This window comes from Glandiceps talaboti, chromosome 12 (genome assembly GCF_964340395.1).
Source record: "Glandiceps talaboti chromosome 12, keGlaTala1.1, whole genome shotgun sequence".
In the NCBI taxonomy this organism is placed as follows: Eukaryota; Metazoa; Hemichordata; class Enteropneusta; family Spengelidae; genus Glandiceps; species Glandiceps talaboti.
This window is the reverse complement of record NC_135560.1, coordinates 20,169,582-20,241,670: the sequence shown is the minus strand read 5'-3', so window position 1 is coordinate 20,241,670 and position 72,089 is coordinate 20,169,582. Positions and strand designations below refer to the sequence as shown.

Sequence of the window (72,089 nt, the reverse complement as noted above, 5' to 3'; positions counted from 1 at the left end):
GATGGATGGTTGGTTGGTTGGTTGGTTGATGGATTGATGGATGGGTGGATGGATGGATGGATGGATGGATGGATAGATGATTGATTGGTTGGTTGGTTGGTTGGTTGGTTGGTTGGCTTGACTTGTCAAATTTAAACTTAAAAACTTGTTTTTCTATTTCAATAACACAGCCCGATATTTTCATATTTGTATTTGGTGAATATGAATAACAACTGCATTGTATTGGGAGTTAATCATGGGAGTTAATAATATATCTCTAGTACTAGTACTACTGGTGTTTATTCGGTTATCGATTTTTTCGGGAGGGGATATGTTTGATATATTTGTGATTTATGCAGTCGGGCGCTCACGGGTTAAATAGGGGCGTGGCAAGAAAGTTGTAATATTTTTTGATACTGTAAAGCTATCGCACATATTTCAACCGGTTCGGTACTGGTGGTTCCTGTTGCTGCCCCCTCATATATAGTCATAGACTCATACGTACAAAGTATTATCCACGGTGCCGGATATCGCATACCGGTACTCATACGGCTCGCTAGCGCTCTGCTCGCTGCGTTCTGTAAACAGACATGCGCACTTCATACTGAACAAAACTTCAACATGGCTGCTGATCTAAGCCCGGAAGAAGAACAGGTTCGTACATTTCATTGTCTTTTTCACATCTTCCTGTTGTGCTAGCATTTTGAATTCACGCTTGTTACATTCTTATTTATACTAATCTTCAACAGTAGAGGTCTCATAGTTTTTCTTCCCCAAATGACAGTGTTTTTGGCCGCCGTTCCGTGTGTTATTTTCGATGTTTGTGTTCTGTCGTATGACGATCAGTCACTTATCCACGGCTTAGACGGCCAATGTTTATTTCCTTCTTCGGTGTACTCTACGCAGCTGGAAAAAACTAACGTCGCCTTCTTCACAAATGTCGTCATTCTTCAACCAAATATCCTCACACTTGAACATTATCAATTTTACCGAAGTAGGCATAAATTGTTTTGATTTAATGGTATATTTATGTCGATCTAAAACTTCAATGTTAAAATGTGAAGCTATGTGTGTGACACACACAGTTTGACTTTAAACTCGTATTTGAAATTGAAATAGCTTGCAGTATCACTGTCTGTTATTCGAAAACTAAAAACACACTACTTGCAAGAAATGTTTCTATGTTTTTAATTAACTACGGACCCGAAACGAAAGTGTTTGAACTCGAACGAACGTCGCATAGGGAAGGGCATCGATATGACCACTGCACTTCCGTTTCAAGGTGTTCCACTGCCAGTAGTAATTTTCAACAAATGATTTTGACATTTGCCGAACTTTTAAAAGGTTCCTTGTATTCGTGTAGGCGAGTAGAGAAATGTAGCTTGGTTTGACGTAACGGTACTTCGACTACATAATCTTAAGCTAACTTGATACATCAACCATACCTACGGTACATATTTAAAATGTATTTCTTTAAAACGTTTGATCATGTAACAAATGCATTAAATTGACGGAAATAGTGTCACCTGAGTGTGACGACAAAAAGGCCAGTTTCCTTGAGAACTTTTGCCAGGCTACATTCAGTTTAATAGTACATATAAATACACACTGTAAGCACAACATCATAAAAAGAAATATGATATAGTGGTGACACACATTTTATATATATACTTGTACTTATTACTCCATTTCACTTCCTATGCTTTTCAAATGAGCGATGACATCATCACCATCATGCCATACAAGTCACTTCATGGAATAAGATTTAGGTCATTGCTTTCAAGTATTTGGGGTTAGGCCCAAGGGTAAACTTCCTGTAAACACTTACATCAAATGTACTTAGAATTGTCACATGAACCTATGAACAACAATATATTCGGAGAATAACAGCTGTGGACAGAAAATAGTATATTTAATATTGAAAGTCAGTACAGAAATTCGTAGACATTAAGAGTGTTGTCGTATTACCCTCAACATGGCTAAAGGAGAAGTGTTCCTTCTGGTTCAAGTTACAGAACATCTGTATATGTACGTTATTAAGGTAATGACACATAAATCATAACTTTACAATGTATACAAACGTAATGATTTGCCCAAATTCTATTTTATGTTTAGTGTACACTATTAGCCTGAAAGATCCAAGTTTTCCTACCACTTATATGAACTTCACCATAATAGCATGATGTCTTAGAAATTTCTCATGCCACAAGTTCTTAGTGAATCTGGTTAGTATAGTATTGTTTTGATACATAAGTGTTGACCACAGTGTTTGCCATGGTTCACAAATAATTTATATATCCTTAGGGGGTAAGGTTTTGTAGTGTTTTGACAACATGGTGGCCCTGAAAATTGCTGTTTAGTTTCTTTAACTGCAATAATTCACTTCCTAATTGAATTTTATTTTGAATGGATACACTTTGACCTTGAAGTAGTAGTTAATTAATTGATTCCAGTTCCAAGGAATGTCTTGTGATCGTGAGGATGTACACAACATGTTGTTCTAAATTCACACATTTCTCATGGAATGTATTATGTACAAGAGAAGTGAACTCTTTAATTTCAAATGGTAAAACATAGTTGTTTGATCACATCTTTTTTTTAAGGCAGGGGTGGTAATATTTTCAAACTTCATCATTGGAATGTTCATTTTTACAAATTATATGTAAACAGATCCCCCATGGAATAAATATATTTGTTGCTATATTACAATACGGTAAAACTCAGTAGTGTTTTGTAAGATAGGTGAGCCTGAGTGGATAAAATCTACCTGAGTTCCCTCATCATTTTATGACGGTTCTCATCAATTTATGATACATTACACAAGAGATGGAAATATGTGTAGGATTAGCCAGCGTTCATCCCTTCTGTTACCAAGGTTGCCAAACTGTAGCAAAGACACTGGTTTAATGCATCTCTTCATTCATCATCATTAAATCTCAATTATCTGATTAGTAAATGAGTTTGTCACACACTGAAAATTATTAGTTAAGTACATCAGCCAATATTACAAGTTTTTGACCATCTGTGATTTTCTTTCATATTTGGCGAATGGATGAGTTGGTAAGAAAAGCCCTAGGCTAGATTTTTATTTTAATAGATTTAGGTTAAATGGTTGTTCCTTGTCAGTCTTTGGTTTCACAGATACCTGTAGTGATTTTATTATCCTTACTATTAACAGTTACAAGGTTTAAAATAAGACACAGTATACTAGTAAGTGGCTTGCCTTTGCAGTGTCTGATTACCGTAGCCCAGAGACTTGGCTATCTGGCTGGAAAGTATTGTTTTCCACCCTGTCAAGTCAGTATGTCCAGTACCACATTGTTTTGTCAGTATTTTTGTTAAGGGCAGTAAGTAGATAAAATCTAACGGGGGTTTCCACAGTAATTTTACCGGGTTGTTCTCAAACAATATTATGGATTGTATGAAAAACTGCAACTTTTACCCCTTTAGAGTTCTCCAACCTTAGCAAAAACACTATTGTTGTTATGTTCCATACATGTACAACATCAGAATCTAATTCGCTGTGACCTTTCAAATAGATGCTGATTCTGATGCTATGATGCTATGATATAATTATGACATTTGAACAAGCATTTCACCCTCAGTGAAATTATATATATGTATTTACCAGGGAATGTAGATAGCTTCTTAAATTATGTTTGCAGTAGTACATTTGCTTATTTAAAAGCAGGTTCAACTTTTATAAAATGCATTATATCCTTTAAATTTTGATAAGACAGAGAAAAATTGGTGAAAAAGTAGTGACTAAGTAGTAACTGTTTTTAATCATAGTAGTAACTAAATTACAATGCCTTGTACTACTTAGGAGAGTGCCCTTTGAGGATGAGTCGTCTCTATCTTGTCGTCTCTTACGATAATGAAGGGATTTGGTAGAGATGAAATGTTTGGTACTTGTGAACATAGGGTTAATCCACAGATACTTACGTTTCCCTTCTGTATCATAAATTATGTTGTCCAAGTTATAATATAAACCTGATGCTTTTTAGCTCTCGTGTAAAAACCTAGTTATGATTAGGATTAAAAGGTAGGTATGGAAAACAGCTGGCAGAGCCATATAAAACTGGATCTCAAACATATTAATTATCCTATCCTGATAAGATAACACTAAAGTGAGAACCTGAAATTGAATCATTTCATAGATGCTGTACTACAATAAAATTGACTGTTGGTATGTCACCTTAGAGTTGACCTCATGAATATAAATTGCACTGCATGAGAAATTATAGATATACAGGTACTGTAAACATATCATGATAGCATGTCACATCAAGCAATCATGAATGTACAGTAGTCTATAGGGTAGAATAACGTCAGTCTTGCTAGCAGCTGAAATATGTGTAGAAATCATTGACAATGAGGGATTCTGTTAATTCCGGATTTCTTCCAGTCTTAAGTAACCTTAGCAACTGATGATTCCAGTTAATAGCTTGTACCCATAGGAACTGATTTTTACCCCTAGCAACTGATGATTCCAGTCTTAAGGACCCCTAGCAACTGATGATTCCAGTCTCATAAGTACCCGTAGGAACTGATTTTTACCCTTAGCAACTGATGATTCCAGTCTTATTAAAGTACCCCTAGCAACATGATTTAACCATCTTTTTTCTCCTGTCATTTGCAGCAAACATTTTGGGATTATTTTCAGTTTCTTTTAATACAGTTTTTAGATCTGCATTTTACAAAGAGATAGATTTTCATCTACGCAATTTCTTAGCAACTTCTCAGTCAATTTTCAGTATAGGTAGTAGTATTAGTTGTTGCTGCCACCCTGTGAAATTATGAAGTATCATGATGTCAAGATGGACATAAAGACCCTGTGAGACTTAGTAATACACTACATATTTTGTAGGAGATAGTAGTCAGGATGTCAACATGGTATCATATCCTCTAACCCTATCTGGATAGCAAAGCTATACTATAAGTATAAATATTCTTCATGTATATGTATAAATATGGCCATGACATAACCTACATAGCCCTGGAATGCAGGACATAGTTCAGTATTTACAAATGGTTGTTATCTTCACCATCTCAATTCAGGTGTTAGTTGTGTACATAGAGGAACATTACTAACTACAGAGTAGTAATTGTACATTGTATGTAAATACTACATATATATCTTTATATACACACTAAAGTCAAAGCAGCATGATTGTTGGACAGCTCTGATTTTTTTGCTCATACAACATTTTGGAATTCTTTAAATGATGATTTTGAGAACCTAGGCTACCCAGGAAATATCTGTAATCAGTAACACCTGACAGAACTGTACGAAGCACACAAGCTAGAATTTTTAAGTAGATTTGACATGTTTTCTTGTTTTCACCAACCAACCAACCAACCAACCAACCAACCAACCAACCAACCAACCAAACAGTTATCTCCAAGGTGTTTCATTTAGAAATTATCAAAATATGTCACCCTGATACATCAGTGTTCTCTCCACTATGGAGAAAGTACAGTGCACCCAGGCCGCCATGCTTGGCAGGTTTCTGCCATGCTGTGTTCTCCCCACTATAGAGAAAGGCTCAGAAAGTACACTGGTAACACCATCCTTGTCACTCAGGTCACCATGCTTGGCAGATTTCTGTTGTGCTTCAAAAGTGTTCTACCATCCTTTTAGTAATCTTTCAGTGACAATATTATAGTATTACTTTCACATGAAGAGAAATGGCTTATCCCAATGGCCATGTGTGTATGTGTTATATACAAACATGTCAGGGTATGTGTCAACGTGTTCATGGTGAACATGTCCACATACAATAATTATGCAAATTACTGTTATTGATATACAAATATTATGCAAATTATCCACCATCCTTGCAATCTCTTGTGGATTGAGAACACTGTATCTGCAAATATGAATAATTTGTACTTAGCTTGGTAGACAAAACATTTGAAACAATGAAAGTAGTGTGAACTGTCCAATCAGTCATCCCCTCCCCAAAATACAGATACTGTAGTGATATTTGAATTTGCATAACTACATAATTGTTATGTTAATTATGTGTATTGTTTTCAAGAAGTAATAGGTAGAAATACAGTACTGTAAAAGCTGTGTGAAAAGCTGCTGTCAGAGAAATAGTCAGCAAGGCAGATAAAAATAATGCTTGGATATATATATACACTGTAATGTAGAGGACACAAGAGCCTATGAGATTGAAATATATGTAGATCACAATCATTAGGATTGACATTGACTGCTCTCAGATTTTATCACTTATATTCCTGAATTTCAAACTCAAAATTGATGTCCCGAAAAGAATCATTCTAATTCAAAAGACGACAATTTCTGTTGGTCTATCATGTGTATACGTTAACTTTTTAAAATGAAACAAAGTGAATTGTATTTCTTCTGACTTGAATGTGATTATTGGTTCTCTAATTGGATTCACTTGTTCCACAGACAATCACATAGTCATTCAGTCGAGTTAGCTCATTCAACCAGATCAAATAATGAAGTTTATCTTCATTCAGCGATTGAATCCACCAAGTCTACAGGGTGTACAAATACAGAATCTAATTTTCCAGCCATATGCCAACCCAAATAACAGTGAGTTTGTTATTAACAATGTCTGTGTTTTCAGCCTTCTTGCATTGTATTATGGATGCCACTAGTCAGGTTTAGGATTGTGAAAATGATAAGGTGTTTGATGGGAAGTATAAAATGCTCCCCATCATAGCATTTGGTTGCAAAAAATATTGGATGTCTCGCTTAGACATTATTCATATGTTGTTGAACAGAAATGATGAAAAATGGTCAAAAATTTAAGACAAGAATTTTGGAAGGGTTGTTGTTGTGCTTGCAATATGCATGTTACAAGGAGGAAACTATAGACATGAAAAGACGACAACAGGAAATAGTTTCAAACTTTGTACAACTTGCATTATATACATGTATATGTACATGTTATATTGTAAACAGGTACTGGTGTACCATTTGTCAATTTTCTGTCTGTCTCTGTCTGTCTGTCTGTCTGTCTATGGATGGATGGATGGACAGATGGAAGGATGGACAGATGTGTGTGTATCTGTATGCATATCTGTCTGTATGTCCATTTATCTGTCTATCTGCCTATTTCAATATTTTTTGGTTTTTTTAAATTCAATTACATTGTATTTCCAAGTTATGATTATTTTCACAGATGAGTATATTAGTTGCCCCAAAACTGTCAATCAAATTCATATTCCATGTCAACCTTGATGGTCAACAAAATGTTCAATGACATCAGTAAGCACCAAAAAATGAAATTATCAATATCTTACATAAAGCTGAAGAAAAAAATAATGACATGCAATTTTTTTTTAATGTGGTAAAATGACAAAGATTTATCAATGTCGTTGTGTTCTTGAGCTTGATTCTATATTTACCTATTGTGTCACTATTAAAAACTGCCGTTATTTGAGAAGATGTTGTTAAAAATCTCCCTTCCTGACCTACTTGAGAAAGTCAACATATTAGCAGACCCACATTCGCATACATGTATTATATGATTTGGCCTGTTAAACTGTATACCTGTCAAACAAATACATAAAAAGTCTATCGTCTACAAGCACATCATCATCTTCCGATTACAAATTCCCCAAAGGGATTATTTGCCAAAGTAAAATGTCTTGTATGATAACAGAAAGTCCCAAATGGCAGTTTTAATGAGCCCCAACCAGATACATGTATATTGTACATCTCTAGTGGATGACTCAGAGTGCTTTGGTAGTTACTGCAGAATGAATTGAATTGTGTCACATCTGTATTAATTCTTTAATAGGAATTGTCAGATGTCGACTTTGGCTATGTCTGACACACATGTGTTTATCTATTGGGACGTGTTCTATTATTCCATAAACTTAGATAGTTTATTAGCATCCATTGCCTCCCTGTGAATCAGTTCAATATAGTGAACTGTGACATCTTTTAATAAGTTGGAGCTTTGATACTGTCAGTCACAGTATTAAAGTGATTTCATTTGGCGTTCATTTTGTGAATGTCAGTATATCCGAGTAAATGAAAGTCTGGCATACATGTAGATGTCATGTCCAGACTATTAATTAAAAGCACACAGTATTAAAAGCTTCAGAAATTTCTCACAGCTTATGAAAAGTACCGGTAAACACACATACACATTTTCTACACACAACAACAAGATGCATGTATTTTATTATGCAATTTCCATGCAAGACTCTCATCCATTATTTTTATATAGAGATTTACATGTATAATTAACTAATTTGCATATTGTTTGTGTATTGTACAAATTACCTAGTTAAATTATATGATATACATGGATATTGTGATTGTAATAACAAACAGGAGATCAACCAATGATTACATGGTCATGAATATTGAAGTAGCCCAATGTGTTGAGCTTTTCATAACCCCCAAGACAAATGAAAAGGGCTGTACACTTTAAAGTTTGTATGTGAATTATACATGGTTCATTTGTCCAATCACCTTTGCTCTTTGATATGTTTGTTCAGTAACTTTTCCAAACGATTGCATTCAGAAACTGGACACACATGACATCTCTTGGCACAAAACAATTACAAAACTTATGTAAGTTGGACTTTACAGTTAGTACATTATAAAGACAAGTATGAATACAGTAACTGAGAATTCATCCCAGGCTATCCTGTTAAAGGATAACAAGTACATGAAGTGTCTGTCTTGTAGTTCAACATGGGTTCCTGCCTGTAAAGGTGGACAGTACATCATGTACTAACATGCCAATTTTTGTACAGCTTTGACAATAAATTTGATTATAACAAACGAGTGAATGATTAGACTAGTTGCTTTTCATACTTTAAATTTACAAGAATTTGATTAATGTTATATAATGTTAATCTTGTTTCAAAATATCAATCCAGTATTTTCCTTACAATTTGTACACAAAGGGCTCAGGATCCTGTGTAACACTACATCTATATACATACTGTACTCGGTGTAGACCTGGAATTGTAACACTACATCTATATACATACTGTACTCGGTGTAGACCTGGAATTGTAACACTACATCTATATACATACTGTACTCAGTGTAAACCTGGAATTGTAACACTACATCTATATACATACTGTACTCGGTGTAGACCTGGAATTGTAACACTACATCTATATACATACTGTACTCAGTGTAAACCTGGAATTGTAACACTACATCTATATACATACTGTACTCGGTGTAGACCTGGAATTGTAACACTACATCTATATACATACTGTACTCAGTGTAAACCTGGAATTGTAACACTACATCTATATACATACTGTACTCGGTGTAGACCTGGAATTGTAACACTACATCTATATACATACTGTACTCAGTGTAAACCTGGAATTGTAACACTACATCTATATACATACTGTACTCAGTGTAAACCTGGAATTGTAACACTACATCTATATATACATACTGTAATCATTGTAAACCTGGAATTGTGCATGACTGACCAGAGTGACTAAAATGCCATCTTGTTCATGAACACAATGTACATGTACCAGTCTGGTAATTAGTAAAAAATTATCTTTGAGAACTAGTTGAAGACTGCAAAATTGCAAAATTTTCTAGTTGCAAATATATCTAGGTTTACAGCTCATGTGCTCATGGATTGCAAGTTAGAAACTGGGAAAAGAGAATCATGGATCGTGAGGCTTACATTTGTATGTGACACCAGTATTATAATTTTGTATGAAATGAAGTGGTTTGAGTATGATTTTATACAAGAAGACTTAATGGCGATGTTATGTTGTTCAGGAGAGAATACTGTCACTTTATGGTTATACCAAACTACTGTACAATTAAATGTAATAACTTCTCTCTTTACAAGATCTGCCCTAGTTACATACACCTGACTAGTTTGTATTCAGGTGAACTACATAAAACAAGGTCAAAGTTCATCATTGTTCAATTTGTAAGCCTCACTCTCCAAAACACAATTTTATGGAAGCTGAATACATGTAGTACAGTAGAATGAATCTAAAGGACCTGTTTCACTGGGAATTTCCCTAAACTGTACTGTAAGAAAGCTTATTCTAGGTCCTTCTGAAGTATTAAATAAAAGAGATTTAGGGTTCATTATCTTGCCTTCACGAAATTGGCAATGTTTAATTTTCCCGATGACAAAGTTACAGTTACAACACAGTATTCAGAGAACATATTTGAGCCTGAATATTGATATCATTTTGATCTCTATTTCAAATATTTGTAGTGACCCCAATTAATTTATTTTCTTGATTTTAATTGAGAATGAGTTTGAGATTTCCAAAACAAGTTACAGTAAAAGTTTAAGACGTTCACTTCCAAGGTACATTTTACAATGATATATTTTACTACTCATCATTATAAAATATATTACCATGACGATAAATATTAATGAACACAATTAACATGCATGAATACTAATCATCCTCACATCATGCAGTAGATGAAGCCTCACTTTGGCTAGTTGCCTAGGTAACGATAGTTGGTTTTGTTTCAAGCAGGGTTAAAGTTCACCCAGTGACCCTCCATGGTGGTACTAGGTTATCTCTATCTAATAATATAGGGTATCATAAACAGTAAATTGATATCATTTCAGCCAGTTTTATTTTTTTGACCTGAAAAGATAATATTTCAGACTATTTTTATTAAACGTTTTGGTATTTTATGTGTAAAGCATGTTCTGTCATATTCAAAATTAAATCATGGTATCATACATGTTTTCTATCTTTAAACATTGTATGTAATCATTCATAATTTTTTTTGATTACTATTAGCAGTTTTTTTTGTTGGAATCAAATACTTTTACTTTTAAGTACATTTTGTATATGTTTATAATGTATTTTGTCATTTTTGTTGCCTGGGAGATTTAACTAGTAAACAAAACCTACTACTAGTACTACATTTTAATTGGTGTAATTCACAAAGCAGTAAAATCAGGACTTAGAATTAAACAAAATACACATCTGTTCCCATGGTAACCATGTATAATGTGTCATTTATCATAATTGTGAATTTTTAATTGTGTATTCAACAATTTCCTATAAGAAATAGAACGTTAAGCATGATGCATCAATTATATTTGTAACCATGGGTAACCACATGTCTATCATTGCAATTCAAGTATACCAGTGCTGTTTTTCAGAAATCTTTGGAGAAATCCTCTCCAAAAGTTAAAAATGATAGATCTGCTTAATAATGGCAACTAAACATGATACCTGGCCCTTTGTTACATACTAAATTTATAGTGCGTGTAAGTGGAATAGGAAACAGCCGATTATGTTGTCATAGGTTAGATCTCAAAAGGTTGATAAGTTATATGGCTTTCAAAACCGAAACTAAAAATACTTATAAATAACTGATATGTTACCAGTAGTTCTACTTTCGCTAAACTTTTGGAAACATTTGTGAAATGTTCAATGTTAGGGAAGTTGATTCTCAAATTTTTACACCCAAACAATTTCTCTTGTGACTGAAATCCAAGCTAAATAACTATTGGGACATTCATACCTGTAACCATAGACCCTACACCTGCACTGAAAGTGTTCCCAGTAGAACAGAACATGAATTTCATGCTATCTTTTCTGTAGTAATCAAGTGCTTTGTAATTGTACCAATTTTATGTTTACTATAAAGATCTATTTAGAAATAAAGATATCAGTTCTGAGTATCAGCTAGTTATATGAGAGAGCCTGAGGATATAATTTAGTTGGTGAAAGTTCAGTGATAAAACCTTGCCTATCAGTATCACTGTGTTCGTGGTGCTGTTTGATAACAGCCATTACTACTCCTGTATACATGTATTGGCAGCTAACTGTTACTATTCATTCTAAACATTGCTGCAAGCATACACTTATTTTCACCCAGAAAAATGAAAAAAGTTTTTGAAAAACAAAAACAAGTTCCAACTTCCATAGTTACATATAAATTGTTATTGGATGTAGCAGCTATTATTGAAGAAAGGTAATATAATGTATCAGCAAAATTTTGGATTCGTTTCAAACATTATTTTTGACTGACTTGAAATTTTCATTCATACTGTAAGAAGATATTGAATTATGTTTTTATGGTAACTGAAGTTATAGGAAGAAAATGTTTTATGTAGATTACGGACTTAAGATATATAGACTACAATACATATTATGGGATTTATTTTTTCAAACTTCCCTTTTCATATTGGATGCTGTTGAGTTTTTAAATCGTTTGCTTTTACATGTTTATTGGATTGTAGTTACAACATGGATGTAAATCTAAATATTTCATGATTTGATATTGCCATGAAAAATTTGGACAAAATTATTGTTTTTGGTCACTTTTTTGCACATCAGTTTATTTTGGATTTTAATAATAGGAATAAGTCTTTTTAATAAATTGATGACAAATGAATAATCCAAACTTAACCGTATTCATTATTGATAAGAATCTAGTATTCATTCTGTTACAGTTCATCAGCTGGTGAATGGCCATGGGTCAACTGTTACTAGCTTTGAACTACACTGTATGTCACTTTCGGAACAGAATATTTATTGAAAAAAACATCTTTCTAATTACTTAAAAAAATATGCTTTTGTAACATTTTACCTACAACTGTATGTGTGTAATACATGTACATATGTGATGTACAGTGTTCATTTGTTGAACCCCCCCCCCCTCCCATATAGAATTATCATAAACAAATGTTAAAATATGGTTGAAAAGTAGGTTACTACATGTATAGAATGATAAACAGATCTTTCTTTAAGATACATGTATGTTGGATGTACCTGAAATCTAAACACTGACAGATAGTTGACAGACTTGACTACTGGGCTTGATATGAGATGTAGTTGCACTGGAATAGCCAAGGTTAAAGGCTCAGTAATCTCAGAAATTTGTATTGAATTAGAAATTACATTTCATATTCACATTATGAGGCTATTACATATATGTATATTTGCTAATTACTACTGTCATTAATCCTATCTGGCTCTATATATCAAAAGAGTCAATATTTCGCATTTGTACTTAGACTGTCGACAGTCGCTCGTGCCTTTTTTTCCTACATTTTATCTAAACTTAAGTCGTCACCCCGTTCCGATCCGGCGCAACACTACTATAATCGCATACTGATATCGAGGGCCTTAGGCCCGAGAGATCGAGGGTTGAAGGCCCGAGCTTGGGCCTTCGGCCCTCAATATCAGTATGCATTTATAGTAGTATTGTGCCAGATCGGAACGGGGCAATGACTTAAGTTTAGATAAAACGTAGGGATAAAAAGGCGCAAGCGACTGTTGACAGTCTAATTTGTACTTTCCCTTATAATCTTAGTGTTATTATGAGAACAAGCTACATGTATCAACAAACTAAACTTGACACAAACTAAAACTGTTGTTGTTGGGGTAGATTACACAAATGGGTGATACTTGTAACACTAACAGTGCCTTTACAAATAGTTATGTGGATATAATCACCCTGTAATCAAGATGGTGTAAACATTGTTGAATGAGGTTGATTGTGTGACTACTTGAGGACAACCTGTTATCAGAGAACTGAGAGACCACCCTACTGTGAGTGTAATTATCCATGATACTGTATGTTGCAATAACAGTTTGTGTCTATCTTAGTTTGTAAATAGCTTGATTTCTGTAGTACTGTCTGTACAGTAGTATGAGTTGCTATTGATTGTAACTTTCTTGTAATTATTGTTGTTTTTTCCTTTGTTACAGGCAACCCAACGATTTTTACTACAACTGAATACTGTAAGATCAGAACACAATGTCCAGGCAGTATCACGTAACACAGCTATCAAGTTCCTTATGGCAAGGAAGTTTGATGTACCCAGAGCATTGGACCTTTTCCGCTCACATGTGGTAGGTTTCTCTTTAATTTCCTTGGCAGACAGTAGATGTAGTCCTGTCTTGCCATGACTTTTACTAATTTCCTGATGGCGTCCCAAGGGATGCTATGGTATTACAGATGAGGCTTCATTTAATACTCAATGTCTTAAGAAATACTTCTTTCATTTGTTTTAAGTCAATAAAAACAAATATACCTATGTCTTAGATTAACTTAACAAAAGACATGTATGGCATAAGGAGTAGACAATATTTTAATTTCAAGACGGTTCTTTGAAAATACCTGTTTAGTCCAGACACTTGGGCTTTTTAGCTCAGACAATCAATAGCCCTGTCTATGGGCTACTAATACCTATATCATTTTACGAAAACCTTATTAGCCCATTGTGAGCCAGTTAGATGTAGATGGTGCCTTTGTTGACAGATATTACTTCTTGGTTGCACAGCAACTGAAAGTAGTACTATTGAACTTTTTTGTGGCTACATGCATAGTATGTATTGGTACATAATTATAATGTACAGAATGGTCAAAAATTGGTTTAAGTTTTCCAAAATACTAGTAAATTTCTTCTGGCAACAAATTCTAACATCTGGTAATAAAATAGAATGACATTTTGTAGCACAACTCAACTAATTTGTAGCAAATAGTGGATGTGATAATAGGTTAAAATGGTCCCTATGGTGATAGCTATGTATACATTTCATGCAAAATGTTGTTTGTGACTGTAGTTATGACTGTACATATAGTTAGGCCTAAAAAAAAAAATAATTGTTTGGTTCCGGTTACCCGACCCCACCTAGTTTTTCACTGCCGACCCTAAACTTTTTTTTATGTAGTCGAGAAAAAAATCACAAAAATTGGGAAGTCTCATGAGAAATAGTGGATGCGGAAACTGTCATCAAATTAAAAAGACACGTTAAAACTGTTCTTCCAATCTGTAATGGCTGTACAGATGAAATAAACAACACAGAGACCATTTGGAAGACAATGGAAAACCTGAACTAGACACTCACACAAAAAAAAAAAAATAAAAAAAAAAAATAAAAAAAATCTACCTACCCCACCTATTCTAAAATTGAGTGTAACAGGAACCATACGATTTTTTTTTACTAGGCCTTATTGTAATATTGTGGTATAAAATGTATATAGTCACTATATGAGTGTCTGATGCATACATTTGTACATTCATATGTGCATGAAATCAGTTTAAAGGCAAGCAGACACACCGTTCATACTGTAAAAAGACAATATGGTTTGTATTGATATTGTGTCGTGATACTAGGCTGTTAGATTCCTGTATTGGTATAACAATCATTTCTAGGAATCCACTTTACAATTATTTGGGAATTTTCAGCTTAATGCAAAATAGATAGCAGCCATTGTGTGTTTTCAGCTCAATAGATAGCAGCCATTGTTGTGTATTTTATCATTCTTTAGAATTCACTAGGACCAGGTGTTACTGTGAAAGTTGATATGTGGTAGATTATATGGAGTTTTCTTGGTAAACACTGATCACAGGATTTGATGAAATGGCATCACAGTGTATAGTGTGCTTTGTACATTTTATTTCTCATATATCATGGAACACATTATATGCTATACTATGATACACTATACTGTATTGCACTGCAGCATACATGTACCGCATTAAACTTCACTGCACGCCACTATATTACATTGTAGTATGTAACACTGTACAGCACAACATAACACTTGCACTACACTACACTACACTACACTATGATATATACTGTGCACAACACTACATCACGCAACACTACACTACACTACACTACACTACACTACACTACATTCTACTCCGCTCCACTCCATGCCATTCCACTACTCTAGACACCATTATTCTATTTTCTACAACACAGACTTACACAGTCATATAATATATCAGCCTAGGCATATAATCAATAGCAGACTTGTCATAACTCCCACTTATTTCCGGATTTGTCAAAACTGGAATATAAAGTGACCTACATTTGTTAAGACATTTAATTGATTCAACTCCAACATTTCTTGTTTTTCCGTATTTCCTTCCATTCTCTATCTTCTTTCATTGTTCACATCCTTCCCCTTTCATTTCCCCCCATTTCCGTTTCTTTGAAAACATTTAATGTTCTTAGTCATGTGTAACACTTACCAAGTATTGTCTAGGTGATTTCTGATGAAAATGCTATGGAGGTCACTTAAGGTGAAATGTCAAGGGTTGGGCAGTGAGGTCAAAGGTTAAGACCATCAACTATGAATCTTTTACATAAAGTTATACTATGTCTTCATGAGATTTTGATAGGGGAATAAATTGAGTTGATTAAATATGTCTACTAGAGAAGAAAACACATCATTCAGAAAGATTGACAAAATACTAACACATTACAAATTTTGAATGGCTAACGATCCTCTTTCCCAAATGGGAAAACATCAGATGCATGTACAAGGAAGACATTAATTATGTATTTGTTCTTGCCCTCAGCAGAATAAATGCAGACTGAGTGGCTGTCTAACTACATGTATTCTATGTCATTGCCAGTATTTATTAAAACCTAATTGAAATCACTTGAGTATAACTTTTCAGGCCAGTGCTAATATAGACCTGAATTCAATATCGAACTCCATCCTGAAAATATTCATATTAAGATTTACAATGTAAAACGGAAGTTTGGAAATTGATTATCTGTCGGTTTGAGTACAATTGACTTTGTCTGATATCAAATCAAATGTTCATTGACTATACAAAGTTTGTCGGATATTACATCACTCGCTAAGTTAAAACTATGAAATTGACACTAAGTTCACACAGCTGCATGCTATAGTCTATTCATAAAAGGAAACATACGGCATATGAAAGATAATTGTATAGAAATATGTATGAATGTCAGCAAACAGATAAATGTATATGCTGGAGCCATATTGTGTACACTATTGGAAGTAATGGTGATGTCATTTGTAATAGTAATACCACATTGTGTATAGATACCTACCCAGCTTTCATAAGCATGTAACATATTTTAATGTTTAATTGAGGGCTTTCACCAGAATTGTATACATTGTAGATTAGTGGTTTCCATCGCATGATTTCTTTACAGCTATAGAAATTGATAAAAACAACCATCACATTTTGGTTGATGTTTGTAAGTTATTTTGTTTATTTTTTAAATTTTTATATATATTTAGAGAGAGAGAGAGAGAGAGAGAGAGAGAGAGAGAGAGAGAGAGAGAGAGAGAGAGAGAGAGAGAGAGAGAGAGAGAGAGAGAGAGAGAGAGAGAGGGAGGGAGGGAGGGAGAGAGAGAGAGGGAGGGAGGGAGGGGGAGAGAGAGAGAGAGAGTGTGTGTGTGTGTGTGTGTGAGGGAGGGAGGGAGGTAGAGAGAGAAAGAGAGAGAGAGAGAGAGAGAGGGGGGGGGAGATGTTCAGTGACCTGTGAATAGCAACCATCAATACTATTCTAAGACAGTGACAGTTAGTACAGACATCAACTTGACAGCATAGTATTCCCATGTCATTTCACATTGAAATTTGCCATTACCCCGTTTTATCTGATGAAATTTCCATAAAAAATTAGGTCTACAGAAACAGTTTACCTCTGGTTGGAACCCTAATTACTTACAGTTTCCTTTTGATGATCATGTGAGTGTCGATTGTGATGACTTTGGTTGTTTTGCAAATTACTGGAGAATTCCTAGAAATTATATTCATGCATTGTATTCCATGAATTTAAAACAACATGTATGTTGTTAAAGTAATTGTTTTGGCTTTCTCAGTAATGAAGGCGATGAGAAGGGAAGGAATACACTCATTTACTAATGAATTGTTGAGTTTCAGCATTTTTAATTTGCCATGATTGTTGTATTGTCTGATTGAGTAGTTACCATGGTAACCATGATGATAAATAGTTAAAGTTTATGTACTTAAAATATGAGGGTTGACATTTTCAGTAATCTCTCTCATGAGAGGGCAATTTGAGATCTTTGCAACAGTTTGTGTCATTGAGGGATGGTTTTTTAGAAAGGCTTGAAGGAAGAAACTATATTGTTGCCATGCCAAGACTACTATTTATGGACCATTTTTCTATCCCATTACCCATGTACATATGTCCAAGGACTAAATATAATCATGGAAAAAATGAATGAACACCGGCAAGAATATGAATATTAGTATGAAAAAAATATACCTTTGGAGTTATGTCCAAGTCTTTTTTTCACCACAAAACCGACTTTTAAAGGCCATGTATTGAATCCAAGGTTCTTGCATTTATATAGTGGTAATTATATGAGTGGAGTCATAGGATTAGTGTTTTGTGCAAGGCCAACTGTTTCTATAGCAAAGTCAGATAACTGTTTTCACAGTTTACATGTAATCCTAATCTAAACTGAATGTGTAAATGATTAAAGTGGTAACATATATGTACATGTAAATGCTCATTTCGAAGATATTTAGGATATAGTAGAATCCAGCATAAGGATTTGTCTACAATTTGTCTTTTATAGTATTCAAAGCAAAATGAATAATTGGACAATCCAGAGAATATTTGCAATTAGATAATTTATAATGTATTCCTTACTATGTCCAGATGCTGTTTCTGTCTGGAATTTCACAGCAATCCTTTGAACCCCCCCCCCCCCCCACAGAACCCCCCTCCAAAAAAAATAAAAACCCAAGAAAACAAGACAAATACACATAAGTATTCTGACTAACATACGCATGTAAGTAATACACTAATACACATAAGTATTCTAACTAAGAAAATTGAATTGTGTATAACTATAAGGGATAATTCCAAGAGTATCATACAGTGTAATTATCTAACAATGTACTAAATGGTACCTCATCAATCAATGTTTCAGTCAAGCATAGCAATCTAAATTGACTATAACGATGGGCATGGCATCCTGCCAGTCATTAAACATGGCTTTTATGGATGACTTTGATAGACTGCAACGGAAAAATGACCTGATTCTTGGAAATCATAGTGACTTAAAACGGAAGCAGTTTAATCCGCTCTGCTTTTCATGATTAAACTTTTAAGCAAAATTATCTTCAGATTTATTGAGCATCACACATCCCCTGAAGCTGTTTACCATGTACATGTATTTAGATTAATGTGGGATGAAAAATGTCCTACTTTCAAAGTCAGAATATAATGCTCAGGTTTGAAGCACTTGGGTACTGTAGTATGTACTCTTCTCTTCAGTATATACAAAATATGTAACTAAATATCATTGTAAATTTGCATATGAAAATGATGTTTTGTTGTGCAAGTGAAGTTCTTTTGTTTTCTACCATTTCAAATTTGAATGTGAACATAGGGTTTTGTTATGTAAATGAGGTTCTTTTGTGTTCCATCACTTCAAATTTGTATGAGGTACCTGTTAGGGCTAACAACTTCAATCTGGCAAATAAATACATAGTTTATTAAAAAACAAAAAATGTGATGAAAATTAAATGGTCAAATTGTTTGAGTTCAAATCAGTAAAATAAACACGTTCAGAAACAAAAACAAAACAAAACAAAAAAACAAAACAAGTTGATCAATAAAATAAGTCCTAAAGTCTAAAAACGAAATACAAAGTGCAATGATTAATAAGACAGGATCAGCTTTGATCAGTAAATGTATAGCTACAGTCTTCTGGCGACCACTCCCTTGTTTTACCTGTGTGTGTGGATGTCACCAGGCATGTGTGAGCAAATTGAAAGTAAAAGATGTTGAAGCAATTACACACCAAGACATACTTTGCTAGGTAACTGCTATACAGTAGACCCAACTGCACTGCAACACCAATATTCAGCTGCAGAGGAAAGATATAGGTTGTGTATGACTATTAGTATTAAATAAAAACTTTTGATTAGTAATAAATACTATGGTACCCTAGTAGATTTGAAGGATAAAATCTAAGTTATTTGTTGATAACTTACTTTTACAGGGATTTTTATACCTTAAGGTCTATAAGCATGCATTGCTCATTCACATTTGACCTGTCAGAGTCATTTGTTGACAGTATACAGAGATTTTTGCACCATAAGTTTAGAAGCATGCATTGCTCATTCACCTTTGACCTGTCAAAGGTTAATAAAGGTCACAGTCAGGAGATTGAAGAGAGCCAAGGGGAAAGGTAGTATTTCAATAGAGATGACAGATATTCCCATTTCTTACACTCTACATAAAGGTCCACGGTCCAAAGGGAAATTATTCCGCTAGTCCAACATGAAGTGGAATTCTTTAGTACAGCCAAACATGGTTTAAAATATGCAAACTGTCCACATACATGCATGTATCATCATTCCAGACTGTCCACAATTAATTTAGTATGCTGACAGACTATGTTGGTGGTCACTAAGTGATATATCGAAGTCGGCACATATGTACAACAGAATGATTCTAAATTTAATGAATAGTATGTTATCAATAGATCATTATTTTTTTCCATGTTGGAACATTATTTATTAAATTAGACACAAAATAATCCTGTTAACAATAATGATATAAATATTTTTATCAAAATTATGATTTCAAAGTCGTTAAATGTCCAAAACCAAATCACGATTTGTCTTTGAGCAATGTGAAGTGAATATAGTCTACATACTGCTTGTTTTGTATACTGTCATACATTGTAAGTTAAAATTAGCTCTGTTGGAATGATTTCCTAAACACAGGATATGATGGAAACTAGGTGACCTCTGTGTGGGAAAACAGATGGAGAGCAACACACAAGTATATTATTATAGCATATAGAATGGTACATTACTCTGAGTCAGCTGGACTCATTGCTAGTCTCATCAAAGTAAGGCTTGCCAGAAATCCATTTGTCAGCGTGAGTGAATGAAAAATATCGAAAAACATCCCAATATCATGTTACCCACAATGTAGAGTGAAATGCCACTCTTGATAGTAAATACAGTCAATAACTTGTAAAACATGTAGTGGGGCAACACTAAACTACTTCATTCTGTCATCCATAGGAAGGTACAAAGGTAGTACAAAGCATAAACACACACACACATACATACATACATACATACATACATACATACATACACATATTTTTACAAAAACCTAGTCTAATCAACCTTCTTTTGCTACATGTTCATGTCTACTGATATGTGATCATTTGTGAACAGAGAGAAATTGTTCGAAGTTTTACTGAAAAATAGCAATCATACAAAAATAAAATTACTGGTATGTATACAAACCGGAAACAATCAGAATAAAAAATGATATCCTGTAATTCTTTCTCCATTAAATTGTCTGAATAATGGACATAGAAATCAGACACGGGGACTTCAGTGAAAAATAATCACTATGTAAAAATATACATTCTTGCCTGAGGCATTGTCACAAAGCATAGATCATAGATGTACAATGTATGTGGGCAAGTAATGTAAATTTAACCATTGACAACCACAGTCTATGATTTAACCAAATATACTCACTCTGTTTAAAGGCCATGGTTTCAATTCCAGGTTCTCACATTCATCTTATTTTGTCAGTAAAGCCATTGGGATGAGATAAGATTATTGTTTTGTTCAGAGCCAACTTTTTCTATAGCTCTGCCAGACAACTGGTTTTGAAATTAGAATTTTAATCCTAACCCGAATTATGCCTTTATAATATCAAGATAACCTTAAAAATCACTGGGATTTTTCTGACATTTTGGACATCATATTAATAATTATTATGTAAGTCATTATCAAACTGTAGTCAGACTTTGGGATTACTCTTTTAATAACTTGGTTGTCTAGTTCCTATACAGTATCATTACAATTTATACCTTCACTCACAGTCTAGTTCCTATACAGTATCATTACAATTTATACCTTCACTCACAGTCTAGTTCCTATACAGTATCATTACAATTTATACCTTCACTCACAGTCTAGTTCCTATATAGTATCATTACAATTTATACCTTCACTCACAGTCTAGTTCCTATACAGTATCATTACAATTTATACCTTCATTCACAGTCTAGTTCCTATATAGTATCATTACAATTTATACCTTCACTCACAGTCTAGTTCCTATACAGTATCATTACAATTTATACCTTCACTCACAGTCTAGTTCCTATACAGTATCATTACAATTTATACCTTCACTCACAGTCTAGTTCCTATATAGTATCATTACAATTTATACCTTCACTCACAGTCTTGTTCCTATACAGTATCATTACAATTTATACCTTCACTCACAGTCTAGTTCCTATACAGTATCATTACAATTTATACCTTCACTCACAGTCTTGTTCCTATACAGTATCATTACAATTTATACCTTCACTCACAGTCTAGTTCCTATATAGTATCATTACAATTTATACCTTCACTCACAGTCTAGTTCCTATACAGTATCATTACAATTTATACCTTCATTCACAGTCTAGTTCCTATATAGTATCATTACAATTTATACCTTCACTCACAGTCTAGTTCCTATACAGTATCATTACAATTTATACCTTCACTCACAGTCTAGTTCCTATACAGTATCATTACAATTTATACCTTCACTCACAGTCTAGTTCCTATATAGTATCATTACAATTTATACCTTCACTCACAGTCTTGTTCCTATACAGTATCATTACAATTTATACCTTCACTCACAGTCTTGTTCCTATACAGTATCATTACAATTTATACCTTCACTCACAGTCTTGTTCCTATACAGTATCATTACAATTTATACCTTCATTCACAGTCTAGTTCCTATATAGTATCATTACAATTTATACCTTCACTCACAGTCTAGTTCCTATACAGTATCATTACAATTTATACCTTCACTCACAGTCTAGTTCCTATACAGTATCATTACAATTTATACCTTCATTCACAGTCTAGTTCCTATATAGTATCATTACAATTTATACCTTCACTCACAGTCTAGTTCCTATACAGTATCATTACAATTTATACCTTCACTCACAATCTAGTTCCTATATAGTATCATTACAATTTACACCTACACTCACAGTAGTCTAGCTCCTATACAGTATCATTATAATTTATACCTTCATTCACAGTCTAGTTCCTATATAGTATCATTACAATTTACACCTACACTCACAGTAGTCTAGCTCCTATACAGTATCATTATAATTTATACCATCACTCACAGAAACCACAGTTTGACATCCAGACTAATAACTTGGCTGCTATTTGCAAACTTCAGACATCAAAGTAGACTGAGTTTACAGTTGTTGTGAGTAATTGTTTATGCATAGAAAAAGGTACCTATATAATTTTCTACTACATGATTTAGTAGTCTCTGCTTACAGGTAGGTCCAATCAAAGAAAAAACTACATGTAGGGTTTAATCAGTTGTTGTGTGTACAGTATGATTTAATCAGCACAGCCCATTTACAGTAAAACTGTTAGAGTGTCAAGCATAAGACGAATTTAGCACTTGTGTTGCATACATATACAGTCCATTTATAGTGTAAAGTATATAAGACAAACTTAACAGTCATGTTGCATACAGTCATGTACATGTATCCTTTGATTAGGTAATGGAACCATGGTGACACATACGGAAATCTTACCAAATCAATGAATATAATGTACAGAAGTGTGGATGCCAACTGTGGTCTAACCACAGTTGTGAGTGGAGGTATAAATTGTAACGACAGTATAGGAACTAGACTAAATATACAGCAATTTTAAGATTCTTTAGTCTGAGACTAATTTGAGAGAGAGTGGCCCATTTTATTTCTGTTTTATACAACTAGTAGTTATTTGTGTACAAACAACCCCCCTCTTCCTCCCCTCTCCCTCCCCCTCCCCAGTAGACAGAGGATTGAAGGGGTACAGTCTGTAAATTTATAGGTTTTGGTGGTTACTTTTTATTTTGATATTGAAATGTTTGATGGTTATTCCAACAACTGAAACTCATTGAATTATATCTGCCAACTGTAGAACTCATACCAGATATTCAGATATTTAAATACAATTTAAAAAATGTAACAATAACATAATTTTTTGGTTACTAAAATATTTGATAGACCCGAAAGTCTAGTTGTCAGACCTCTTTGTGTACACTCAACTACTCCTGTTGTACTGTGATGACTCAGATTTGATTCCAATATCTATCCTCATGGGGTGGTTGGGTATACAGTTTTGATTTTGACGTAGATATATGCACTCTTTAATCCTCTCCTGTATGGGGGAGTGTTAGGGGACCTGTATGGGGGAGGGGTGGGGGAATATTCAGACTTGATTCCAATGTAGCAGAGGGACATCATAAAAAACAAACGACATGATACAAAAGAAGTAAAGGTAAAAGATAAAATCTAACCACTTCCTTACATATGATTTTAATCCAATAAAAGTACAGACTGCATGACTTTACATGTTTGGCTTTTGAAGTCATTTAAAGAGTTTGACCTGCTTGTATCAAAATGAGCAATTTTGCCACTCCTGCTACTCGTACCATAGGTAAATAGATAGCTCTGGTTTATACTGACTCATCTAATTGGCCAATGTCATGTTATTCAGTGATAATTTTAATGACATATTTGAATTTTAGCTAATTTAGAATCATTGAGTTACATTTTTGCATACAACAGTGGTAAGACTAGTTTCAACAGGCCAAGACAGACATACACTTAAAGTATTAATGTGGAATGTAGTAAATTATATAAATGTATGATAGTGGTGTCTTGGTGATATCTACATTTAACCACACTGTAATTTGATACATTGAAACTAGAAATCAATTAAAATGTAAACTGGAAGGCTACTCAAATAAAACACTGCATGGGTCTTCCGATATGCTTTTCTTTCAAATTTGTACATATATTGGTAGTTCATAAGCCTAGAAATTTAGTATTGACAATGCCACCCAACTGGGAGTGTAATTACCAATGGCCATTGACGATATATTAATGTCAGCATGTCATAGTTTCAACAAGATAAGACAGTCACATACACACACACACACACACACACACACACACACACACACACACATACACACACACACACACACACACACACACACACACGCACACACATGTACACACTGAAATTTTTTGGAATGCCACAGCAATATGAATGACTGGATGAATTTTTATAAAAATGGACAGAAGCTATACATTTGTACATGTATATGTGTTAGATACCCAATAGGAAAAAGTGGTAGTGCATGTATTTCAGGTTTAGGGTACAGAGAATGATAAAATATCGATCTATCTTGATAAAAACTGATGATATTGTAGGTCTATGTGTATCTTAATAAGAGAATCACTGAACCATAAATATCATCATTAGAGAGTGACAGACAAGTATATTGTGAAATGAACTTTTCTATTCAAATTGAAGATTATATTATTTCATTTATTAGTGAAATGAGATTTCATTTTTCTTTTATCTTTTTTTAGGTAGATTTATGACTTGAGTTTTCTGCAGACAGAATATTGAATACGGTTAGATTGTACTAGACAGTAGGCACTCTGAGTGACAGGTTGGAGATGACAGAGTGTACATAGTTTCAGAGTACTTTGACATTCATGACTTGATATATGACAGCACAAAGTAGTTGTCATGTTATCTGCCTGTAGTAGAAGCATGTATTGAGCACAAGTCCTTACAAATGTGAACACTTTCCCCAAGCAAATCTGTAGAAATAATGAGCGGTTGGAATTTTAAGCGTCGCCATGTCGCCACAAATATCAATAACACAGATGTGGATCTTCTTAGTGTAGAATAGACAGTTCTTGTCATATAAATGTTGATGAATCCGTCAGGACTAAAATTCCAAAATTATAGTATGTTCAAAATACAGAGGTTAGACAGGGTTCACATTGGTTTGTCCTAGGGATATCCATGTCTCCTCTGCATCAATGAATGATCAATAAAATTCTTCCATGATATTGGTTTCATTGAGATAAGCTTACAAGTTGGCTCTATATAAAGATGTATGCAAATTGAGATAGCGGAACTCTTCCAGACACAATTCACAGACCTATTCCTATTACACTTTAAAAGGTGTAATGGTAGACAGACAGACAGAATTGATTTGAATAATGTAGTCTGTATGATTCACCATAATTATGTTACTATTAATACGTTTTGTAGTTTCTAGCTATTTCCATTATTTCATTCTGTTTTAGTCATTGCAAGTTGTGTGTTTGTTTATGGATGGATAGATCTATTTAAAGTGTGTGTGTGTCACTGTGTGTGTGTGTGTGTGTGTGTGTGTGTATGTGTGGTGAGGTATGCTTGTACATGTACATTGTACATGTGTGTGTATGTGTGTACATTTGTATGTGTGCTTGTATACATATATGCATATGTGCGTGTGTTTGTGTGCATATGTGTGTGCATATGTGTGTGTGTGTGTGTGTTTTAAAAAATTTCATAGACCATATATGTGCACAATATTAAAACTGACAGTAAAATGGCTTCTGAAATTAGAGCACTTTAATATCATTGATGTGTTTTCAATATAATATCTGTCCTCTGGCCATACAAATGTATAATTCAGATACTGGTAATGAATAAACCCTATTTCCTATTCCATCATGAAATTATGAAATGAAGAATTGCTAAGATGACATGTACAAGTAATTGAAAATAGTGCAAGTATCAGGTTTCATTGTCATTAAAGTATAGAACTAGTTCTTCTTAATCATTTAGTACAGCAGTGTGCCAGTTTGATGAGCCACTGACACACACACACAGTTTCTAGTGACACACCAACAGTTGGTGTTCCCTTATCTCTTACTATGTGGTGACTCAAGAAATGCTAGTTTTTATCATTTGACCCACTACAACAAAATTTTGCAATCATTAGAGGACACACTGTAGTACAGTATATACATACAGATTATATGTTCATGTTTTGTGTGTGATTCATGGTGTCCTGCAGATTATCAAAAATGTATGGTGAATGAGATCAAATATGGAAATTTAGTAATGAAAAAATTATATGCATACCTGACAATGCATAGGGGGTACACATCTATCGATTGGATGTATGAGTCAAGAAATTGTAGGATGGATGGATAGGTAAAAAGGGGGAGAAAACAGTTGAAGAGGAATAATCCTAATTGACATCTCATGTTTTACCTTGCTTAAACCTCAAGGTTTGAATCCATTCCACAAATCATTTCATTTGACTATGGATCAGTAATGCTAATCCATCTTTGGCCTTTTAAGTTCTGTTTTGAGGATCTTGGACATCTTTTAAAAATAGCAGTCAGTAATAAAGCATATACACATACATGTACGTTAAGTCTTAGATCCCCAATTGTAGAAAGGGAGAAAGTCTGTAATAGTTAATTTAGTAAATGAACTCAGATAAAACTAATGACGTAACCCAGTGAATTGTTCCATGTACCTAGAAATTGTTCCCATTGTCTCACAGTCTGTGAATAAAAATATATCTAGAAAATACTGTCATGAGGTTATAACTTCATAAACAATATTGTTGACATTATTAAGTCTAACAGTTCACATGTATATCCATGTATATGTTTGAAAGCCTGCATGGCAATCACACCAAATGCCTGCTAATAAAATTGTATTTGATTATTTATAGGATCAGAGTATTAATATGCAAATCTCTGCTTTGTTCTGAAATGATTTGTTAGATCTTGAGCTAAAAACAGAAAGCAAATTCTCGGTGTATTAAATTTGTATTTTTTTCCAGCTTTTCTACCCACACACTGGCATCAATTTGATATTCCAGTCGATCCTGAAATTGGAATAAATGTTATATATGTTCTAACAGAATAAATGAGATTCATATGAACTGATATGTTCTGTTTATTGTTCATGCAAGATTTGCTTTTATGTCATGGTTCTTCTTGCTTGAAATAAGATGCCTTATTCCCAGATGACAATAATACAAGTCAGTTCAGAGAGTAAGAATAGTTATTTATATGAGCCAAAGTAGCAAAAATTGTCATCAGTTTCCCAAATTATTCAAAAAGTAAGCTTGTGCAGTTGCAATTATATTATTCTCCAATATTTTTAGTTGAGATAAGGTTTTTTGTCACCTTATCTTTGACTTATCATTCATATATAGTGACAAAGCCCATTTTGTATTTCATACATTTTTTGGCTTGATTAAGGCCATTTTTAGGGTTTTGATGGGGGAGGGGGTGGGATAATATATAGTTATGTATAATTCATTACTTGGTCAAGTATACACTTTGTACAGAAATGTGTAGGATTGTACTACTTTTGCCAACTGCTAAATTTGATTCTTTCTTCTTTTGTGTATTTCAGTCACTACGATACAGAGAACAATTAACGAATATAGATCCAAAGGAAGGTAATTTGATGCGAGAACTTCAGACTGGTAAATTTACCATTTTGGTAAGTGATGTTGTATACTTGTCAGAAATTATTGCTGAAGGAGAAGAGCTTACATACCTTTGCATGCAATGTTAATTGTCAGTTTTGGAATAGTCAAATAACTGGTACCGTATGTTTGATGTTTGAATGCATGTGTGTTCGATGTGTGTGAGTTTGTATCCATGTGTATGTCTGATGTGCGACTATCCATGTGTGTTTGTTTGTGTCTGTCTGTCTGTCTGTCTGGGTGTCTCTCTGTCTGTATGAAGTCTCTCTCATTTTACTGATAAACAATATAATTGCAAAGTTAACAATCATCAACAAATCCGTCATTGTTACATGCAAATATGAGAAATTCCGATATTTGATTCATAGTGTACTAACTTACAGTAGCAACTCTAAGTATTCATTATGTTTATTTTGTGTCACACAGCCCAGCAGAGACTGGACAGGAGCCTCTATTGCCTTATTTACAGCCAAGTTACACAATCCTAATGATACTAGCAGACAAAATACTCTTAAAGCTGTCATATACCAGCTAGACCAGGCACTGGAAGAGTAAGTTTAATTTAATAACAAAGAAATTGTCTTCATGTATGTCTACCATTAACAGTGAGAATGAACCATGTAGACTGGAACCAATGATCCATTGGTCATTAACACTTGCTAATTATTTATCAACTTTATAAGTTACACATGCAGATTATAGGTGCTAATCTCAGTTTTGTCAACATCAAAATATTTCAGTCCATCTGATGAGTTGAATTACTTCTTATTTTGTGACTTGATAGTGTGTACACAGTTTTGATGTCAGTAAGTAAACAGTCATGAAATGGGTACTGGCCTGATTTCTTATTTGTCACTAAATTATTAATGTGTTGGATATTGGTAGGCTTTGTTCACTATGCAATCATACATACAATAAGTACAACGTTATTTTGCAGTGTCGTGGAAGAAATAACAGCTCTAGTGTGCGAGAATGACAAAATTTTTACTGTTACTTTGTACAAGAAAGCTCCAACCTATTCCCAGTTAAAATCAAGAAAAAAAATCTGGGGTCACCGTTGAAATTTTTGAAATAGAGGTCAAAATGATGTCAAAATTTAATCATTTTAGAATCCAATATGGCCGCCGAATACTGTGTTAACTCTATGAGAAATTAAAAGATTGTCGGTTTCCTTGAAAAAAGAGTCAATGGACCCAAATTTCTTTTATTGTTTCAAACTGTTTCAGGAACAAGCTTTCATTTGGCAAAGTTTGGAGAGATTACTAAGCTTGTTAGTTCAGTGAAATTCATCCCTAGTGTGCACTCTACTTCATATTAAAAGACCTTTTTTTTCTTCATTCTATTTCCAGCAAATCGACACAGCGAAATGGAATCATATTTGTGTATGATATGACCAGTTCAAATTACGCAAACTTTGATTATGACCTCAGCCGCAAAATTTTAGATTTGTTGAAAGGTGGTTTTCCTGCAAGATTGAAGAAAGTGATCATTGTCACTGCACCACTTTGGTTCCGTGCACCATTTAAACTTCTTCGTTTATTTGTAAGAGAGAAACTTAGAGAAAGGGTAAGTTGCCATAATTTCAAGTAACTAAGACAGCTGTATGCTTCACACAAGGGAAGGAGTACATGTCTTGTCAAGTAACTCTCATGTAGTGTACTCATGGTTATCTTACTGTCTCTGCCTTTTTGCAGTATACCGAGTTATCATTTATAAACTGTCTATCAACCCATCGCAATAGTACATTGATTTATAATACGGTTCATGTACAATGATGTCAGTCTAGTATAATAGCGAGTTTAACAAAGCAATGTGATATGTTTTGTATAATGACTTATATTTCACTAAAGGCACACACACCTGTACCACAAATAATACCTTGAAATGACAAAATATGTAGAATAGTTTAAAGGCCCATGATACATTCCTAGGTTCTTACATTCATGATATCTAATCAGTAGAGCCATAATGATTATGTAGGATCATTCTTTTGTTTGGGCCAACAGTTGTTTAGCTCTGCCAGACAACTATATTTTACACCAAGATCTTAATCATTATAGTTCAGTCAAAATAAGGTTTGACCTTGAACTAATTGCAACAGAAATAGTGGTGGAACGTAGCTAAAACTGAGTTTTTAATAATGAGCTAATTAGCATACTTGTGAATAATACTGTGTGTGTAAAAACCTCGCAAGTACGTAACATATCTATGGATTGCTCTAAGGATGAGTTATTACCCTAATACTGTTGCAATTAGTTAGTTTAAGGTTTGACCAAAATTTTCACTAGATTGACTTATCTGAACTTGACCTTTTACAAGGGCAATCATTTCTTGTTATAAAACAGATATCAAATTCAGCAGCTTAAAAAAGAAAAATGCCTACTGGTGAAATTTGAATCGTGTGCATTAGGCATGATTTCTTGGAAATGTGATTAAGGATAACGTACCTGACAATCTGAATGTTATCATATTACATATATATATCAGCACAAGGTATAAACTTATTAAGTCTGTCCTTACTTGTCATTTGATAGGTTGTCTTGACAAATCTCATACAACTTCCTGACAGTATTCCGAAAGATTCACTGCCTCGACAGTTGAATGGCCCGGTTATAATCAATCACAAAGACTGGTTAGCGTCTTGTTACAACACTTACAAAAATAAGGAAAGTCAAGAGATGGAGGACTTACGAGCCGACAACAGAGCACTCATTGCAAACGAAAGAGCTGCACTAGCTGCAGCCAGAGTAGTAACAGCATACTCTGATGAATCACCACCTGAAACAAGACACAACAGTCTCGTCGGCTACGAGAAAAATCAAAAGGAACGACGGAATATTGCAAAACGTGGTGAGGAAGGTGGATTACTTGCAGAAGCAGCTAGTGCATACAACCCATCAACAAGAGAACTTGATCCTGAATCTTCACCGTCAGAACCTCCACCTCCAATCCCAAGAAAAATAAGACCAGGCACAATATCACAAGAAGACTCAATCCACCAACCAGAACAAAGTGGTATGACTGTAGATCAACTAGTTGACCATCTTAACTCTATCAAAAAAAGTGGTATTTACAAAGAATATGCCAGGATTAGGTTAGAACCACCGGCAGGTACTTTCCACACTTCAAAGTAAGTTTATATTCCTCCTGTCTATCTTTCTCTGGCTGAATTTATCATTTAGCAAAATTTCCTATACAATCAAGCCCAATACTAAACAGTAACATACAATACTATATCATTAGATGTGACCGTTGTCCCTGTAGTCCACTTTGACACACCATTCTACATACAGCAGTTTGTTGTGGTGTACTAATATTTCATTTATCACTAGTGATGTGGTTACTCACAACAAAACCCAGTATTTACCATTTTTACCTTTGTACAACAATTTTTTACACGTGACAAAAAGTAGTTCCTCCTTTTTAACAGAGTATCGATGAGGTCTCTATGAACCTCTTGTAATTTCTGAACCAAAGTTCTCATCAAAGAACTCCCCATAGGTTGATGCAGTGAACCTTAATGTACATGTATTGATACCGACCAGCACACATGGTGACTTCTATAGGTTGATATAATAAACCATAGAGTTGTAACTAGCACACATAGTGACTTGTATAGGTTGATGGTATAAACCATAGAGTTGTAACTAGCACACATAGTGACTTGTATGAGACAAATTAAAATTTGCTCTTTAATTAGCAGTACACTATTTTAGTTCATATTTAACAGCAGTGTGCCTTCTAAGTCAAATTGACACACCACTGAGACACAACAATTTCTTGTGAGTGTGCCATACCAAAATATGTTGCTTCCCTATCCTTTACTACGGAACACTTCACAAGAAAACTAAATTTGTTATCACATCAACAACCTACACAACAAATTTGTTTGTTTTTCATGAGATGATGCCATGTCTACCAGTGTGATTTATCACTGTCCCCACTTTTACAACCCAAACTTTCATGTTGAGGACATGTTTTGACAAAATAACCATCGTTATTATAAATGATACCTTTCAGGCTAAAGGCAAATGCAGGCAAGAACCGTTACACTGATGTACCATGTTATGACCACTCTCGTGTACCTCTATGTCCCATCAATGGTGATCCAAACACTGACTACATCAATGCCAACTATATGGATGGATACAAACAGAAAAATGCATTCATAGCTGCTCAAGGTAGGTGTATATCTCACTGTTACGTTCACAAACACACCTAAGTAATTCATTGTTTTTTGTCTTACATACACAATACACCATTGCTATGCATAGACAATATCAGATCTCAGAATGACTGAAATGTTGTTAGAAGTTAGTGCATGACAGCAGTTATGTCAAATGGACTCTTTCTTCTACTTCTTACTTCTCTATTAAAATCACATCAAAGCCTTTTCAAGTGTGTTCATAATATGCTAATTATGTCTTTATTATCTACAAATAACATTTTGTTTTTACTCTGATAAAGATGTGTATATTTTAGTTTCCTATATACGGACATTTCAATAAAAAGCTTTTGCACTTATTCAGCTAAAATAAACCTAGCACCAAAAAATATACAACTATAGTATATGGTCACACTCAAGTTGAAGTTCATCTGACCAAGTGAACTCTAAAGTTTATGCCCTTAAGTTTATCCCCTGATTGGCACTGACCCTTCAGTCCTATATGTGTTTCCCGACAGGTCCATTGCCCAAAACGTTTGCTGATTTCTGGAGGATGATTTGGGAGCAACAGGTGACTGTTATTGTGATGACAACCAGGACAGTTGAGAGAGGTCGTCTCAAGTGTGGTCAATACTGGCCCAATGAAGAAAATGCACCCGAGACATATGGCAGTATTCAAGTCATCAATTCATATATAGACAGGAAAAATGATTACTCTATAAGCACTCTACAAGTCACCAACATAGATGTGAGTTTCCTTCTAATTTTTACCATTTGAAGATGATATATTTTGACCATTGGTCAGCGGAAACATATGATCTATTATCAGACAAAGCCATAGTGCCCCTTTCATTTCCATTTGTGAAGAAAGTATTATTTGTTGAACTGAGAATGACTAAATTCAATTGTTGTGTTTATACTATATTTCTACGTGTAAGTACAGGTATTCTCGAAATAGTTTGAATTTACATACAACAATCTGCACCCTGCAGGAGTAACAATGGAAATTGGTATTTGATTTCTGTGAAAAATTTGATGCAATCATTACATGATAGACTGTATTATGGCCTTCAAGCATTAATGAATGTTGAATCTGGATGACATACACTGCCGAAATTGCAGTCCAAACACTGGTGGCGCTGTTTACATTACACTTCATGGCGGCTGCTGTTTAGTCAGCCATGAGGTGTTTCTTTTCTGTCATGCTGTCCTGATACAAAACTGTGTAACTTTTGAAATATTGTACTATCATTTCTGTATCCATCGTATTTTTATTTAGACTGATGAAGTACGTGAAGTCAGCCATTTACAGTACACTAGTTGGCCAGATTTTGGTGTCCCAAGTTCAGCTTCAGGCATGCTGCATTTCTTATCTGAAGTAAGGTCATATCAAGCAGAAGGTGTCAAGAAATTAGGTGCTCAGTGGGAAGGCCATCCTCTAGGACCTCCAATTGTTATCCATTGCAGTGCTGGTATTGGTCGTACAGGTTAGTCACCACATCAAAATGAACTCTAAGGGGGTACAAGCTGAACTGAAATGTTTTTGATGTAATTTCCTGATGTATGTACAAATGGTACTCATAGTGTTCTACTTACTGAAGCATGGCCTAACCATCACTTGCAATTGACTGAACCCAATTCTTGTATTAAGATATCAGTTATAAATGATCCGATTACATAATTCCTTATACTTATAAAAATCTTAAGGAAATCCTCCTATGCACTCAACTTTTCTAACAATGCCAAACGTCAACTGCAATGTTACAGAAGGCATGCATCAATATTAACATAATAATAGAACAGTTTAATCAAGGTTTTATCTAATTATTTGAACTTGAATAAAAAGTTTGTAAACTTATCTTGTGTCTCATTAAAGTCTGGTTCACCTGTTTTTTTATTTGGAGGGGGAGGTTAATTTTTGTTGTGTTTTAATAGTACCAATAGTACTCCACGTATTGAAACGTGTTTGATCATTATTTGATATTGACAGAAGTCACCACATATAAACAATTTAATGACATCATTTAAACTAAAATATCAAGGAAACCAATATTATATCTGTAATAACAACGTCAGATGCCAATTTTGTCTTGACATACACAAAAAGTATTGAGTCGGTGAGATTATAGTAAATGTATTCACCACATCAGATTTTAATCAGATGAAAGTAGGCCCGACTGAACTTTTGCTTTAATGGTGTTGAAGGGCATGTATATATTAACAAGTTGTTTCAGATGTAATTATAGAAGACATGAAATCCAAATCTCCAGGAGGGAAACTGATTACCCTACAGGTCTAGGGTTCATTTATATTCACTCTCTTGTCATCTATCTCCTCTTTCAGGAACCTTCTGTACATTGGACATAAGCATAGCCAGACTGAATGACACTAGAAAAGTGGACATCGCCAGCACAGTACGTCGCATGAGAACACAGAGAGCATTCAGTATTCAAACTCCAGACCAATATGAGTTCTGTCATTTTTCTATCATTGAGTATGCCCAACAAAATGGTATGGTTGAAGAGCCTGAATGGTACGACTATGATGACAGTGAAGAAAGTGATTGATAACATTAATCATTTTATCTATTTAACCATTTTGAAGACATATAAAAAGTCAGCAATTCCAGTGAGTGTGTTAGTCTACCAACCCTCCATGTAAACAACGAAAGCATGGATCTGTGTTTTAAAATACATGGTTCTCTATGTATCAGAAACGGATAGAATAGATTACATACTCTTGTACTTATGATATACGATCAACAAGATCCCTCAAATTAGTTTCTATGGAAGAACCTTCCATTTGCAATGTCTTGATGGGATAGCAGAAAATCTCATAGAACAACTCAACTGAAACTGATTTCAGATTTGTCCCATTGAACCTCAATTAAATGAAAAATTGATGGAATGCTAATATTTATATACCCATTATCACATATAATTCTTTGTAAAATGCTAATTACAAAAAAAAAATATAAAGAGAAAAACATTTCATATTAAGTTTTCGAAATGAAAACAATTGTAATAATAATGTGTGATATATTAAGATTGATAATAGTTTATGTAATGTCAAGGAAAAGGTTCTTGAGGTGTTCCAAGAAAATTTTTAATAAAAGGTATATCGTTCTGATTCTCACATATGTATCTTCCCACTGTATCGGTGCTTTAATTTATTGGTCAATTCATTGCTTTTCTCCAATCCTTATTTACTTGCACTTTAAAAAAAAGCTATAAAGAGATATATTTACTTTCAAATTTCTCTAAAAAATCAAAATTTTCTTTTCTTAGTGAACACTGAAGTGTTGCTGTACAGATGTTTAATCTATCATTAGAATGTATCTAGACTCATTTTGGACCAAAACTGTTCAAAAAAATATTGCGTTTGCAGAATGTTCTTGTAGGTTTATTAATAGATTGGAACATATCAGTTGAATTAATTTGTGAAAGACTGGGAAGGAAATTTAGATGCCAGAGCCTAATGATTTGAAAATAAAGTCTTAGTATGCATAGATTGTTCTGATAATACAGTTAATAACAACCTGTAACACCCATGTAAATCCATTCCACTGTTCCATATACAACCTGTAACACCAAGTAAAGCAATTCCACGGTATGCTTCATTACAACCTGTAACACCCAAGTAAAGCAATTCCACTGTGTCACATTACAATCTATAACACTCAAGTAAAGCAATTCCACTATGTACCTCATAATACTAGCCATTTATAACGTTCGTATCAGGTGTAAAATAACAGCATTTCAATAAGCCTAGAACGGTGTCCATCTACCTTGGTTAGTTTGTAAATAATGTTACCAGCTGACCAAAAGCTTACTGATTACAATGTGCGTAGTCTGTAATTATGCCATGCCTCACAAAGACTGTTGAGGGCAGAGCAACGTAACATACAGTCTACAGTCTGCATCAAGTGAGTGACAGCATCACAGCTGTGATTTTATGTAACTGTACATGAGATCTAGACAATTTTTAATATCTTGTCTTACTTGCTTTGTAATGGTAACACTATACAGATTGATTAATTTAGAGACACTACATACTATACTTACAATGGAAGTAATTGAAGCTTATCTTTCATCTATTATGAATTCTATATAAGTATAGCACATAGAAATGACTTTACTCGGGTGGTACAAATTGAAATAACACCAACTTTGTGGTTGTCTAGGTGAATTGCATAAAAAACATACATAATTATGTATACTGGTGTTTAGGTATTGGGAGTCACAATTCACAAGTGTCAAGGTCAGTAAGAGTAAGCCGTATGTTCTCTCTAGAATGTTTTCTCAAAAAGGCTGAGACTGCTACACCTTCAAGTAGCTGTTTTAATCAAAAGTAGTTTGGAATATGTGTTCATTTAATTTGAGAGAATGCTCAGAAAGTACACATGGGCTTGTTACTTTATTCAGGAAGAACAGTGCAGTTTAGATCTAAACAATGTTATTTGAAAGACATTGCCAACCAGGTATGGCAGTAAGTTATAGAATCCATGTACTCTTATGAGTTGTAATATATGCATATTTTCATAAATAGTTGATGGCAAATTAGAGTGTCCTGTAATGCTCACATGTTGCTATATATAATTAACTGAGTACACTTGATTACTGAAGTTTTCAATGTGAGAAATTAGTTACATGTACTGTGTCTGTCCAAAAAAGTAATGTGTGAAGCAAGATACGTACAATATAGGAGAAGCATGACTTGTGAATATCTTGTAACAACCAATTCTAGAATGATGTAGTTTTAAAATAGGTATATTTGATAACAACTGCACTGTACGGTACTGTAAATCAATCAATGTGATATTTAATACAATTTAACAGTCTACAATGTATGTGTAACTGTGTGTGTGTGTGTGTGTGTGTGTGTGTGTGTGTGTGTGTGTGTGTGTAGTGTCAATGTTTATTTATAGTTCCCTGGAAAAACCTAATAAAGCAATAAGTTCAAAGGTCATCAGATTGCTGCCTTTAGATTTGAAGCTTTTTAAACTAAGGTGTAAACTGCCTGACTCCATTTGACAAGATACAGTTTAAATGATGACACACAATGTAAAAAACAGTTGTGTGATGCCAAGTATGCATTAAGTCCTATTGGATAGAAGAAACAGTGAGATAGGGATGCAGACCCTTCAAATATGAATTTGAACCAGCAAATGAACTGGAATATATCACTTACACTCAATGTGTAGACCCAATTGTGGACATTATGTGGATGATGTGACGATGGTGAGCATTGTGTGAATGGCATTTGAAGCCATCTGAGAGTTATGAAGATGGCATGTGACCATGCTCAGACCAGTCTGAGGAGACCATGTGAACACAATGTCGATTCGACCATGTGAGCATAATGTGGCTGTCATGTATATGCCATGTGAGCATAATGTAATGGCATGTGTTGACCATGTGAGCATTATGTGGCTTGTATATGCCATATGAGCATAATGTAATGGCATGTGTTGACCATGTGAGCATTATGTGGCTGTCATGTATATGCCATGTGAGCATAATGGAATGGCATGTGTTGACCATGTGAGCATTATGTGGCTGTCATGTATATACCTTGTGAACATAATGGAATGGCATGTGTTGACCATGTGAGCATAATATGGCTGTCATGTATATGCCATGTGAGCATAATGGAATGGCGTGTGTTGACTGTGTGAGCATAATGTGGCTGTCATATATATGCCATGTGAGCATAATGGAATGGCATGTGCAGACGATAAACTATCGTATTGATATCCAATCATATAGCTCAAGTTAACTTGAACAGCTTATATTACAACAGTTATAACAATTACATAAGTCTTTAGATGTAACACTTGAATGTCTGTCTAGATTAACAATTGTACATATTAGGTGTACAGCATTCTGTCATTGTGTCTGCACTGTCATGAAATGTCATATAAATGACTTTTAGAGATTCTTTTGAAATATGGAATCTCTTTCCTACCATCGTGCCTCCCCTTGAAATGTTGACTGATATTGCTAAAGTTGATGTATAACTCTAAGCCTACTTTTAACCATAAAAAGCCTGTTTCTAAGTTTTATACAATTTGAAAACAAATTTTCAAATGTTCCATATCAAACAGAGACCAGTCCAGTTGGTAGATAACAAGTAATATATATCTGATTAATTAATGAGAGTTAGAAAGTAAAATGTGAGTTGTAGTCCAATCAGATCATTGCATGAGATTAAGGCCCTGAATGTCAAGTAAGCAACCAATCAGTTTAATGTATGATATTGAGGCTGCAGATGAAAGTTTACTGACCAATTAGATTAACACATGAGAGGGAGGCTTTGAATGTTAATTACATAATTATACAAAAGTTTCAGTGAATTAGAGTGAGGTATAAGCAAATACCAGGTAAATGTGCAGATGGCAACTTTTGGCTTTACTGCATTAGTCGATTTTCAAAACTTGCATTTGCCCAGCAAGTAATTCTGCATTGTATGTTAAGTGTTAGAATAGAAGAGGATGTGACATGTGTATTGGTAATAAAGAGGAATAAATCTGACATCCAACATGTATACACAATACATCAACATTGATCTGACTCGACTTGTATTGGCTTAACAGATAACTTCCTGTGATAGTATGAGACAAATCTCAGTGTTACATCTGAGGTTGTGATGATTTTAATAGTCAAAACTGCTGATAACACAAAAGACCTCAAGATGTTATTTTAGTTCATAGACTACAAGTCATCTCTCTGCATGTCTCATTTCAAGTTAATGTATACATTCTACAAAAGTGGAATAATGGCATCAGATTTGCATGGAAGTTTGTTTTGTTTCCTGCGCTTGTTCCCTTCACCTATTATGGTATTAATGACTGGATTGTCTTATTGGCAAAACTTGTATTGAAATACTGTTAGTGATTTCAAATGAAGTAGCTTTCACTATTCTGACTTATAAGTGGTTTGTGAATATATGACGTGATTAGTAAAAGTTTTGTACTTCATTAATTAACAAGTTCCATGTTTTTGTGACTGTAATATTTCATTTGAATCAACTAACTTCTGCCATGTCATAGTGAATATTTAGTATCAGAAATCAATATACCTGTGGTAGTAGCTTAGAAGTGATGTGAATGTATGAACGCAGAAACTAAGAACCCCTTTAGTCTAGCTATGAATTTGTGAATGAAGACACTAAGAACCCCTTAGTCTAGTCATGAGAAGTGCATGTGTGAAGGCATAAAGTAGAACCCCTTCATTGGAATTGCCATGTGAAAGTAGAAATTACAAATAATTGTGATAGTAATTGGAGAAGTATGTTTGAAAACAAATTAGAACCCTCAGTCTAACTTTGGGAAGTTGATGTTCAAAAGCATAAATTAGAGCTCCTTAGACTGGCTTTGGAAAATGAATGAATGATTGTAGATTGTTATCATGCAATTAACAGCACTTGAGCAAACAACCTGGAATATAATTGACATTCACAGTGTACCCTCTGTGAATAGTCACAGCAGTCTTTCAAATGATAAGTTATGATGATATTTTTTGTCAAAAGTGCCAAAAGTTTTCCTGAAAAACAAACAAGACATTTCAAATATGTGTACCCTCCTGTGGTGTGTTTAAGAGTATTAATAGGAAAAGTGAATCATTTCCTTATCTAAGTTTCACTTCTACTGTGTGTCACTTACTTGTGAAATGCATTTTCTTTTCTTCCTTTATACTCACCATACACCATTGGCAGAGGGAGCTGTTTATTTGAAAGGTGCATTTTATTTCTGTGTAAATATAAAAGTAAAGTGATCAGGGTGCTATAAAGTTCATATATTGCTTAAAAGAAATGTCTTCCCTCAGTAATGCAGTGTTATGAGTCCTAGAACACAAATTGCATGACATTGTATAGTAATATTTTACTTCTAGCTATACTTTATAGTTGGAGATATCTCAGAAATGTTGACTGAATAGATGGACAGTGTAAGGTACTGTACTGATGTGATAATTATCATTGTTTGCATATAGAAAATGGTGTAAGTTTAGCCGATAGACTATTTGGCTATGTCCTTTCCACAATTGCTTTGATATGTGAGCTGACTTTTAGTAAAATGTCAGCCAGAAAACAAGCCACAACTTCTTACAGGTTTTAAATCTGCCTGTTGTGTCAGATGATGTTAGCAATGACACCATGTGATAGGAATGGAGTTGAACACTTCAGTTCATACGGCCAGCCAGTATCACAAAGGAAACTATTTTGTGGACTTAGTAGATGTATGTATTATTGGTTTAGCTTTCATTTATGTGAAATCATAAGTTTGAGTTGCAAAACATCAGGCAATGTCAAAGCAAGTGTTGAAAGAACATAACCCAAAATCAACCAAGCAAAGGGTCTACACTTATGTAAGTTTGACTGTCTTAAAGAAATAGAGACACGATGATTTCATTGATGACTTTTATATCAACTGTGTCCATTTTTGTGTCAACAGTTGTCATTCAATTACCACACTTTCAATGTCACTAAAGACATCAAGTAAAATAGATATGAAAGACTATGTGAAATATTAGTTGTGTTGTCTTTCTCAGTTTTTTAGGAATCTGGTACATGTACTCTAGATGTGTGTGTGTGTGTGTGTGTGTGTGTGTGTGTGTGTGTGTGAGACTTATCACTACCAACTAAGATCGTGACATCCCCAGTTTCATAAAACTACAGTCGTTAATTAAAACTATTGTTGTGGCGTGTAGTGGATTAAATAATGAACGATATGAGTGCCTTGATGATGTGGTTATAATCACCCTGTAATTTAGGTAGTGTAAAAACTGTACTGCATGTACACTGAATTCTACATCAAATAAAACACTGGAAGGCTCTGATACTGTACACAGGAATCCTACATCAAATAAAACACTGAATTGGTCTTCCCAAAGACTGTGAGTCCTTCTTCTGTGAAATGAATCATATCATTGTCAACTGATAGGTTAATGTCAATATGTTACAAAATTCTAGTTTTAGTTTGTTTTTGCCTTAGCTTGTTGAAAGTGCTCTCACCAGTGTAATATATCATGTCTACAGGGTGATTCCATAAACATATATTCTGATATAAAGTAAAGCTATGAATAGTTTATAGGCCTTACAGTAGACAAAGACAGACTTCAATTATTCACGCAACCTGATTTCAGATTTGCTCTTCGTATTTACCAGCAAAAATCCCATGGTTCCAATTTTTATCCCACATTTAATTTGTTGGGGAAAAAACAACATATTTTAAAGTTTGATAGCTCCTAGATCTGACTGAGTGAAATGAACATACACTGTAAGACAAATAAAGTTTCTGAATAATGTAATTTTAATATACTGTTTAATTCATGCCACATGTGTTCGATGATTTTCATTTGTGTCTTGTATACATCTCTAAAAATTGTAATTCTTTTGTAGTAAATTTCAAAAGTTAAAAGTAGAGGGTAAAATTCACCTACTTCATACACAAGACTTTTTTATGGTAACAATGGATTCTGAAATATATATACGTATTGTATATTTGTTTTGAATAATCATGGAATTCCAACCATACTATCTGTGTGTCATTACTTGTGAAGGCCTTCATAAGATGGCTGCATTTGTTACTATACCATGACCAGTTAACCTGATTGGCTGTTATCTATCATCCAATGTCCAATGGGATGCCTCATTGTGTTAATTATTTTCAAAGATGGTGACTTTGTCTATTTATGCTCTGTCACAAGTGTAGGCTCATTTTTGTGAAAACTTTTCATAAAAGTAAATTGGTCCGTATAAGTAGTGTTTAAAGGAGAAAAGTTTTTTTAAGTTAATTTCAGTGTTAGAGGCAGCCAGAGATGTTGGCTAGGTTCCATCACCAAATAGTAAAGTCAAATGTATTGATAAGTAAGTGAATTTTACCACATTTCAGCCGTTTCCGACAGATTTTTTTCAACCAGCATAAAAAGACTGAGAAAAGTGCAAAAATTGTCATGGTTAAAACAGTTATTCAAAGGACAGGTCACATAGCCTTATATTTAAATGTAATGTGTATTAACAATTTATCCATAAAAAATATTTACATTAATTATTATTGCCAAGGTTTCAGAAAGTACACCATAGATATATATAATCAAATATATTGATACCAATTTAACCGTAGTGTTTTTTATATGTCTTCACTACAAAGTTTCATTCTGTAGTCATAGTAACTGTATGGGTCTTTTTTTTCAGAGTGAAGCGTTCTGAACAATTACCAAGTACATTACTAATAATACAATACTTTTTGTATGTGGCTTTTGGGTGAATGCCTTATATTCATGAATTGTTACTTTCAGTTTGGAAAAGCATTTTGATATTTTTGTAAATGGAAAATATTTTCGGTTGAGGCCGAGGTCAAGATGGAATCTCAAAATGACATATTGTATTTGATGATTAGTTATAATTATAACATATTGTGCTGTTATGAAATGTAGTGGTAGAACCTATGTATAGACATGATGTCATCAATAAATGTACATCGTATTCAATGTAAAAACTGTGGTCTTCATAACGCAAGTTATTTTATAACTTATACTCCCTCCAACTTGTCCCCATTATTTTAACTGTACTCTCAGTTCCACGATTTAACAGGACACTATTTACACAAAGAAAGCGTCTGCAAACTCTAAACCACGAGTGCAACTTCGCCTTGGACAAAATAACAGACTAGTTACCCTAAAGTGTCCTGAAAACCACTATTATAGGCTCTGACCCATACTATAACTATCAGTTCTTTTCAATTACTACCCAAGACAGAGACCTATAACACCATAACAATATACACTTATTGTTGGCTATGAGGACATTAGTAGAGATCTATTACCTCCTGGGTTGTTTTACAGCAACTGTCCCCCCCCTCCCCCTCTATGATATCTACTATTACTAGAATAAGACTAGGCAATTAATGTATCACATTCTCAGGCACATATTCTTTCCATAGTGAAAGTAAATCACTTGAAAGACTCCAATGATACATTGCCATAGGGAAAATACAATATGACTAGTGCATGTTCCATGCAAATTGAGGTCACTAGTCCATACCATGATGTGACACAATCCTAACCAATCATTGAAGGCTATATGAAAATGATGTGTTATAACTCTATATTACCTAGGGAGCATACAATCCATGTGTTAAAGACGAAAGGATTAAGTCTTTTTAATAGCAACCTCTATCCTTCAAGGTCCCTATATACAGCTGGGTTATTAAACTGGGGCACAGTCATGATCTGTTTGATGGAATTTGTCATTCTGATGAGGACCATCAACCAAGACACCTCAAAAGCTCAATGCTAAAACTTTGAACTGTTTATGTGTTATAACCTTTGTAAATCATTGCATTTAATTATGTTTAGTTTTAAAAAATTACAAATTGGTGATCTTCATTAGTCCATATTTTTCATAGATGTTTACATTTAGACATTCCTGGTTGATTTCTATAATATACAGCAAGAATGCCAATACCTCACACAGAAACACACATATGCATATATGGTAACAGTCACATGCCCAAACATATCACATGTATGCAAATATGTGCATAAAATGCAAAGAATCTCATTCGAGTGCAGTTTTATTACGAATCTACCCATCTAACATTACCTTCATATGCTGTCCACTCACAGAAGTATACACACATATCCTGGTAACACACATGCCCAAATATATCACATGTATGCAAATATGTGCATAAAATGCAAACAGTCTAATTTTAAGTGTAATTTTAATGCAAATTTACCCATTTATATACTTTACAGTATCATTAAATCAGTTGATATATACCTGTAGTAAACTTTAATTTAATTCAATACATCACATTTCATTGGATTTGACTTATAACCAAGACCTTTGATGTAAATATGTGACTGGTTCTTCCGTCTGGTGGCAGTCTTGCCATTTGTAGCTGATGCTGTACACCATTTATTTACAAAAGGTACACTCACATTTTAAGTAAAAGAGAAAGGCACAAGTAAACTGTATTGCAGTAATCCATCACTTTAGGTAGACACCCTGATGGTGCAAATATTGTGAACTCTGAGACTGATAGTGTATATATTGAAAACTCTGAGAGAGAAACCCTAATGGCGTAAATCACAGTTCCTCTATCAGTGATGGAGGGATTTGAATGTAAAGATGATGAATTCAATGAATATTCAGTTTGTATTCACCTTTGGTAATTTGTGTAGAGTATCAAAAGCTTATCATCAAACAGAAAACAGGATATATATAAAACAACTTTTTCTATCCTGTTTTTGATACATATCTAAAAGCAAAATCTTGCATTTCCAAAAAAGAACATGTTGTGGTCCCTGAGCATTTGATCCGACATTTAAACTTGAGTCAAAATCTAGACTCTTTGCTTTGCTTCACATAAACATTATGGCAAGAAACATCAATGAATTACTTTATATATACTTGCAGTTATATATATTCAAAACTGTATAATTATATATTTTCACTTATAATAATTATGATAATACTAATTAGTCACATTAAATTACAAAACACATACAGAACTAATGTTTAACTTCTATGTTTGATAGATCTACTCCAGCTACAATTTCTATTGATTTCCTACAATGGTCTATCAGACAACAAACTTCTACACTTGGTAGTCTAGATACAATGTCTAGTAGTCTATGTGTCCTGGACTACTACAGTACTAATTTGGTAATAATAATAATAATGTTGGTTTTCCTCAACTCCCCGGGGAGCATACAATCCATTGCAACCATTTAAGCACATAGGATTAAAGCCTTTACATTGCAACCTACATCCTACCAGGTCCCCAATTATACAGCTGGGTTGACTGAGGCACAGTCGTGGTTCAAATTTTGCCCAAGGACTTTAGCCACTCAGAAACAAACAGCAGGCTGCGACGGGGCTCGAACCTGCAACCTGTAGATTCCAAGCCGGTCACGCTAACCATTCACCCATCATGACTCCACAGTAGTCTAGATATCATGTTTATATTCTATGTGTCCGGGACTACTACTAATTTGGTAGTCTAGATACAATGTTTAGTAGTCTAGATACAATGTTTACTAGTATATGTGCCCTGGACTACTACTAATTTGGTAGTCTAGATACAGTGTTTAGAAGTCTATGTGCCATGGACTACTGCTAATTTGGTACTCTACATACTATGTTTAGAAGTCTGTGGACTACTGCTAAATTTCAAGCCCTAACATGTACTTTATGTTGTATTTGCATGTCATAGTTTTACAGGGATCTCCCTAGTCTGTTAAGTGCTGGTTGGTACCAACCGATACTCAGAAAATGTAACCTACAAATATTCTTCTAATCAATCAAAACTTGTAAATTATGGATTTGATAGGAATAGATAGCAATACATTGTATATCTCATGAATATTAAGAAGATTTTATGAATATCAATGACTAGCCAGCACTCCTTTTGGACTGGGGCAAACCCTGTAATTTTCCAGTCATCTTTACAAGGCATGCATTCCTGAACTATTTCTCCAGGTGACCAAATTTCTCAAGTGCATATTGCATAGCCCATATAGCCAAGGGCCTCATGTACCCAACAGATCTGTATTCTGACTTCGCAAAGTAACCTTCTGGAGTCTGAAATCCAAGGCCTGTTTTCTCATAAATAGTTCTGTACACACCAGCAGCTGTTGTAAATGCTTCCTGCATCATTCCCTGTGGATGGAGAGTTAGAATTATTAGCTTTTCTTACAGTTTGAAAAAGTCAGAAAATACTAATGATACTTCCTGTTATTTCTTGTGGATCTATGCCTGTCTGTATCATGGGAATGGGAATTTACAACAACATGTCATTAAAGACACATTAAACTAAATTAGATAATTGAAAACAAAATTAGAAGGACACTGAGTTTCACAAGTCTAGAATTAGCTTTAATTTTAAGTCAGTCTCCACTGTTCGTCAATTTTACCAACATTAGCTCCAGAACTGTCATCAGGTGAAATAAACAAATCCCCCGCTTACTAAGATTTCTGGTAAAATGCTTTAAGAACAAAAATATTTCGGATCTTTGATATTTTGGAAAAACTGATGACGATAAAAAAAGACATGTTTCATCTTATTCTTGATCATTTCAGAAGCCTTGGTTGGGGTAAAGCAAATCTACCTGTTTTTGATGAAGTTATAATAAAATTGACTTCTTGTCTGGGCATCAGCCCGCCAACCTCTGATTGGAATCGTTCTTGTCAATGGCAGTATTTGACAAAATTCTTTTTAGAAGTTTCAACTTTGTAAAGATGCAAATGTCACAGTGCCCTACCTCTTGTATCATGGTAGCTGCTAATGCATATGTAATTCCAGTCCACACTTCTTCACCTTGCATACTTGTGATGTCAACTTTACCATCAGGTCTCATACCGTTGACAGCTCCCATGGTACCTTTCTGAAAGCTCATGACATTCATTTGATAGACAGTTTGCAAACTACTCTGTATATGGTCTGATGGGAAAACTTGATGACTGTCAGCTACTAAATCACAAGCCTTCAGATACCAGTGTCCTACTGTCTGTGCTGCCATAATACTGTCTCTGTAACTTTTATTGCTACTATCATAATTGTAGTATTTGCCTGAAAAAAAAGAGAAAATATTTGTGTCATACAATTTTGATAATCATTTCTTTTTATGTTTTACAGTCTTGAAACACGATTTCTACTGGCAAACATTTCAAAACATTTATAGTACATAATAAATGAGTACATATTTTGGGGGATTTTGATGACAATCAAATAGTGAAAAACTTGATAATTTCAGAGTCTGAAACATAAACTATTGGTATAGGTTACAATGAATACATACATTGTTATTACACTCCCTATTTTAGATTTAAACTATAAGGTAAAAACTCACCATTCCAAAGCTTTTCTTCATATGACACCTTGCCTTTAGCTAAGACAGCTGAGTATTTTATGTAATCATCTTCATGGCCAAGTATTTTAGCCATCTCCACTGTCATTCTGACTGCAGCTAACCATAGACCTCCACAGTATGCACTGACAAGAAACATTGCAATATTACATTATTGAATATAGCTTTGAAGGGGCACTGCAGTCAGTCTAACTTTATGGTCTTTTGTGGCTACTTATGTTTAAAAGGAAGCAGTCTGTAACTTTATATTGTCTTTGGTAGTTATTTTTTTCTTATATTGAAATATATTTAATGTGATTCCCACTACTAAAACATGTTGAATCGTACCTAGTGGCTGGTATAGTTTTCATCAGATATTCTTATTTTATTATATATTCTTATGACATAAATTTGCAAAATACCACACTCTTATTTCAATACTGTTTATGCCCTCCTCTAGCACCTCAGATATACCTCAAAATCAGTAATGTCTGTTTATTATGTACACTGTTAAGTAGAAATGTGGCCTCAGTTACAGATTGTACCACTGTCATACAGATACAATGACAATATAAACTGATACAATTCTAACCTATACCAAATCATATACAAACATAGAATGCTGGTATAGTGCAAGTTGTATTTCTGTTTATGTCACATTACACCCAGTTATCAACAATTGACATCATATCTGAACATAGAGATAGTAAGTGTTTATACATAAGTTGCTGTAGAGGAAACCATCACCATTTATCAACTAAAGACTGTTTTGCCATTTACAATCTGGTTTGCACATAGTCGTCATTTACATGTATACCAAGTCTTAATGAGTAGACAAGATACTGCAGATGATACAAAGATGGAAAGACAGATAACTAAACTGTCACTCATCAGTTCAACATGCCATGGTCCCCAACAAGTGCAAGAGAGAATGCATTAACTATCCATACCTGGCACCACTGACTTTCCACATATCAAAAGTCTGATCTGCATACCCAGAATTCTCTATGATACCGTCTCCATCTGTATCCCATGACAATGAGACTGTCATCACAGCCTATCATAGAGAATAAACATAATTTGACAATCACACATGCTAAATCATCATGTTTTTTTCCAGCAGAAAACTTACTACTTACAGTTTTTGTGTAGTTTTAATACGCATATTCACTTTTTGGTTTTAATATTTCAGTGAGCTCACGCGCTTGTCACAACACTGCGTTTTCTTTCAATTGACTTTCAAACAATATTTCTCAACAAGCAACCCTTACTTAAACATCTGTTTGATGTATCCAAAATCTATAATAACAACTTACTTGAACTTGGGGCCACATCTGTTTGAGGTACTCAAAATCTTTGGTGAAATAATAGTCTCTGTAAACTTGTAGGACAAACTTTGGATTGAGATCTTTCCAGTCTGAAGTGTCATGTTGTAAATACTCATTGACTAAAACCCATGGTTCACCATCTGTTGATAAAAATCACCATTATACATTAAAATGACACAGTCTGTAACTTTGACCTTATGTTTGACTGAAGTCAGTGTACAAAATACACATACATAATTCTCATTAAAACTTATTCAAAGGTAAAGCTTAGTTGACACAGTCTCAGTGTGATAACATCATTAACGAGAGCTTGAAAAGTTATTGGAGCCAATGGACTCAGTCTAATAAGACCAACTTACTGATAAATTGACAAATAGTTTGACAGATGAGATGCATCCACTTAATAAATTTGTCCATTGATCATATTTCTTTAGAATTATTCGATAAGGTTTGTTATTTTCTGAAATGTTGTTACTGTAATACACAAATAGTTGTATTAAGTATAAGACAAGGAGACCCCTTTGCTTGATCAAATAGACTTATTGTTATGTACAGCGAGTTTAGACTGAGCAATTTGTTGTGGTGCGTGGTGTGAGTCCCTTGCTGGTGATTTAGTAAGCAGCACATGCCAAACAATAACAAATCTGCCAGTCTACAGCAACTTGTCTGAAATATGAGGTATCCTAACCAACAATTAAGGGAGCACACAATACCAACATGACAGTCTTTCAGTCTACAGTTACTTATTCTGAAAAGTGAATGGTAGACCACAAGTTGAAACTTGAAGGTATGCTGACTGAGTCTCAATTTCTTCAACGCCGTACCCAATTGTCTGGAATCTTATTTTCTGACAATACATTGACTTACCTGGATCTCCAATGTCATGTGGTACGAGATTAGCACTCTTCCTTTTCCTCTTCTTACCAGAGAAATGTTCTATCATTACTTCACTATCTTCTTGGAGAATTGTTGATGCTGAAAATAGTCAATTGGAAACCTTTGTCACTTGGTATGAGTATTATTTGAATAATGAATGAGATATAATTGAAAGTTCATATGCAAAATAATGCAAACATCATTTCATTTTGTTTAAAAATGTTTTCCTTTTTTTGTATAAGGGAAAGGAATGGATAAAACATGAAACTTTAATGTTATCTGCATGATTGTGGTGCCTTGAGATTAAAAAAACGTCTCTATAGAAGAGAGAGATCCCTCATGAACTTTACTTCTGCATGACTGATGGATAAAATAAAAGCATGTGTGTATTTCCTATGATGTTTATTTAATGCACCCAAGATCTAAGAAAAAACTAGTCATACTTAAATACCAGTGTCTGCAATAAATACCAGTGTCTGCTTAGAGTATAAGAAATTAAGGAATGTACACCCGACGCCACACCCAACACACTAAACAATGTATGTTAAAAGAGTACAAATAATGTTTTACAGTGTTTGTACATGTACTTACCTATATCATACTGTAGACTAAGTTGTAACTGAGGCCATAACATAAGGAAAGCAAACGATGCATAGAAATGAACATCATAGGTATTGTACATCCTATATTCATGACCTGAAACAGACACACACAGTATTAAATGATGTATGTGGGATCTACTCTAATCTAATCTAATCTAATCTAATCTAATCTAATTCAAGCAAAATAATTTGTAACACACCAGATGAAAGAACCAGAAGTGAACAGAAGAATAGGAGAAATATAGGTGAACTTGCTTGAACAAGTGTTTATTCTGGCAGCACCACAGCAGTATTTTTTGCATATTGCAAAAGATTAATAGCATTGTATGGAAGACCATACAATAATAATGCATTACCACAATCCAATCAGTACTTTCCTTCATTTATTACCTACAATCATTACTATCAGTGCTAGTAAGGCTCTTTCTATAACAAGTAACAGAAGACTGACAACGCAAATGCAAATTAAGCAAAGCAAAATCATAACACAGGTTTGATAAATACCTTCTAGATATGCAAATCTGCCATATTCTTTGATACATTGACTGGTGACATCTTGGCAATTCATAATACCATTATTATCACTGCTATGTTCTACCCAGACAGTTCCACCATCAGATACATAATACAGTTCATTAAATAATGCTGACTTGTACCAGCTTGGAAGTGACCTACAGGAAAAAGACAAATATAGATTCAAGTCAGCCACTACATGCCCCTTTAAAAAAATATGGACTTTTTAAAGGTATTGCTTATAACTAGAGATGTTTTACACTGACACTGGTAATGCTGGTACTAACTTCATATTATCATTCTAAGCAATAAATCATAAACCACAAGTACCACATAAATGTAATGTAAAATATGTGTTTGCATGTCTACACAAGTTTAGTAATTGAAAATTGACCACACTACTTGAGTTAAAAAAAAAATTACATATTTACTGAGATCTTTTAAATACCACTCACTCGCACTGTAGTATAGGATTCTGCCAGTCTTCAATTTTCCTTTCCCAGTCTGGATACTGCTTTAGTGCATAACTGGACAATGAGGGCGCTGCATTCCCTTCACTTCCAAACCAACGGGTATATCTCCTGTACAGAAACAACAAACATGTTCTGAATATTATAATATGAAAGCAATACACAAAACATAAATTATTTCAGATACAATAAATGTCAAATCTTTGTCACTAGAACTTTGTTCCTCCTCTTTTCTAGTCTTAAATGTACAATGTGTAAATAAAAAATTACTACTTAGACTCAACAACCAATGTTGGATTGAAGGGCTATGTTGCAAGGGGCCATAAGGATTGCATGGAATTATTCTTTTGTTCTGCACCAACTTCTTCTTCTGCTCTGCCAGAGATCTATTTTTCACACTTTAAACTCTAATCCTTGATATCGATTCTTAGCCTTTAAGATCAAACTTTGAGTACGTTGTCTGTCAGAGGTGCGCTACGGATTTTGAGATTGGTTATCAATTCAATCTCTTCTAGTAGTCATGTCTGATTGGAGCAAAAGATGCTCTTTCTGAGTCATGTGATACATTTGCACATCTACATTCACTAAATATCAAATTTTCGTAGTTACATAATATACTTGGTATATTTTACAAACTTGCACTAAGTTTGTGTTCATCATTCCTTTTGTGAAACACAAAATGTCATAACCAAAAATTGTTCATCAGCTTGGTAATTCAAATGATTTACAAAAGTTATAACACATAATCAGTTCAAAGTTTTTAGCATTGAGCTTTCTATCTGTCTTGTAGACAAAGTGTCAGGTAGACAAATCCATACAAAGTTTATTTACCTGTTATAGGTCTTTCCTTTGCCCCCGAAATGAATCTTTGGCATATCCCATGCCAGACAGAACTCAGTTGTACTTTTTCCACCAGCTGCTACAGGACATTTTGTAGCAAGTGCTGCTGCAATTAACTCCCCTTCTTTAGTCTTTATGCTAGCACCTAATAGATCAGAAAAATGTATTACATTTTTCCTTTATTAACATTAATCCTGTTTTTCCCAACTTATAGTTTATGTGTACAAACAAATACCCACCACCCCGACCCTCACCCGCACCCCCACCCCGATAGAAAAAGGATTACATGTATTTGAGCATCTGTTATCAAAGTTAGTCCAGTAAATGGAGTGAAATTTGAATCCCATATCATTCATACCTTGATTTGAAGTAAGCTCTCCATCAGTTATAAGATCTATCCATATATCTCTACCATCACCTGATGGATTAAATGCTGTAGTATGACTGACCTTGACATCATCCTGAAAAGTCAGAATTATGATGTATGAGTGAAAACACATTCAAAGGACAGGAAAAAACATCCTACATTATATGGATGGTATTTCACAGGATTTGAATGATATTGTTGTAAACTAATTGTTGCTTTTAGTTTTACCAAATATTGACTTTGAACCGGCACTATCAATGTTATCTACCATACAACTTACAAAAATAAATGGTCATGAAATCTGGGCTCATAGTTAAGAATGAAAGTTCCTTCTTACAGTCAATAATCTTTCCTTTTTCAAGGAAAAGTAGTTGTTTTTGTCTTCCAAAATATTTGTGACTGTGAGCATTGACCTCTCATGTAGGGTCTATGTGGTGAGTAACAATTTCCATTCATGGTTATCTATTCTTGTCTCCATAGCAACAACCTACATGTAAACACGCTCACCTTGCAGGCAGCAGAAATTGACATTGTACATTTCATACTTGGATGTGCATTGTGCAACAAAACACCTCTGATATCACATTCCATTGAAGATTGACCTTTGTGAGTGAATGGTTCATTCCATCTATTCCCAGATTTATCTGTTTGTTCTCCTGTACCATTCTGCCATGTCATCATGATGGACACATCAATTGGTTCCTCATTATAGTTGTAAATTTCCCAGACAAACACGGCAACTGGAAGACTTGTGTCCTAGAAATGGAAAAAACATACATTGAAAGTCATAAACAGTATTGGTAGCTTATACATTGTAGAATACACCTTGGTTAGTTTGTACATCCACTGAGAATATTTGCTCCTAAATAAGTTGTATAGTATTGAATTCTCCTGTATGATATCATGTACTTACTTTATAATCATGTGGAATTATTGGTGAGATTTGTCTGCATACAAGTGTTACATTCTGACCAGGAAGTTGATACACTGTCCAGGCCCTAGGATACAATGCATGGTAATATGCATATTCACCATTATAACCCCAGTTCCAGGTGTACAAACTCTGCCTAGTTGGTCTCAATGGTGATAATACTTGTTGATATACTGTTCTTCCACTTTTCTGTATACACACTGTAAACTATATCACACAGTTAAAAAGTACATTACATTACTATTATTATTATTATAAAATGCACATATTTATTTGAGCTTTTTTTGAGAAATTGACTAAATATGTTAATAAGCACAAATTATGAAAAACTCTAGAGAGTAATTTTGCCAGAAATGTTGCCTTAGCTTTCATTTTCTTCTAGACTAAAAAATAGTGGCCTCCCCACTATAGAGAAAGCATGATGCTAATACCGTCCTTGTCATCAGGCTTGCCATGCTTGGCAGATTTCTGCTGTGCTTCCATCCTTGAACTTAAGTAATCTCTGAATGATAATACATGTATTCACATAATACTTTCACATTACGGAGAAATGACTGAGCCCAGTGTCCATGTGTCAAATACAAACATGTTTCAATGTTGAAGATATGCATATATTATATGCTGACCATTATGTAATGTAAATTATTATGCAAACTGACCACCATCCATACAACCAATCATGAGGAGAACACTGACAAACATTACATACATACATACTGCTTTGTAGCTTTCTGTCTAAAATTGGATTCTACTGTGTAAGATCTGAATAGATTACTGTACTAGAATGTAATTACCTGGTTGGCCTCTACAGTATCATAGGTATAGATTCCTGGTGTCAGTGACCACCTACAGAATTCTCCTTTCCATCCTCTGTTGATGGAGCCACCACCAATACCACCCAATGGCACACCTGAAATATACAATAATACCCAAACTATCAATAATTCATTTAACCAAGACCATAGCATACTAATGAAATATATTGTCAACAAACTTGAATTTGGGGATATTTCAAGAGGAAATAGAAGTTTCAGTTTGGACTGATCACCGTCAGTGCCACTGAACAGTGTTTTTTGGAATCTGACAGTCTATCTAGTCTGTTGATTGACTGATTAATTGGTCAGATTGATCGATTGATCGATTGATTGATTGATTGATTGATTAATTGATTGATTGATTGATTGATGGATGGATGGATGGATAGATGGATGGATGGATGGATGAATGGATGGATGGACGGACGGATGGACAGACGGACGGACAGACACGGACGGACGGACGGATGGATGGACGGACGGACGGACAGATTGATTGATTGATTGATTGATTGGATACCATCTGTAAGTATTTTTTTAAACCATGATAAGCATGGAATGCAACATTTATCTTGGCAACTGACACCAACAGAATATAAAACCCACTTCAACTCCATGACACTGTTGTAAATATCAAACCGGCAAAGTAAATAACAGTGTTTTTTTTAAATCTATTATATGTATATAATAAACTAAAGTGATGTGTATGGACCTAATGTTCATGTAGACTTTTGTTTCAACTCCAAAGTCTAATTTAGTGAATTCACGGGGTGGGGTGGGGTGGGGTGGGGTGGGGTGGGAGTTCAAAATATAATGTTGGTAAACTTACCATAAATTTGTTGGCAATCAAGAGGCCTAAACAGGTCGATGTATGGCTTTCTACCTTTCTTCCACAGGTCATACCAATACCATATATACCTGTCATATCAAGTAGAATAAGTCTTGGCTTATCTCACCACACATTTACTAATTATCAAAATAAAATGACGATCTCATTTATGATTTGTACAAATATCTTTCTGAGCATGCATGATTTGTATTGTTAAATGCAGTCTTTTTAAATTCAAAATCTGAAATATCAATAGTGGGTATAGTTTTGAAAAGTTAATTGGGATTCCAGTCATATTGTTAATTGATAAATTGATAATTGTATATCCACACATTCACTGTTTTTTAAATACTATCTATTAAAAATAGTGACTTGCATTTTACCAAACTATACACTCTCATCTCAAGCCCTGGATTTTGCAATTAATTTTATCTACAAATCGTAAAACAAATTTGTAAAAAAGATATGAGTAAAAATTGGTCATGTTGAATGCTTAAGTTAAGGAGAAATTGCGAAGCAACGCCGATTTCATATCAGTCATGACCGCAACGCTATTCAGGGAACATAAAATTAACAAAGGTCATTGAACTCTTTAAAAGACTTTAGACATCGCACCCCGGACATTGCGGAGGATCGAGGAGTGACTCCATCAAAGCCAAAATTACCTGGACACCATAGGCAGTAATTCTGGTATCTGATGCACGCGAACCGATCTCACTGGATGTCGTTCTTCTTCAAACGCATGATCAAGTTTTACTCGCCATCCAAAGTCTGGTACACCAGATTCGGACGGAAACGACAAATCTGTCACATTCTCGTCTGCTGCCATTTCGTCATTTGTTTGGACCTTGCGTGAAACGTCATCGATATACGTGTAAGTCTGACGTAGGCACAGTTCGATGTGGATATCAACAGAGCAGAGAGAAGGACGTGGACAGACTATTATCAAGAAGTTGGGCCTATATGGTTTGTGTTTGACTAAATTTCCAGCGGAAAACGTCCTATTTTTGAAGTATTTGTTGTTATCAGGCTACAGAGAGTGGAGTAATCTAGTGAAGTGTTGAGAAACGCGACAAAAAACGCTTTTATCCACGAGACCGGAAGTGATGTCTATTTTCACTGGTCAGCTGTGCTCAGTGTCTATCAATATTAATATGCAGTGTTGACGTTCGTTCAGTTCGTTTACACATAGTCCTCTCCAAGATCTATGGTTTACACAGAGTGATAGAGGGACTGTGATTTACACAAATAGTAAGAACGTTTCTATGCTATAAGTTCCTGTGCTACGAAGATAATGATAGAAGCTGTTGCAGTCATCACTCGGGGCTCCGTATTTCTTGCCGGAGAGACGTTTGAGTGCCGTGTCACATTTACTAATCCTGCCTGCAAAAGTGCTAGTCCGGGGTAAGTTGACTTGATTGACCCGTATTTTTACCGTACATTTTATACTATTATCTACCACCCCGCCTTGACTATCGTTTTCCCATCAGATGGACCACACCACTACAGTGACTGTACAAATGTAGTGGCATAATGTTTAGTCTAGTTCCTATACAGTGTCGTAACCAAACCACTCACAGATGGTGGTTTAGTACCACAGTTGGCATCCAGACTATATAATGTTAGCCCTGAACCCAAAGCTACAGACCAGACAAACAACCCGATGATGGATGATACTTCCATAACACCTACACAATAGAAAAATTATATGACCTAATTTGAAATGACGTCTTTCACTACTTATTTTACTTTCCTGAATCAATCAATCAATCAATAAATCAGCATCAGTTATTTGTACCAGTACTATACATTTCTCATAGATTTGCTTTATTGTCTTTGTTAATTATCAGGAATCGAAAAAGTACTTTAGCCTGGGCCAGTGCTCAGATACATTGTCAGTGCAATATCAGTGAAAGCAGGGTACTTCTTCCAAGCAGTGCATCATCAGAGCAGTCTAAATCTGGCAATGAAACAACTTTTGTACCAAGTAGAGGTAAGTGTACACCATTCACTGGTTATCATCATCTCCCCAGTTTGTAGCGCATGATGGTACCTAAATAATGCTGTATTTTGTTCCAAATATGGAAACTTAATAGAAGGCTGATTCTTTGAACAAAGACAATTTTTTTCAGTTGATGACTGTGCATCATTCCTAAAAGGCTGCAGTTACAACTAAAATTAAGTGCCAAGTATTTTATTTCTGTATTTTATTTCCCTTTAAACAACTGATTATTTTCTATATTGAAAATCCTAAAGTGAGAGACTTTTTTCCTATATTATATGTGAACATTTATTGTAAACTTAAAATTTATTTACAAAAAATTTGCAGATATCATTCAGAAAGGTATTAACTTTCATAAATGTTACTGCACAGTACAACATCCTATATGTCATTTTCATAATCAAAAGTAGACCTACATGTACACAAGTTTGCTTTACAGGAGAAAGGGGAATCACAGTTCTGTCATCGCAACCCAAAATCTTATTTTGTGATCTTACTCTTGTTCCTGGTGAATCTAGAACATGTAAGTAAAGCGTCCTCTTAAATCTCCAGAGTTTCACAGTCTTGAACTAGTAATTATCTTATCAGTGGAGTCGGGTTGAAAAGGAGCATTCTTTGTTTCTAACTTTTCATATAGATCTGGCACACAACTATTTCCACACTCAAATTCTAACCCTAGTAATAAGACACAGGTCTTTAAAGAAAAGGTCCACTTTTAAAAAAGGATTTCACATAAGTTGTGTGAAAAACAATTGATGGAAAAAGTTGGCCCAAAACAAATGAGCAATCCTATTTTATCCTCATAGATCCACTGATAAGATAACAATAATGTGAGAATCTAGGATTGAAACCTTGGCCTTAAACTTTCAAATGCATTACTTCAATGCTTAATTTTAACAGTGCTGCATATATGTCTGTATGGGGTTTTAGCAGAGACATTGTTTACAAGTCATTGTGAAAAAAAAATTGTTTGAATCTTATCTTTGCATATTAGTAAATTATCTTATTAGTGGTGTGTCACTGTCATATAAAGAATTAGACCGAATATTTCTTTTGTTCAGAGCAAACTTTTCTTTATCTCTGCCAGACAACTTTTTCCCCAATACTTATTTTGTCTCCATTTACTCAGACTTTCACCACTGGGTACTTTACTACAAGACTATCCAGAGACCTAGGAAACATAATCCCAATCGCCCACACCAGATCTCTCTCCCAAAGCAATGCATTCTGGGGAATTATATACTTCATTTTCAACATTGCATGCTGAACGATCCAGGTTCTTTCGCAATTTATATATGTTAATTACAAAGAATGAGATTTGTAAACCCCAATTTTCATTAATTAGAATATATGTACTGTGTGACATCCCATGCAGGTGATTTGGGATTATGTTCCCCCAAACTCTCCTCTCGATGGTCTTGTAGTAGAGCCCCAGCAGTGAGAGTCTGGGTAACCAAGACTAGTATTTAGTCAGATAAGATAAAAACTGATCCCTAAAAATATAGCAGATCTGATTGGTCATAGCTAACTTACAGCTGTATGTCAATATCCATTTGTTGACAGTTTATTATAAAGAAGTCATACCAAGAGATGCCCCACCATCATACAAAGGCCAGTCAGTCAAATATTCCTACAAAGTTACCATAGGAACCCAAAGACTAAACTCACCAACAAAACTACTCAGAGTTCCATTCAGAGTACTTGTGGTGTATGGTAAGTACAATTACTCAGAGTTCCATTCAGGATATTTTAATAACTTGTGGTACATGGTAAGTAAAACTTACATGCTAGTAGTTACATAGTTACATAGTTACATTGTTACTTGGTTTCATAGTTACATAGTTACATAGTTACATTCTGGCAGTTAGGCCCTCCTGGGCCTTTGACTTCAGATCTGAATAGATTCCAGGTTGGGCACACACTTAATAATCCTAATATGAAGTATCAGTTTCTGGGTTGTATTTGATTCCTTTCCCTCCCAGTGAGTGTCAAGTCTTCTTTCAAAAGTTTGGGTGGTTCCTGCAGTAACAAACAATATTAGGTGAAAGTTTGTTCCAGGTGTTACAACACTCAAGATATGACTTCATGCCACTTGGTTTGATTTTGTCAGTTTGACGTAATCTAATGATTTGATTTGCTTCCTTGTAATTTCCCAGATCAGATTCTTGATATTTTTTTATATGATTTTAGTTTACATATTACATGAAGTCAACAAAGGATTTAACACATAATTTTTTTTCTTAAATTTTTAAATTTCAAATGAAACTACAGATAAAATTCATTTTTTGTTGAATATTTGATATTTTGACAGGTTTAGGTGATACCAGTGTATATGAGGAAAGTTTCAAACCAAGTAATCCATTCTTAGCTGAACAGAAACAAGAAACAACTCTGTTAGACATGGCATTACAAGTTATCTCAACTATAACATCAAGAAGAATCCCAAGTAAGTTTTGAATTGTAACAGGGCTATAGTTTTGTAGACCCATCATTGGTATGACTGCAGTGTGGTGGAAATGGATGAATATTAACAATAATTCAAGCTCTTCTGTTTTGAGCGCTTGTTTGACAATTTTCACTTTTAAATATAAGGATTGATCAGTACATATATGGAGTGTTAGATTTGTAGTCATAGCATATAATCTGTACATATATAGTGAGTTACATGTAGGTGTTGACCGATGTGTGAGGGCGCCCCGTCATGGCATACCTTACAGACTATCTTGGCATATAATCATCAAGAAAGAGCTCTCAATCTGTCAATCCTCACTGTATCTGGACCGGGTGAGTTTTCCCGTGTTGAGTCAAATTAAGCCGCAGGCGCCACTTCTGGTGATGCCCTTCCATCAATACCTTTAAGTTGCAGCTTTGCAACCATGCTTCCCCAGTACCCAAAGAATTTGGTTTCCCGGAAGCTGCCCACCAGGTCATAGGAGTAATGCCAGCAGATCACCAGTCGACATAATTTATGGTTAGAATTAGGATGATATCTGATCGTCTTCAAACTTCCGTTCTTGACTAATGAAAACATTCTTCACAAGTACTTTCACAGGTCGTCTTGTGACGATCCAAGAATTTCACGTGTAATGCCGTAATGTGAATGCTCTCATCAGTCCCTCTTAAGAGTTGGTTGTCTGTGTGTATTCTCAACAGATTTTTACAATATTACAAATGAACAAGGGAAAGTTGGACGGTTCTGTCTCTTCAAACCGGCTTATAAGATTGGTGAAGATATCATTGCTACTTTTGATTTCACTAATGCTACTATATCTTGTCTACAGGTATGTATATATACAAAGGTCTACAATTGTAGTACTATTGGCCACATACTGTGTGTGTGTGTGTGTATGTGTGTGTGTGTGTGTGTATGTATGTATGAATGTATGTATGTATGTATGTTCATGTATATGCATACATGCTTGTCTCTGTCTCTCTGTTAGCCTTTCTGTCTGTCTGTCTACATTTTGTGTTTCGGAATGTGTGTATATACTTGTCTGTATGTGTACGAGTGTATTATATATGTTGGTAGATCTCCCCAGAATGACAATGTTATGGTGGTGGAGTTGTTGAAATCAATGTAAAGAAGGTACCCATGTTCCACATGATGAACAATTCTTTCCCCTTTCAAATCATTAGATAGAAGCATACTGAGGAATTTAAACGTGAGTTGTTTCAACAAATGTATATCTGTTAAAGAATCAGTCCACAGTTCTACCTTTTGGCATACATGTTGTTGTGAGTGTGTATGTAAGTGCATGTAAGCAAACCTAATAGGTTTATTGCTGTAGTATGTAAAGATTATCAGAATGTACTTTTTAGGTACTAATTTGGAAATCATTATAGAGAAAAAAAAATCTGATCATTGAAAAGTCACAGATATGTGGGGTATATGTAGGGGTATATGTATGGACCATTTGCGCTATCAACAGGCTTAATACCACCTTTACTTATCTGTATTACTATCATCAACAGTTCAGTGTATCTTTGCAAAGTGAAGAAAACATATCAGAGGAATGCCGACGTAAACCCAGTCAAATCTTAGCTGTTTCAACGCACAGTAAACATCAGGAATTCTGTCTGCATACAAAGAAGACCCATATACAGTTACCAATACCATTACACATTACACCTGGATTTATCACAGATATCTGTAAGTCTCACCTTTAATCTTTCACCTTTGACCTTTGACCATGAGGTTCTTATATTACCATATGTGTTGATATTGGTAAAATGGTTATCTGCCTAGGCTTGTATTTTAGTTCAAATGGACTTATAATTTGTCTGATTTCCAAAAATTGCAATAAGTCACAGTACCCTTGTGATAATAACTGACATCTAAATAATGCTTCCCTGCAGTATACATAAATTATTGTACAATAATTGTCCCTAGCACATACCTATAAAGGCACAGTTACCCTGATAACTTCCTCAACACCTTGGGGAGCACACAATGCATTGTAGTCGCTATAAGCACATAGGATCAAATCCATCACTTATATACCCCCGTCTTACAAGTACCAGGTTCCTATTTATACAGCTTGGTTGATGGGGACACATTCTTGGTTCAAGAACTTTAACCTAGCAACCAGTTGGTTACAAGCTAGCCACTCTCAAACCATTCAAACACCATAATAGATACTATTACTGCCTTTTTGATATTTCAACTGTTTTTCCATTTTGTAATTTCTCCTCACAGTATGTCTCAAGTATCATCTCCATTTTGAATTTATTACTGCCTGTCAACCTGTGCCTGACCATGTGATACCTGCTGACCAATCAGAGAGCTCCACTTGGCAAGGTCCTAGGAACATCGATGTTGACACCATGGTATGGGACCTGCCAATCAAAATCCTACCAACCAATCCTCTTCAAGCGTCTAGTGTGTCCACTGTCAGAGTTAGCAATGCTATTACTGTGTAAAATGTTGCTGATTTGGCACTTCTAGAGTATAATTTAGCTGTTACTGTATACTTATTGCATTACATTACTGTCTCAGTAACTTGAAAAATAAATTTTGTGAAAAATTTTAAAAAACAAACTCATCTATATCAATTTTCTCAAATCAAACTTTTTAAATTTTCTGAAGTTTTCTTAGTTGAAATCTTATCAAAGTTCTTTTGGAAAATGTCTGACATTTACCACCTGGTTACTCAAAAGAACCTGTCAGGTCAAAGGTCAAACAGTCTTTTTGCCATTTCGGATTATGAAGCCAATGATTAGATAATAGCGGGTAAAGTTTGTTAATTCGTAATCATTTGTTCTTGATTTTAAAAGGTATATATTTGAAATATTCTTTTGCCAAATATCCAACTGTCATTGTCATTTCACGGTAAAACTCTGAAGTATTAGATTTGAGTTTTAGAAATTTTATTGTTTTCTGTTCAGTGATTTTAATGAAAATGTTTTCATTGTTTATTTTGATGGACCTAATTTTATTGAAATTTTTGAAGTATGTGTTATGGATATATAATGAAGATTTTGTTGTGATAATGTCCATCTGTCTGTGCCTGTTTGTGTCAAATGTTTTTCACTCTGTGGTTCCATCAGTTTTAGGGTGCTATGACCAAATCAGCATTTTTGTAAACAGTTGAAATGTTGACCAATTTAATTTTTAGGAATGGTATACAGAGTTATATACTGTGCGTACAGATATATGCATATTTGTTTTGAAATAAGTTATAGAGATTTTGAGTATTTTTGTTAGATTGTAATTTTTGAATATTAAAAAGTCTGGTTTAATTCATTACAACCACAACAATAACAATGGTTTTTTTTGGAACCAAAGTTGTACCTTTTCATTTTTTAGGTCATTTTAAACATGTATACATTCTCAAATAAATTGTTAAATTTTGGATTTTATTTTTACTTATGTCAGCAACTTCTCAATTGTTCACATTGATGTATTATATTCCTGATGTGGTATTGGTATCATATGTTATTAACTGGCATTTTGCAATATTTTCATCAAGGGTAGGAAATAGGTGAAGTATACCTTAGGTCGCAAGGCATTTCTACACCAATATATACAAGGAAATATATCTAAATTTTACAGATTTAAGTGTCTTTGTTCGTATGGTGACTTTTGAAAACATTAATAAATACAGTGATTTATCGATATTTCTTAAACTCAGGCGTCATTTTCAGAAGTGAATCTGCAATATTATATTTGTGGTCTCTGGCCAGCCAGTACAGACAGAAAAGACTGTAAAAGTTTATGGATCCAGGTTTTGCCATATGTTTCAAGTTAATGTATAAACTGCAATCTTGAGTGTAGTGTCATTGAATAGACCATTCCAATAAACTATGCCCTCTAACTCTAAAGTTTCACTTGTGTAGTAGTAGTAGTAGTAGTAGTAGTAGTAGTAGTAGTAGTAGTAGTAGTAGTGTGTGTGTGTGTGTGTGTGTGTGTGTGTGTGTGTGTGTGTGTGTGCTCTCAAACCACCAGAGATGTCAGGCATGCATGCATACTGCCAAAGTTTGGATCCCTGTCTTCTGCACACAATGTGGCTAGGTGCAAAACAACAGCACATTAAATTATTAAATTTTCTGATCGTTTTACACGAGTTTCCACCAGGAATGTGTATACCTGGTGATTTGATCGAATGTGTCGAATGTGGGTGTGTGGGGGGGGGGGTGTATGTGTGTGTGTCTGTGTGGTGGGGGGGGGGGCGATAAACAGAATGCAGTTGAATAGCGCCCTCTCATTAGACAGCGTTACTTACTTCTGTTTTTGTTCTGACGACATCGAACTTTGCAGCATAACCATCGTGTATCATCACCATGATCACCAAACAAGAAACTAACTATTCCATGCCAAATTCTATGTCCAAAAGACCAGTGTAGAAAAATGTCAACGGGTCTGTAATTATTTTGCTTTGAAATGTTTTAGCAGTAATATTCAGCTTGTCATGATTTCACCACAGTTTTAGCTTTAAGTTATTAAATCAGTCCTCTCAATACAAATTATGTACACTTCAGATGTGAACATTTACTTTCAACATAAAACGAATTATACACTCGTGTAATATCTTAACACACCTATTTAAATGGACACACCTTTGTCAAATATTGCAACAATCGACAACCACTCGACAAGTTAAAAACAGAAATTACCTACACTATAGTGGTTTCGATTGTCCAGGTGTGGGTATCTCATTTAGTCTGTACTTACAATTTTATGACTCATCCACTCTCTGAAGATTAAAAACTTGCCGACATGACGTCATGGTGGGCGTGGACATCCGAAATCCTTATTAGTCTGTCAATCAACTCCTCACCCTAAATTTTTTCTTCCAGTTTTGTTCCTCTGAGTCAGATTCTATTTTCTTTCTAGGGAGTAAACACGCAGGAAGATAATATCTACGTGGTGAAAAGAACGTAAGTTACCTGAGCTTCTATTTTCCCAGATATTAGATACGTCTTGTTTGAATTTGATAGCAAAGAATTCGATAAACTTAAAAACAATATTAATATTTTCTTAAACGACTCCAAACCATTATGGTACACTAAATCGTCACATTGATAATGTCATTGCTTTCGGGAAAGAATTCCGTCGATCAAAAAAGACATTCAAACTTTATGATGTGAAAATAGGGTGCACGCGAAACATATTTGTTTTTGTGAACCCGTATTCAGTGTTCTCCTTTCAAGTAAGACTGCATTTTCTTTTCATGCTTTGCCCCCGCCCTCTTATTTAAAAGAGGCTTAAGACGTGTAGAAACGAAAATATTTGTCTATCGTGCTTGGCAACCAGCTCGAATCGGATGGTGATATTTATTATGAAATTTAGTTTCTTTTTTTAAAAAGATATTAAGGAGTGTAACTCGGGTTAGAAGTGAAGTTAGAAGAAGTCTTAGAACATATATTCCCTTTTCAGGGAACACTTTTCTCATATTTCTGCTTAGCTCTTCTTGGCATACACTTGATTTCATGCCCTATCTATTCTCCTATTTGTAACCCCTCCCCCCGTACTCTTGGGTAAAAGTGAGTTTGTCATATGCACTTTTACTCTTCGTACTACACAAAACTAAAGTATGAGTGCTCTGTGGTCTTAGTATCATAATCAGGTTGTCGAGTATTTCATCTAAACTCACACTGGACAATTACGTGTCTTCTCAGAACTGAATAACTTTTCATTTGACATGTTCGTTCGAGCTGTTTTCTCATACGATATCCTTTGTCGCAATGTTTACTCAAGTACTCGAAGTTGATGAGTTTTCGAGGCGAATAAAAGGAGAAATTGGACCAGTATGCTGTCCCGTGCACGCAGTCACTTTTAATGTATATTCAAACGAGGGGAGGTCGTGAGAGGGGGTCAACGCTATCCGCCAGCGGCGTGTAAGCAGAGCGTATCTGCAAGAAGTTAGTATAGTATATTAAGACACAGCACAAAGGAGAAGTTGACTGCGTCCCATGGGAGTCCACCAGGACATAGGTAATGAAACTTAGTTCTCAAAAGATAATACAGGGTTTGTGTCTCGACGTTCTACTGACTAGTTTGACTTTTGATTTGTACAGAACAGTTACGGTATATGAGAAAGGAAATGATATTAAAATACCAAAGTAGAGCGCAAGGCTAATGATATATTAGATAAAGGCTACACCTATAGTAGACATTTTGTCTAGTGACCGTACTTAGAATTTTCGAATGTTGATGCAGTTCCTGTTCTTTGTCAGTTAGTGTGTGGCCGATTTTTAACCAAGAGATCTTATGGAGCCCAAATGTGCTTTCGATCTAATTACTGTAGAAGTAGCTAGATGACGTGATGTCTGTCTGTCTGTCTGTCTGTCTGTCTGTCTGTCTGTCTGTCTGTCTGTCTGTCTGTCTGTCTGTCTGTCTGTCTGTCTGTCTGTCTGTCTGTCTGTCTGTCTGTCTGTCTGTCTGTCTGTCTGTATGTATGTATGTATGTATGTATGTATGTATGCATGTATGCATGTATGTACATGTATGTACATGTATGTATGTATGTATGTATGTATGTATGTATGTATGTATGTATGTATGTATGTATGTACGTACGTAATGTATATATAAACTCATGATAACTTGATTGGCGATCGTCATGAACTCTTACTATTAAAATCGAGTTTCAAGAACACACAACTTTAATAGATTTCCAGATCTTGTCTTCTTCTATTATAAGTTATATAGCGATACTTTTAATTTGTCAAAGATTTGCATAGACCACTTTAACCCACAATATATATGGTTTGTTGTCATTTTTTTAGTTTTGCATGTGGTAATCCGCAATATCAAGTATTTATACAGTATGAACAATACCATTGTAGCCCTATGCTTGAAGTAAGTAGTCTAAACTATATTGTATAAGCTTGCACGTAGGACAATTTTTTCGCTGAAGAAATGCGCAGGCATATAACACGAGTTTAATATAGTAATGGTCTTGGTGCTTCAGGATCAAAGACTAATAAATAAATTTATTGATCATCTATTCAGATATTACTAGTTTACGATATACGTATGTTGTTTTTATATAGAACTTTTTGTTCATGATTATTGCAGTTCTTTGAATTTGTCAAAACTGTAAGGTTGTCGGTTGTCGTCAACGCAGTATAAGGGTCAAATTGTGATCTTAAAACAATAAAAAGATTATTGACAAAATTCGTGGTTCTTAGTTGACATCATTCCCACGACATCCAGAGATTTAGAAGTCTATCATCGACTGAACATCCTGCACAGAGTTGTACACATAATGGTGAAATTGTCGACAGTCTTGCCGTAGGAGGTTGTCAAAATAAAGACAGATCATTTCCAGTGTGATGCTCGGAACACAGTTTTATTCATCTTCCCCACCCAAACTATTGTGATATTTTGGTGACAATTGTTGTATGATTATCTACGCAGTCTGTAGTTTCACCGTGACTGATTAAGGTGGGTTTTTTTCCGTACTCTGTTCTCCTTGTCACGCTACATTTATCGTCGTTTTGGCGCCGAAGTAGGCACTTGGACAGTCCCGACGGATTGCAGGTATTTAGCCACATTTCTATCTCTGTATACTGCAAGTCGTGGACAAAGAGACATCGATGAATTGAGGACAAAATTGATAGTTTTAAACCAGACCGCTGTGGTTTGAAAAGCGGCCTTAAGTTTCCAAACCTTTCTTGTGAAGAAGGGTTTAACTTTCATAGATACCTTGAAAGGGCCTATGAAGATACGTTTAAGTCGGTTAGAGTATCATAATCACGTTGTACATCGCATTAAACTGTATGGATTCGCACTGGAAACCATGGAAACTCCTCTCAATAAGAGCCGAGGCGGCACCTTTAATGTTCGTTGTTCGATTTTCTCACATGGACCATATCTCCGAGTGACTAGGAAACGGATACTACATGCGGAGATTTAAGCCCCGGATTGGCATTACCCTAAGAAATAACCGTATTCCGCTTAAAACTAAGATGGCAACATTTACACAATAAAGTATGTAGCAGTACAAAGTGGTCTGTCAGTGGTCATGTGTCGATGATAGGCATCTCACCAAAACACATCAAATTTCCGATAAGACCAGTGTTTGCTGTGGCTTACTTTTAACAAAGTGGTTTTTCCCATGGGGCTTCTGTAATTACATCTGCACTGAGCTGATTAAGTCAGATATACCTGACAAGTTTTACCTGAAAAAAGGTTAATGAACTGAAAGAACTCCCGTAGGTTAGTTTCTTTAGTGAGAAGGCTGAAAGTGTTATTTTGACATTATGTCAACTTCCTCTATTGGATGTATTTTTCTCTTCCCTTCTTTCATTTAATGCTATATATGGATATATATGGATATATATGTATATATATATATATATATATATATATATATATATATATATATATATATATATATATATATATATATATATATATATATATATATATATATATATATATATATATATATATATATATATATATATATATATATATTACGCTCTGCCACTGCGGTATAGAGCACTGTCTTAGCAGATTGATACTCACCGAGTTATATATATATATATATATTAGATAAGTAAATAAAATAATAAAATAATAAGCCGATATAAACTCATTCAGGTTGTTGGCCCTGATATATCAAATCATTGGAGTTGACTTTCCCTTTAAAGATTGTATGATACATGACGTAATAACAACATGTTGTTGCTCGGATCAGTAACTAAGTGACCAATTCATACATCCCACCATCGTTATTATTAGCAACAGCAAAACATAGAAAAACACAAAGACAATAACTTTCTTAGATTTTTTTGGACGTCCAAAAATTTATGTTCGGGAAAGGCTAAATGGGTACTCACTTCATCTTCATGACATGGTATGCATTAATAGGGTCTTTCTTGATTATATTTGTTGTCTTAATAGGAACAATGGGTTTACGCGGCTACCAGTACTATACTTAAATATATACAGCAAGTAATGTGTGTACAGGTGTATAGGGCTGAATGTTAGTTGAGTTTCCATAAACATCATTACATAGATTGCCTTTATACCAGTACAGTACTCTCAATAGATTTAACAATCACATTAGTCAGAAGCACACACACCTAATGTATATATATTTGTTTTTAGAAATAACACTTTGTCTTTATTTTCTCACAAATTGTCAAATCTTTGTCAAGTTTTAATATTTGCAAGTCAAGTACTAATTGATTGGAAGTTCACTAAGCTGGGATTATCAATTAATGCACTTGAGTTCATCGGTTCTCCATTTATGGTGAAACGGCGAATGGGATAACTGCACTGTTTTGTTTCCATAGCAACATCCACAGTTTGACGTAAGAGACTATAAATACATTCCCTCCCCCTAAATGTGTTTCTACTTATTCCAATGTCAGTGCTGTTTTATGCAGAGTTTGACAAGTCTCTGGTTGATGAAGACAGCTAGATTTTCCTCAAATGTTAACACATCTAGATACCAGCATACCAAACTGATAAAGCTCTGGGAATCAAGCTACACAGGGTTCATACAGTCGTTATCTCCAGGTGTATTCTGTTCTTCGTTTTGCTGAACATCGCAGCAGAATCGCCCGTCGGCTAAATTTGGTACGTACTAATTACTGCAGTCACACGTGGTCCTCGGGTTACAAATGTCTTGACATTTACCCCGAAGGGAGACAGAGTCACCAACAGGCTGTATGCCAATCAATGAAATTGTATGTTGTGTGACCGTGATTCGTTTGTTGTGGCTATCACTAATTAAGTTTTATTGTATCTAAATGCGTAACTAACGGGTAGACAACTTAAAGTTATGAATAACTACTGGAAGAACAAAAGAATGAGATCCTGAGATATAAAATTTGGTTTCAGACACCAAGCACCAACACTCATCAGTCGTAAAATACCTTAGTTCTGCTACTTTCATAGAACTAGCACTATGAGAAATTGTTGTATTACGAATGTTATTTTAGTCTAGAGGTTATCTGTGACTTTGAATCTGAGATCTTCAAATGGAAAGTCACGTATAACCTGTAAACTACTTACCAGACTACTAGGTTCATCGTTGTAGTTACACTGGAGTGAACACTCTTTATTAATAGAGTATGTCTGAACAGAAATAATGGAAAACTTTTGAGTAAAATAGTTACAAAAATAAAATAGTTGGTGCAGGTAAGTGAAAATTGGCATGACTAGCTGTAATTTGACGTTTATTTCTTCTTTTAATATTGAATATCCAGAACAAAATTACCTTTAAAGCAAATCATGTTGAGAAACATGGCTTGTTAAATATTGCATTTTTCACGGACAGTTCTCGATATATATTCAAGTTGAAATGAGAATGCGCAGAAAGCAGAGTTAGAGAAGGTGAAGTATTTCATTGGGCATTCAACTTTGTGTCTGTGCGGAATTTGTCGAGCGCTTGGGATTAAAAAGACAACAAGTAACACCTTCAGCTATTTCGTAATTTGGCAAACGATTTAACGTGACTTTTTCCAAAATTTGGACATGAAAAACCCGGGGTCCTGTCAGTTCGCTGGCACATGTTAGACCCATTACATAAGTAGTTAACAACGAAAAGAAAACACACCTTTAGTACTCCCCCGGGCATCACGTAACCCTCTGATGTCCATTCGAATTGTACAATATGCTTGTAATGGGGTGTTCAAGATTTGGACCCTTTCAGTTTGTACGGAATGTGTACGCCTTCAGCTATTACTTGTCACTATCGTATTACGCATCATTGGATTAAACGCTTATCATACTTATGGATATAATTCGATAATCTCAACTGTAACGCTACTCGTTGCCCAGTCTTCAAGTAGACTTGATAATCGATAATTCGATAATCTCAACTGTAACGCTAGTAGTTGCCCAGTCTTCAAGTAGATTAGAACGCCAGGCACATGTGTTACCTGTCCTTTCCCGTCAATCGAACGATTCTATGTGTAGTACAGGTAAGTGCAGTCAGTCGCACGGATAGCCGATCATGATTCTATGTCTTCGAGGACACTTTAGTCGGGAGACAGTATTTGACCAAAATCTTGTGGCGTATATTCATCATTATGAGACAATAACATAAACACATTTTACTATGTCACGCAAACAGTTCTACACAGGGTTTTGTGCCAAAACGACATTTTTCCGCAAGCACTGTCTCTGTTTCTGTTTATTTGTTTCTGTATGTCCCCCTTTCTCTTAGACTTCGACTTTTTTCTCACCAACATGCTAATTAGTCATCGATAAAGTACAAATAATAACATTTACTTTCTGTTCAGGTGAGCGGGTTCAGTGACCTTCGTAGGTGTTGACAGTGGGAGACTTCGATTTGCTCTGCAATGAAATTCTTCTAGATCTCATTTTCATAAGATAAATGTTAAACATAATAAATTCACTTCTGTGCAGATTAATTACAAAATGTAAAAAGACACAACAGCTGTACAATCGGATATCTGCTCATGAGGCAAATGTAATACAAACATCAACTTTGTTGACGTCGTGTCCTTTCAGCACCCGTTGTTATAAGGGAATTTTGTCACCTATTTAAAGAACAGTTTTGTTCATAGTCAATGTCATTTGCGTACATGTAAAACAAAAACTGATTTCTTTACAGAAACACAGGTGAGTTGGAGCACAGACCCTATGGTTGGAAAGAGTGCCTCAGTTTGAATTGGATTTGAATATTTAATACGGTTGTCTGGCAAAGCTATAAAAAAAAGTTGTTCCGGAAAGAGTGATCCTATGTAATCGTTTAGACTAGTTCCTGACGACCGTATTCCGCTACGTTATCTTCATGCGTAATGTGTGAAGATAACCATAGACAGTAAAGAGAGAGTCGCTCTCTATTGTCTATGAGATAACATAGTGTAAAATCGGAATACGGTCGTCGGGAACTAGACTATCAATCATCGGGATTACTCCGAAGTTTTCGTTTCATGAATACACTTAGTCTTACTAATTTTCCATTCGTCCCAACATATAGTCTAGTTCCTTATACATATAGTATCGTTACCATTTACACCTCCACTCACATTATAGTCAAAGTCGTTACTCTAGAAGTCCTGAGATGCATAAGATGAAATTTAAAATTCATCCAAAGCCACCCACACATTCATTAACATCATATATTTGTTCATCAGTCACAAAATTCCAACCAATAACACAGTCCCTCATAAAGTTAGTGTTTATTGGGGCAGTTATGTAATGTCCAAATATGGTATATTTGTCAACTCAGGATGCTACTTATACACTGTTTACATCACTGTAGCTGTTGGGGTTCACTGATTGGGTGAACAACTTTTAATGCTGATTGGGGGACTTTGACCAGACGTGGTTTAGTTAGAAACCACGTACGGTTGGCATCCAGACTAAACAGCATCTTGATGTCTTGGTTACCTACGTGTTATCCATTACAACCCGGGTCTGTGTTCATGATCTCTCCTGACACGTTTTCATTTATTTATCGCTCTATTATCTTTGTAGGGGAGGGGGTTGAGTAGACATGACTCTATTTTTGATTGGGGGGGCGATGAGTGAGCGGTAGACATACGCGTCACAGTGGTGTATTTTTAGTTTGACAAATTTACAGCATGGAGTCGTCACTTCTGCACGTGGTCATACTCTCATCATACATCATACTTCATGTATATAACATGTAGAGTAATTGCACTCATTGATAGTACACAGACACCTGTTCCATAACTTAAACATTCTTCACGTCTAAAATAAACAGTATGATTATGATTTATATTCGATTCATGGAGTGCGAGACTTTCAGACTCACGGCACATAATTTATATCAGATTCGTGTAGAGAGCGAGATAGACTTCCAGACTGAGAGAGAGAGAGAGAGAGAGAGAGAGAGAGAGAGAGAGAGAGAGAGAGAGAGAGAGAGAGAGAGAGAGAGAGAGAGAGAGAGAGAGAGAGAGAGAGAGCAGCCGTAATT

General features: G+C 34.7%; 3 protein-coding genes across 4 annotated transcripts; 2 read left to right on the top strand and 1 right to left on the bottom strand.

Annotated features, from left to right (window-relative positions):
• Positions 1–509: 509 nt before the first annotated feature.
• Positions 510–37,170, top strand: LOC144443764 (tyrosine-protein phosphatase non-receptor type 9-like). Of its 2 annotated transcripts, none has more exons than XM_078133308.1 (10): positions 510–633; positions 13,681–13,824; positions 28,050–28,139; positions 28,552–28,676; positions 29,475–29,691; positions 30,660–31,255; positions 32,146–32,306; positions 32,809–33,038; positions 33,570–33,777; positions 34,634–37,170. In XM_078133308.1, the coding sequence occupies exons 1-10, from the start codon at positions 601–603 to the stop codon at positions 34,855–34,857; spliced, it is 2,028 nt and encodes a 675-aa protein (XP_077989434.1). In that variant the 5' UTR covers positions 510–600; the 3' UTR covers positions 34,858–37,170. The 2 variants fall into 2 exon arrangements, with proteins under 2 accessions (XP_077989434.1, XP_077989433.1); XM_078133307.1 differs by lacking the exon at positions 510–633 and adding an exon at positions 1,912–2,020.
• Positions 37,171–44,081: 6,911 nt separating this feature from the next.
• Positions 44,082–55,772, bottom strand: LOC144443295 (non-lysosomal glucosylceramidase-like). Its single transcript, XM_078132733.1, has 16 exons — positions 55,382–55,772; positions 54,717–54,805; positions 53,867–53,982; positions 53,055–53,279; positions 52,649–52,897; positions 52,133–52,235; positions 51,766–51,919; positions 50,920–51,045; positions 50,456–50,622; positions 49,941–50,045; positions 49,341–49,448; positions 48,462–48,613; positions 48,096–48,202; positions 47,149–47,291; positions 46,561–46,868; positions 44,082–45,958 (listed from the first exon to the last, which is right to left on the bottom strand). Exons 1-16 carry the CDS (start codon positions 55,543–55,545, stop codon positions 45,767–45,769), a joined length of 2,508 nt encoding a protein of 835 aa, XP_077988859.1. The 5' UTR covers positions 55,546–55,772; the 3' UTR covers positions 44,082–45,766.
• Positions 55,607–63,026, top strand: LOC144443297 (RAB6A-GEF complex partner protein 2-like). Its single transcript, XM_078132734.1, has 8 exons — positions 55,607–56,120; positions 56,567–56,709; positions 57,158–57,241; positions 58,282–58,431; positions 59,030–59,164; positions 59,872–59,999; positions 60,691–60,868; positions 61,415–63,026. The coding sequence occupies exons 1-8, from the start codon at positions 56,011–56,013 to the stop codon at positions 61,636–61,638; spliced, it is 1,152 nt and encodes a 383-aa protein (XP_077988860.1). The 5' UTR covers positions 55,607–56,010; the 3' UTR covers positions 61,639–63,026.
• Positions 63,027–72,089: the final 9,063 nt, after the last annotated feature.

Excerpts from the sequence above, each read along its gene's own strand:
- LOC144443764 (XM_078133307.1), top strand. The coding sequence starts at position 1,955 with ATGGCTAAAGGAGAAGTGTTCCTTCTGGTTCAAGTTACAGAACATCTG. Across the intron at positions 31,256-32,145 it reads GGTACTTTCCACACTTCAAA|GCTAAAGGCAAATGCAGGCA; the intron begins GTAAGTTTATAT and ends GATACCTTTCAG. Across the intron at positions 32,307-32,808 it reads TGCATTCATAGCTGCTCAAG|GTCCATTGCCCAAAACGTTT; the intron begins GTAGGTGTATAT and ends GTTTCCCGACAG.
- LOC144443295 (XM_078132733.1), bottom strand. The coding sequence starts at position 55,545 with ATGGCAGCAGACGAGAATGTGACAGATTTGTCGTTTCCGTCCGAATCT. Across the intron at positions 46,869-47,148 it reads TGAAGAAAAGCTTTGGAATG|GCAAATACTACAATTATGAT; the intron begins GTGAGTTTTTAC and ends CTTTTTTTTCAG. Across the intron at positions 45,959-46,560 it reads CAGCTACCATGATACAAGAG|GGAATGATGCAGGAAGCATT; the intron begins GTAGGGCACTGT and ends CTCCATCCACAG.
- LOC144443297 (XM_078132734.1), top strand. The coding sequence starts at position 56,011 with ATGATAGAAGCTGTTGCAGTCATCACTCGGGGCTCCGTATTTCTTGCC. Across the intron at positions 56,710-57,157 it reads AACTTTTGTACCAAGTAGAG|GAGAAAGGGGAATCACAGTT; the intron begins GTAAGTGTACAC and ends TTTGCTTTACAG. Across the intron at positions 58,432-59,029 it reads CAGAGTACTTGTGGTGTATG|GTTTAGGTGATACCAGTGTA; the intron begins GTAAGTACAATT and ends ATATTTTGACAG.